Source organism: Dipodomys merriami, unplaced genomic scaffold, assembly GCF_024711535.1.
Source record: "Dipodomys merriami isolate MVZ:Mamm:240054 unplaced genomic scaffold, mDipMer1.0.p SCAF_508, whole genome shotgun sequence".
NCBI classification, from domain to species: Eukaryota; Metazoa; Chordata; class Mammalia; order Rodentia; family Heteromyidae; genus Dipodomys; species Dipodomys merriami.
In genome coordinates this window covers 174,835-245,175 of record NW_027206078.1, presented here as the reverse complement: position 1 = coordinate 245,175, position 70,341 = coordinate 174,835, and the positions used below count along the sequence as shown (strand labels likewise).

General features: G+C 50.5%; 2 protein-coding genes and 1 long non-coding RNA gene across 8 annotated transcripts; 1 reads left to right on the top strand and 2 right to left on the bottom strand.

Annotated features, from left to right (window-relative positions):
- Positions 1-15,021: 15,021 nt before the first annotated feature.
- Positions 15,022-51,237, bottom strand: LOC138810731 (synaptosomal-associated protein 47-like). Of its 6 annotated transcripts, none has more exons than XM_069997920.1 (6): positions 51,150-51,233; positions 42,758-42,884; positions 36,987-37,527; positions 35,462-35,955; positions 28,277-28,401; positions 15,022-15,740 (listed from the first exon to the last, which is right to left on the bottom strand). In XM_069997920.1, the coding sequence occupies exons 3-6, from the start codon at positions 37,484-37,486 to the stop codon at positions 15,594-15,596; spliced, it is 1,266 nt and encodes a 421-aa protein (XP_069854021.1). In that variant the 5' UTR covers positions 37,487-37,527; positions 42,758-42,884; positions 51,150-51,233; the 3' UTR covers positions 15,022-15,593. The 6 variants fall into 6 exon arrangements, with proteins under 6 accessions (XP_069854021.1, XP_069854020.1, XP_069854025.1 ...); XM_069997919.1 differs by lacking the exon at positions 51,150-51,233 and adding an exon at positions 50,803-51,011; XM_069997924.1 differs by lacking the exon at positions 42,758-42,884 and having other exon boundaries at positions 51,150-51,237.
- A 107-nt stretch (positions 51,238-51,344) lies between these two features.
- On the top strand, positions 51,345-56,168 carry LOC138810729 (2-oxoglutarate and iron-dependent oxygenase JMJD4-like). Its single transcript, XM_069997917.1, has 6 exons — positions 51,345-51,725; positions 52,488-52,653; positions 54,281-54,415; positions 54,579-54,846; positions 55,260-55,406; positions 55,656-56,168. The coding sequence occupies exons 1-6, from the start codon at positions 51,464-51,466 to the stop codon at positions 55,950-55,952; spliced, it is 1,275 nt and encodes a 424-aa protein (XP_069854018.1). The 5' UTR covers positions 51,345-51,463; the 3' UTR covers positions 55,953-56,168.
- Positions 56,169-59,134: 2,966 nt separating this feature from the next.
- Positions 59,135-63,236, bottom strand: LOC138810730 (uncharacterized). Its single transcript, XR_011367233.1, has 3 exons — positions 62,609-63,236; positions 62,382-62,430; positions 59,135-61,609 (listed from the first exon to the last, which is right to left on the bottom strand). It is a non-coding gene; the product is annotated as an uncharacterized lncRNA (long non-coding RNA).
- Between the last annotated feature and the right edge of the window lie 7,105 nt (positions 63,237-70,341).

Here is a 70,341-nt window from a genome sequence, read left to right as displayed (position 1 = left end):
TCACCCACGGGGCTGGGGCTGGGACCGTCGGCAGCTAAGCCTCAGTGGCCCTCCTGAAAGCCGGGGGGCTGCAGAAGTCACATGGATGGGAGCTCCGGCCCAGCAGACGCATCCCCGACACCTCAGCACCCAGCAGAGACCAGCTGGTTCTGATTACCGAGGCTCAGCGCCTCCGGGTGAAGTGAGCTGTCAGGCAGGGGGGGAAACCTGGCCCCAGGCTCTCATCCCACATGAGCCCCCAGTGGGACCAGCGGGGCCTGACTCCTGGCCCCAGGCTCTCATCCCACATGAGCCCCCAGTGGGACCAGCGGGGCCTGACTCCTGGCCCCTGGCTCTCATCCCACATGAGCCCCCAGTGGGACCAGCGGGGCCTGACTCCTGGCCCCTGGCTCTCATCCCACATGAGCCCCCAGTGGGACCAGCGGGGCCTGACTCCTGGCCCCTGGGGCCGGGCGCTGGGGGAGCCAGTGCTAATGCTTACCTTGCCCTCATCCCCTAGAAGCAGCATCAGCAGCAAGCAGCAGATCTCAAGGCTCAGAGGAGCAGCAGAGTGGCTGCTTGTCTAGCTCAGAGCTTGTCTAGCCAAAGGTGCCGCAGGCCTGGTCCTTTACAATGCCACCTTGTCCTGGGCCTCCACCAGGGCCTGTGGAGGCTCCCTGTGGAGGTTCCCTGTGGAGGCTCCCTGTGGAGGTTCCCTGTGGAGGCTCCCTGTGGAGGCTCCCTGTGGGGGCTCCCTGTGGAGGCTCCCTGTGGAGGCTCCCTGTGGAGGTTCCCTGTGGAGGCTCCCTGTGGAGGCTCCCTGTGGAGGCTTCCTGTGGAGGCTCCCTGTGGAGGCTCCCTGTGGGGGCTTCCCTGTGGAGGCTCCCTGTGGAGGCTCCCTGTGGAGGATCCCTGTGGAGGCTCCCTGTGGAGGTTCCCTGGCCTGGCTCTTCAGTGGAGAGTGGCTCGGGGGTGGGGTGGAGTCAGGGCAGCCAGTCCAGGGAACGGAGAGTCCGGAGTACGCTGTGGCACACTCGTGAGAATGCACCGTACCCACGGCGTCACGCGTGTTCATTTCCCCGTGGAAACTGATTTTCTGAAAGGTGTTGTCCCGTCAGTAGTAGCCACAAGTTCCTTGGTATTCAGAGACGGATCGATGTATTTGTGGGGCTCATGGGGCCTAGGAAAACAGTAGGGCAGCTGCTGTGAGACCAGCCAGGAGAGGACACCCTTTCCAGAAAGCCCCAGGTCCGGGTGCTCCACCCTCTAGGAAATGGGTCTGGAGTGGAGGCAGACCCGGGACCGGTGTCCTGGCCACGGTCCAGACAGAAAGCCGGTGTCCCTCTCTAACGACCCCACAACTGGAGGACGGCCTGCGGCCCAGCAATAGCTCCCAAGGTGCTGGCACCATGGCCACTGGCGGTGGCAAGGGGCACCAGGCCAAGGGCAGGGGGGCCGGAGCTCGCTGATGGGTGTGGGCAGGATGGCTGCATGCTGCAATCCCCAGACTCTGAGGGGATTGAAAGCCACCTCCTCTACCTCGGGAGACTCTCCCCCAGAAAATACTGAAACCCAAACAAGCCAACAAGACAGGCAAGAAAGCCTCATCCACCCCTTCCTTCTCCCAGGGAGTATTACAGACATCACACAGGTATCCGCTCCAGAGAGAGCCTGCACTGAGAATGTTTCTGAGACAACTAAAGATGTTTCTTTACCACCAATATTAGTAAGCTGGTGTTTGGAGGGCAGACCTGTCAGTACAAGAAAAACAAGAGGGGCTGGGAACGTAGCTCAGTGGTAGAGTGCATGCCTTGCAAGCATGAGGCCCTGGGTTCGATTCCTCAGCACCACATAAACAGAAAAAGCTGAAGTGGTGCTGTGGCTCCAGTGGTAGAGCGCTAGCCTTGAGCTGAAGAGCTGAGGGACAGTGCCCAGGCCCAGAGTTCAGGCCCCATGACGGGCAAAAAAAAAAAGAAAAAAAGAAAAACAAGAGCAGAAGAACAATCCCCAAGAAGAGGTTGGGGGTTTCAAACTTGATGTCAGCAGTGAAACACATGCAAGCTGTATGCATGCATGCATCATCGTCAAAGACAGTGAAGAGACAGTTTCCACCACACAAAAATGTGAAACCTGAGACTTAGGAGACTCAGCAACAATATAGCCTATTGGTTCGGCAGTACATTCAATGTTCTTTTTAAAGCTTGACTTGCAATATCAAAACACATTTCAGTTAAGCAGACCCAGAAGCTAACAGAAGGAAAGCCTTTGTGGCAAAGCTCAATCACAACGGCTTACATTTTTTTTTAACAAAATACAAAAGTCAGCAAGAAAGCAGACATGCTGGTGTGCTGGGGCAGGAGGATTGCTTGAGCCCTGAAGTTTGGGGCTAGCCGGAGCGACTTTGTGAAATCTGGCCCCAAAAGAAAAATCAGCGTGAAGCGCCCCAAACTTACAACTACTTAGAGCCCCCCCCCCCAAATATGAGAAGGGTCTCCTCAGGGTCCTGCTTCTGGAATACCACAGCTGCTGGACGGCGTTCCCGCTCACAAGGGGTTTCCATTTCAACACAGAGAAGGCTTGAGGACAGGCAGACCACTCCAGATCCCAGTCCGCCCCACGCAGGCCCAGCCCTTGGGGGTAGAGGCCAGAGGACAGCTTGCTGTCCACACCAGCAGTGACCAGGTTAAGGGTGCCCGGCCAGCATCCTTCATCGGATCCAAACGTTGGCCAGCCGGCGGTCAGGCGGGCTCTGGGGGCAGGCCGTGCGGCGGCGAGCAGCACACCAAGGGCCCCAGTCTGGCTGTGACACAGCTGCCCTGGCTGGCGGTGAGGAGTGGAGACAACGCTGTCTTCCAGTGGGAGGAATAGCAGGCCCTGTTGTGATGGAGATTCCCTGCTCCCAAAGAAGGAGGCATGAGAGGAGGACCATGAGCAGGGCCTAGGAGAGGCGACGGTGCCCCAGAGACACTCACCCGAGAGAAGATCCTACGAATGGGCCCAGATGGGCCCTGGGAACGGGAGCGAGGCTGCAGCTGCCCTGAGCACAGCTTGGTTGACGGCTTTCATTTAAAGGGTGTAAGGAACAAGGAACAAGGTAGCCGATCTGAGAAACCCTCCTGGGATGCTGAAGCACGTCTGGGAACTCGGGGGAGAATCAGGCCTGTGTGCTGTGGCTCTCTTTCTAGAAGTGGAAGCAAAGCAGGCCTCAGCATCCCACACCCACAGCCCCACACTTGATGCGAGAGACCAGACTACCCAGACCACTCTGCCCGGTTGAGCCCCTGCCTCACCAAACCACCAGTAGGTCTTGGGGCGGGGGAACTGGACTCGAGGAAGAGGGAATGGGAGGAGGCAGCCCAAGCAGCTGATGCAGACTACTGATTGCTGGTTCTAGCTGCTCGCTCTTCCGAGTCACCAACTCTCTTCTATTCTAATTTCCACTGTTCCAGACTTTATTTATTTTCTTTTCTCTTCTTTCTTTCTTTTTTTTTTTTTTGTCAGTTGTGGGGCCTGAACTCTGGGCCTGGACGCTGTCCCTGTGCTCTTCAGCTCAACGCGAGTGCTCTACCACTTGAACCACAGTGCCACTTCTGATTCCTGGTGGTTAATTGGAGATGATAGTCTCATGGAGCCAAGTGCCGGTGGCTCACGCCTGTAATCCTAGCTACTAAGAAGGCTGAGATCTGAGGATCGCCGTTCAAAGCCAGCACAGGCAGGAAAGTTCATGAGACTCTTATCTCTAATAAACCACCAGAAAACCGGATGTGGTGCTGTGGCTCAAGTAGTAAGGCACTCAACTTGAGCTGAAGAGCTCAGGGACAGTACCAAGGCCCAGAGTTCAAGCCCTATGACCAACTAAAAAAAAAAAAAAAGGCTCATGGACTTTCCTGGCCAGGCTGGCTTTGAACCTGGATCCTCAAATCTCAGCCTCCTGAGTAGCTAGGCTTACAGTCATGAACCACCAGTGCCCAGCTTCAGATTTTATTTCTGTGCTGTTCCAGAACCCACCCTTGTACATACCGCCCTCTCTAGCATATCATCTCAAACACACACTCCTTCCATGCACAAACTCACTCCTCCAAGTCCACACAACACCTGAGCGCGCCCATCCCTCGGGCACACGCAGCACAAAACCCAGCACATGCCTGAGAAGACACACAGGAAACACTCCTAAAGCAAACCACACTGACAGTCAGCGCAGGCAGCCAGCACAGCCCGCCCCCATGTCCCTCTCCAGCTCCCAGAAACCACCTGCCACACATCCCCGTCCCCTGGCACGTGCTTGTCCCTCAGACCCCTGCCTGGGGGTCCTGGACATTCCTGGGGAGCCAGCAGCCCTCGAGCCCCTGTCCTAGAGGCCCCTCACCCCTTCCACCGGACGATGCCCCACACGTCCTGCTGCTGGCCGCGGGTTGCGGTGTCACAGGGCTGCGACCTGCAGCCCCCTCTAGCATGCTCGAGCAAGGGCGCAGCGGCGGCCTGGTGGCTCTGAATCGCTTTCCTGCCCTCGAGCACATGGCGCTGCCTAAAAATGAACTGTTTTTTTTTTTTTTTCTTTTTAAATCTGTCTCCAAACATAAGGAAGACATTACACTCTGAAGGAGGTGTGGTTTCCAAACTCAAAGCCTCTTGTTTGGAAGCATCTCTCTCGAAAGGCCTGGAAGGGATGCTAACTGCTTTCATCTGAAATTGTGGTCATTCATTTATTTGTTCAGGTTGTCGGCTCCCTGGGCTGGCTGGCCTCTGGAGATGAACATCTGCTTCTGGTAAGAGCAGGAGAGCTGGTCTTACCCAGGGTGCTACCCTACAGAACGCAGGGTGTAGTCTGTCCACCCACCACGCCGCCCACTGAGCACGCTCACGCCAAGCAGTGAGCAGAACCTGGGCTCCTAGGCCCGGCCTGCCTGCTGGACAGCAGTCCCTCTTATTCCCAGTTTTGACTTCTGATTTCAGTCAGCCACTGGATGAAAATGCCAAAAATGGTTCTTGAGAACTATCACTCCCAGAGCAGCCAGCCTCTCAAGGGGGCCCGTCCCCTGTGGCATGGGTGCCACAGGGGAAGTGGACACCCGCCTGGCCAGCTAGATGAGCCCAACCAACTTGAGATCAGTGGCATGAAATGTTGCGGCCAGATTGCCCTCACATCTCTGAAAATAATTCTTCAATCTTAAGCTGAGTATCTGCTGAGCAGTGTCATGAGTGCCCTCCCCCATCCTGTCCACAGAGAACAGAAAGACTGCTTTCCACACCGCATGCGCTACTCAGCATGTTAGGTGCAGAGTAGCCATTTGTTTGTTAGATCAATGGTCACAATAGTCCAAAGAGCAGCGCAAAGTACTTCCTTTAAGTGGAAAGGTAAAGTTCTTAATTTAATAAGCAAAGAAAAAAATCAGATGTAGCCTGGTGCCGGTGGCTCACGCCTGTAATCCTACCTACTCAGAAGGCTGAGACCTGAGGATCACGGTTAAAAGCCAGCCCAGGCAAGAAAGTCTGTGAGACTCTTAAATAAGCTACCAGAAAACCAGAGGCGGTGCTGTGGCAGAAGCGACAGAGCGCTCGCCTTGAGCTGAAGAGCTGAGGGACGGTGCCCAGGCCCAGAGTTCAGGCCCCACGACTGACAAAAAAAATCAGATCTGAAGTTGTTAAAATCTGCTGAGTTGCCCATCTGTTTCTCTGCCCAAGTGAACTTCATTATAGGTAGACATGCCTAGGAAAAGCAGGAAGCTAAGGCTGGTTCTCTCTGAGGTTCCCGGAAGCCACAGGGGGCCTGGGGCCTGTGGCTGTGGATCAGGGCCGGTGGGTCCAGTAACTGAGTCAGAAGGAGCGTTGGGTGCGGACTGCCTAGATCTGCCTCCTTCTGTGCCCTGGCCTGCGGAGAGGCCCGAGATCCCTTCCCTTCCCCCGTAGCCTCTGAGTCCAGGAAGGTGGGGCGCAGGGTTTGTTGGACACTTTTGAGGCCAGACTCCAGGCATAACTTCTCTGAGACTGGAGCCCTTAGGAGACAGGACTGGGAAATGGGAGTTTGAACTACAACACTACAAGGCACACAGGAAGCTCGTATCTATTCTGTGTCTTGTCCCTGGAGGCTCGGTCTCTCGTGGTGCAGTGTTCAGACTGACTCCTCTTTCTGTAGGGGGCTGGCTGAGGGACCCCACGGTTGGGCAGGGTGAGCCTGCAGAGACCCGGCTCCTCCATGTCCCTATCCCCCCGACCCGTCCCTTCCCGTGGCACTGAAGTGCCCCTCGGGCACACCCCCGTGGCCAGCCAGCCAGGCCTGGTGTCCCTTCTTGCATCCGCCTGTGTGCCGGCCTGCACTCCTGGACCCCCGGTACCTTTCTCTCTCTCTGACTTCACTGCTGTAAACACTATCCGCCATATATAAACCGTTAAATTAAAAACATGTCTCACATGTGGAACGAATCCTCGTCTGTGGATGGAGCTGTGCATGTGCTGGCCTTTTCGCTGTAAGTCAGCCGGGCAGGCAGCCGCCGCTCCAGCACCAGGCCTCTGGGCTGCCTCCAGGCTGCAGTAGCTCTGCCCTCTCTCACGGCAGAGATGGCCCTGGCGGTGACAGGCGCTGGTCCTATTGTGAGCGAGGAGGATGACACCGAGGGGGCACCGTCTATCCATGGCGTCCGTGTGTCTGTTCCGTCTTGAGCAGACATGCCAGAATGGAGGCAGGGGGCTGGCTCTGAGAGGCAGCTTGGAGGGATCCTGGAATGGAGCTGCTGGTGAAGGGCGGGACAGAAAGTGTTGGTGTGTGCTGCACGGGCCGGGACAGGGCAGGAGGGATGGCAGAGAGGCGGCCCACACAGCTGCGTCTGGGGCAGGGGCCTTGCCTGGCTAGGATGCAGGGCTTCCAGAACTGTAGATGGGGCCCAGGGGCATTGTAGATACAGAAACAGGTGTTCAAAGGCAGAACAGATTTCCAGGGGCCCCACAGGCTGTGGAGCGGCCAGCACCTGAGGATGGAGGTGACCGACACAAAAGATTCACAAGGTGTTTGAGAAACAGTTCCAGCTTGCACTGAAAGGTGCAGAGACAGGACACAGTGAAAACAGCTACTAGTCTTCCACGTTTTCCCGGTTAGAGTGGAAGTATGGGCTAGACCCTGGCGACACAGATCAAGAAAAAGCTCTGCCTGGCGATGTCCTGTTACCGATCAGACACTAAGGGCTCTCGGTGGAAGGACTGCACGTCCAGGCAAGGCCTAGAACGCATGGGCCCTGCGTCATGGAGTTTCCCTTGGGGCCTGGCACAGTCACACCTGCCTTCGCAGGAATAAAGTGAGTTCCTGCTGCTCACAGAGGAGCCCAGGACCTCAGTGGAAGGAGCTATGCGGCCGCCAGGATAAAGAGGAAAGGGTGTTCCCTGGGAGCTCAGAGCACCACCCTCCCTTGGCAGCTAGAGGAAGTGGGGACCTTGGTCTATTGCCACGAGGAACTGAATTATTCCAATAGCCTGGCTGAGCTGGGAAGAGGTCCGTATGCACCAAGGTGAGAATAAAGTCTGCCAACACTTTGATTTCAAATTCCAGCCTTGGGAATTGTGAGATAATAAATCTCAGTTGTCTCAGGCTGTGCAGTGTGTGGCACTTTGTTAGAGCAGTCCTAGGAAATTAATACAGGAAGAGGGATTCTGCTGAAACAAAAATCTGAATATGTACAAGTGGCTTTGGAATTAGGAACGTCTAAGGCCTAACATAGAAAGTGTAGGTGACTCTGAGTAGTGTTGGTATGAACATGGATGTTAAAAACAGTGCCAAAGTCGGGCGCCGGTGGCTCACGCCTGTCATCCTAGCTACTCAGGAGGCTGAGATCGGACGTTCAAGGTTCAAAGCCAGCCCAGACAGGAAAGTCTGTGAGACTCTTATCTCCAATAAACCACCAGAAAACCAGATGTGATGCTGTGGCTCAAGTGGTAGAGCGCTCGCCTTAGCTGAAGAGCTGAGGGACAGCGCCTAGGCCCAGAGTTCAAGACCCATAGCAGATAAAACAAAACAACAACAAAACAGTGCCAATGAGGATGCAGAAGAAAATGGAGAATGTATAATGGAAAACCAGAGTGAACTTGCTATAAAGAGGCCAAGAACTTGGGTGACTTGTTCTCCTGTTGGGTGGAAAGCAGAAATCCTAAGACAGTCCTGAGAAGATTTCTATACAAAGCACTGAGGGTATGGCCTGGATTTTCCTAGCTGCTTACGATAAAATGCAGAAGGAAAGAAAGAAATCAAGGGTGGGACTATTTAAAAAACAAAAACAAAAGATACAGTACTTGGTTGTTTGGAAATTCTTGGCTTTTCCAAATAGCAAAGGATACTAAAACCAGGAGATTCTCCTTCTCTGGAGTGTTTGCTGAGAGATGAGTTGGTGTGTGTGACTCGTGGAGCCACTGCACTAGGCAGGAATAAAGATGGGCTAAGCAGGTTCCTCTTGCACCAGCTTAGTAACCTTCCTGACCTGCACAGATTGCAGATGACGTTTTTGCGCATTCATCAAAATTGTAGCCATTTGAGCAGAAAGCTACAGAGACAAGATACAATGAAAAAGGGACGTTGGATTTCCAAAATTCCTTAGGCAGGAAATAGGCTGGTAGAGATACTAGGCTGTGAACATGTTCTACTGTGACAGAAACAGGAAGAATGACTCCAAAAGGTAGAGATTGGGGCCCAGAGGGTAGACACTTGAGTCACAGAGCTTTATGAAAGTCCTCACTTGTTTGTGGGTCAAAAGAGTTAGTATTGTAAAAATGGCTGCATTACTAAAAGCAATTGACAAATTTAATGCATTCCTCTTAAAATGTTATTTTTCATAGAGAAAAAATTTCCAAAGTTTATTTAAAATCGCAAAATATCCTGAATAGCCAAAAAGCAATTCCAAGTAAAAAGAGCATCACTGGAGTTTCCACAAAACCTGACCTCAAGTTATACTACAGAATCATAATAGTAATGGCACAGACACAGACACATCGATTTAATGGAACAGAAGGTACAAAAATGAGCCCACATAACTACAGCCCTCTACTTTCTGACAAATATGCCAAAAACATACATTAGAGAAAAGACAAATCAACAAATGGTATTAAGAAAACATTGTGTACATGTATAAGACTAAAACTAGATCTCTATTCTGATCCTATAATTTAAAATTACATTTAAAATGAATCGAAGATCTTTTTTTCTCTAAGATCCTAACGTAGGACCTGAAGCTTTGAAACTGTTAGAGGAAAATGTAGAAAAAAATTCATGAGGGGGAAGTGGTGCTGTGGCTCCAAGTGGAAGAGCGCTAGCCTTGAGTAAAAAGAGCTCAGGGACAGCGCCCAGGCCCTGAGTTCAAGCCCCGTGACCAAAAAGAAAAAAAATCATGAAGATAGAAACAAAGTTTTTCTGAATAGGACTCATCACTCAAGAAATAAAAATGGACAAATGGGGTTGCATTAAGTTAAAAGACTGCTAAAGGCTGTGGTCTTGGCTCAAGTAGTTAAGCCCTGAGTTCAAACCCAGGAACTGAAAGAAAAAACAACACACACACACACACACACACACACACACACACGCACATGCACACGCACGCACGCACGCACACACACACACACGAGCGCGCACACACACACACGTGCGCACACACACACACACACACACTGAGGCCAAAGGAGAAGAGGAATAGGAATGTGGACAGAGCTCAATAGCTATGTACAGACGATCATATAAAACAACACTCCATGAAATCAACTACAGGAAAAGGAAACGAGACTTTTTTTAGTTGCTGTTTTGTCTCTGCTTTTTCTCTTCCTTTTGTCTTGCTTGTTAATGTGTATTGGGGAGGGTAAGAGGGGGCATCGAAAAGGTGGTCAAGGGTGAACAAATACAACAGTGATACTCAGTAGACACTGTGAACAATGAACTGGCTATCTTGTAGGTGGGGCAGGAGGGAAAAATCAGGAGAAAGAGACAGAAGGGGAGACATGGTTTAAAAAGAATTGCACTCATTACTCATTACCTGATTCATGTAACTGTAACCCATCCACAGGATGGGGGGGAGGGCGGAGAAAAAATCTACAGAATGGAAGAAATCTATGTCAGGTATTCATAGAAGATCAACTAATCCAATTAATGAATGGGAAAATAAATGGATCTTCTGTTCCCCAAAGAAATGATACATGGGGGCTGGGAAGGTGGCTCAGTGGTAGAGTGCTTGCCTAGCATGCATGAAGCCCTGGGTTTGGTTCCTCAGCACCACATACACAGAAAACACCGGACATAGCACTGTGGCTCACACGGTAGAGTGCTAGCCTTGAGCAAAAGAAGCTAAGGGAGAGTGCCCAGGCCCTGAGTTCAAGCCCCAGTACTGGTGAAGAAGGAGGAGGAGGAGGAGGAGGAGGAGGAGAACAGGAAGAGGAGGAGAACAGGAGGAGGTGGAGGGAGAAAAGGAGGAGGAGGAGAAAGAACAGGAGGAGGAGGAGGAGAAGAGGAGGAGGAGAAAGAAGAGGAGGAAGAGGAAGAAGAGGAGGTAGAACAGGAGGAAGAGCAGGAGGAGGAGGAGGAGGAGGAGCAGCAGCAGCAGCAGCAGCAGCATTGCGGCCGCACACTAACCCTCCCGGGTGCTGGCAGCAGATGACATGCTTCTACGCTTCTGCTCTACTTCACTTGAGGAGCCGCACAGTGGGTGCCTCCTGGACAAGTCAGAGCCTGGAGAGTCAGAGTCTGGATTAAAGAATCCAGATTCGTAATGTTCTTCTCCATCCATCTCGTGTATGGATGGACGTGTGGCCAGCAGCCCTCATGAAGACCAGCGCAGATGAACCAGATGGTAAAATCCTGTGGGCTTTCCAGCGGGTCGGGGCTCGGGCGACCTCCGTGTGCCGCCCGTGAGGGCCCAGGGAGCCCACCTGCATTAGGAGGCCTCTGTCAGCAAAGGACGGGACCCTCTCCCCCCCCGCCGTGTTTGCAGCAGTGGTGGACCCAGAAGCCCTTGTCTGGGTGTGTGTCTGGCAGGAAGGGGGTGAGGGTCAGGGGTCCTGGCAATAAGCGGCAGCTGTCAGGCTTTGGGTGGCCAGCAGGGATAACACTGCTCTTGTAGACTCGAGCCACACAAGCATCTGACAAGAGGGTCTCCTGGATGTCAACTCTGCCGCACTGGTCAGTGTCCCCGGAAGTTGCATGGCACCTCTAACCAACTCCTGCTCATGCCCAGGAGCCTGCCCATCCGTAAGCAGTGGCTCTGAAGTCAGCGTTCCCTGCACACCCTGGGATGGCTATGCAACTGGCTAGGGAGCAACCTGAGAGGAGGGGCAGGAGCACAGTGTGAAGGTTAGGGAGCATCCTGAGGGGCAGGAGCACAGTGTGAAGGTTAGGGAGCGTGCTGAGGGGCAGGGGCACAGTGTGAAGGTTAGGGAGCGTGCTGAGGGGCAGGGGCACAGTGTGAAGGTTAGGGAGCGTGCTGAGGGGCAGGAGCACAGTGTGAAGGTTAGGGAGCGTGCTGAGGGGCAGGGGCACAGTGTGAAGGTTAGGGAGCGTGCTGAGGGGCAGGAGCACAGTGTGAAGGTTAGGGAGCGTGCTGAGGGGCAGGAGCACAGTGTGAAGGTTAGGGAGCGTGCGGAGAGGAGGGGCAGGAGCACAGTGTGAAGGTTAGGGAGCGTGCTGAGGGGCAGGAGCACAGTGTGAAGGTTAGGGAGCGTGCTGAGGGGCAGGAGCACAGTGTGAAGGTTAGGGAGCGTGCTGAGAGGAGGGGCAGGAGCACAGTGTGAAGGTTAGGGAGCATCCTGAGGGGCAGGAGCACAGTGTGAAGGTTAGGGAGCATCCTGAGGGGCAGGGGCACAGTGTGAAGGTTAGGGAGCGTGCTGAGGGGCAGGGGCACAGTGTGAAGGTTAGGGAGCATCCTGAGAGGAGGGGCAGGGGCACAGTGTGAAGGTTAGGGAGCGTGCTGAGGGGCAGGGGCACAGTGTGAAGGTTAGGGAGCGTGCTGAGAGGAGGGGCAGGAGCACAGTGTGAAGGTTAGGGAGCGTGCGGAGAGGAGGGGCAGGAGCACAGTGTGAAGGTTAGGGAGCGTCCTGAGGGGCAGGAGCACAGTGTGAAGGTTAGGGAGCGTCCTGAGGGGCAGGAGCACAGTGTGAAGGTTAGGGAGCGTGCTGAGGGGCAGGGGCACAGTGTGAAGGTTAGGGAGCGTGCTGAGAGGCAGGAGCACAGTGTGAAGGTTAGGGAGCGTGCTGAGGGGCAGGAGCACAGTGTGAAGGTTAGGGAGCGTGCTGAGAGGCAGGAGCACAGTGTGAAGGTTAGGGAGCATCCTGAGGGGCAGGAGCACAGTGTGAAGGTTAGGGAGCGTCCTGAGGGGCAGGAGCACAGTGTGAAGGTTAGGGAGCGTGCTGAGGGGCAGGGGCACAGTGTGAAGGTTAGGGAGCGTGCTGAGGGGCAGGGGCACAGTGTGAAGGTTAGGGAGCATCCTGAGGGGCAGGGGCACAGTGTGAAGGTTAGGGAGCGTGCTGAGGGGCAGGAGCACAGTGTGAAGGTTAGGGAGCGTGCTGAGGGGCAGGAGCACAGTGTGAAGGTTAGGGAGCGTGCTGAGGGGCAGGGGCACAGTGTGAAGGTTAGGGAGCATCGGGAGGGGCAGGAGCACAGTGTGAAGGTTAGGGAGCGTGCTGAGAGGAGGGGCAGGGGCACAGTGTGAAGGTTAGGGAGCGTGCTGAGAGGAGGGGCACAGTGTGAAGGTTAGGGAGCGTGCTGAGGGGCAGGGGCACAGTGTGAAGGTTAGGGAGCGTGCTGAGAGGAGGGGCACAGTGTGAAGGTTAGGGAGCGTGCTGAGAGGAGGGGCACAGTGTGAAGGTTAGGGAGCATCGGGAGGGGCAGGAGCACAGTGTGAAGGTTAGGGAGCGTGCTGAGAGGAGGGGCACAGTGTGAAGGTTAGGGAGCGTGCTGAGGGGCAGGGGCACAGTGTGAAGGTTAGGGAGCGTGCTGAGAGGAGGGGCAGGGGCACAGTGTGAAGGTTAGGGAGCGTGCTGAGGGGCAGGGGCACAGTGTGAAGGTTAGGGAGCGTGCTGAGAGGCAGGAGCACAGTGTGAAGGTTAGGGAGCGTGCTGAGGGGCAGGGGCACAGTGTGAAGGTTAGGGAGCGTGCTGAGGGGCAGGGGCACAGTGTGAAGGTTAGGGAGCGTGCTGAGGGGCAGGGGCACAGTGTGAAGGTTAGGGACTGCCCTGTCCTGTCTGAGGACCAGCCGTGCCCTTCTCCATCCCTGGTGCTACAGGTGTCAGTGGCAGCGAAGGTGTCTCCCTGGTGCTCAGCTGCAGGCCGTGGCCATGATTCCAGAGACCACCAACAAAGGAGCAGCCCTGTCTCCTTTCCTGTTTAAAGGGGGCCTGGGAAATACCTCTCCAACACATGAACCACCGCACCGAACTTCCAGGGGGGACCAAAAGCTCAAAGACGTAGTGGATGTGCAATCTCCTGCCAGCATGGATGCTCTGAGCTGCACCCAAGCCCGTGACTCATCCTTTGGCCTAGAGTCCAGCGGCGGGGGCCTCGCCTTGGGGAGGGCCGGAGGCCAAGGCTGCACCCAGGGCCCCTGGCCTGGGTGGACACAGCAGACACGGCCCCTCCCAGAGGGGCCCGGCCTCATCCCGCTCTACACAGATCCCACCCTCGGAAGCTGACAGGTAGGGCTTTTCTCTCTCCTAAGACGTCTCCACGTAGGCCCACGCCAGGCCTTGGAGCTCTGCTCCCTACTCACCGTTCTTGTGAGTACTGCCTGTTACCGCTTTTATCACATGTCAACCCATGTCCACAACATGCTGTAAAAGCTGACCAGGGTGATTAGTACACTCATCTCCTCAAACGGTTACGACTTCTCTGTGTGACCACACTCCCAACTTCTTTCTTCTCCATGTTAAAATATGCAATTTGTTATATTCATCATAGTTGCTAGACTGCATGACAGAACACTATAAATCATCCCTCCTAATTTTGTTTCCATATTCCTGTGCCTGCCACTACCCGTCCCGTGGCGAGCATTGTCCTACCCTCCAGTTCTGAAGACGGGCCTTTCTACCTTCCGTGTATCAGTCTGATCATTCGGTCTATGAGTGGGTAAAGGCTTGGGGAGGGCAAGGTGATTCACAACTGCAGTCCAGTACGTGGGTGGCAGAAGCGTGGGGCCACAAGCTTGAGGCCAGCCCGAGCTATATACAGTGAGACTCTGTGTCAAAAAAGATAGGAGAGAGATGGGTGCCAGTGGCTCATGCCTTAATCCTAGCTACTCAGGAGGCTGAGATCTAAGGATCAGGGTTCGAAGCCAGCCTGGGTAGAAAAGTCCCCATGAGACTCTTATCTCCAATTAACCACTAAAGAACTGGAGATTGCGCTGTGGCTCAAAGTGGTAGAGTGTTAGCCTTAAGTAAAAGAGCTCAGGGACAGTGCCCAGGCCCTGAGTTCAAGCCCCATGACCAACCAAAACAATTTTTAATTTTTTGTATGTGAACAAGTTTAGTGGTAGGGCACTTACCCAGCATCAGGCCTTGAGTCTAGCACCTCAAAAAGGATGTAGAAATACATGTATATACAGTGGGACGACACTGAGCAATAAAAATAAAATCTTGTCATTTGCAGCAGCACACATAAACCTGGAGAGTGTCAGGCTAAGGGACAGGAGCCAGGGGCAGAGACAAGTTCCTCCTACGGGGGAGGCACAGAAAGGTGTTCAGCAGAGGCTGGGAAGGGAGTGGAGAGGGCAGAGGCCGGACCAAAGCACAGCGGGAACGAGGAAGAGCTCTGGTGCGCGGACACGGGGGGGGGGGGGGGGGGGGCGTGACAGTGTGCAGAGGACACTTTATAAAGCCCAGGAGAGAAGAGCTGCAAACACTGGTTCCCAGCCTGACCCTCGCAGACACAGACAGCACGTGTTTCTTAAACGCCCACGAGAGTCACAAGGCCTGTTGTGGGGGTGTGGAAGGCCCAGCCCTCCCTGTGTGGGCTCTCCTAGTGGTGCAGTGAGTGCGCTTGCTCCAAGCACACCAGCAAGCAAAGGGGAGCAGCAAGACACAGCTTCAGAACCGAAATCAGAGCTTTCCTTTTATTTCTGGATAGCAGCAAAATCAGAGATCAACCTTCTGCTGGTAGCATGGCGGAAGTGTTTCTGTAGAGCTTCGGGTAAATGTCCAAACATGCACAAAGAAGATGGCTGACCAGAGAAGACAGCAAGGTGCGGGTGCCGCTGTGGCTCTGAGCAGGAGGAGTTTGGGTGTTGCTGGTAGAGCATGCCTGTGGGGCTCAGACAGGTCAGGGCTAGGCTGAGTCTCCTACTTCCTTCAAGAGGACTTACAGGCTTCTCTAATGCTCGGCGAGAACGGTGAACAGACAAAAATGTGACCATATTCATGTTGGACAACTGGGCCCCGGCCAGGCCCAAGTGTGGAGACTGAGATCTCGGACCAAGGGTACAAGCGGGTCACCTGGTGCGCCGGGCCTAGGCCTCAGAGGGCCTGGCCACATGCTACAGCGTCCAGGGAGCCCTTCCCGAGTGCGGTGCTCTAGGCGGCCCATCCGGGATGTGTGCACAGCAGCTGCCCAGGTCCGTACGAAGGGCGTGGGAAGCTGGACACGGCGGCTCCACGGCCCATGTCCCATCCTGCTAAGTCAGCTTTCTCATGCGCCGGGTATGTTTGTCCACAGTCAAGGTTGCTCGGTCCACAGCTGCGGTGATGCCGTCCAAGGCTTCATCCTGCCGCTCCAGTTCTGTCTCCGTGTCCAGTGCCAGTCCTTTCAGCTTGCTCAGGATCTGGGCAGCAGCACACACGACAGCGTTAGTGGATGTTCTGTAAGCACCCAGAGACATGTCTATCCCCTGCATCCCCGCTATAGCACCCCTGAGCCTGGGGTGACAAGGTAGATCGTTTGAGTCACTGGGGACAGAGCCAGTGTCGGGGCTTGGCCTTCACAACCAAAGGACCCTGCAGTCCCTGGCAGCCCCCAACACAGAGCAAGTACCACGGAAGTGGTGAATGAGCCTGCGTGGATAGCGGCACACTGTGCTGTCTGTGCATTACCTGTCTGCGACCACACGGATGTGGGAAAAACAGGACTAACCAGGAAAAATAGGGCTCTTTCCTCCACTGTATGTGTATGAACATAAAAGGCAGGACCAAGCAGGCTGGCACAGGCGGAGCAGCAGGTCTCCGCTAGCAATGGGCTTCAGGCAAGTCCACAGATGACAACGGAGCTGAGCAACCTGCCCCTCGTGGCCGCACCAGGTCCACACCGTTCAGCCTCACGCATCTCTGGGGATGCTGTGCTGCCAACGGCAGACGGCAGAGCAACCATGTGTAGGAGGACACACGTGGTAGGGATCACGAGTGACTGTTATTGCTCGTGGATCCTCTGCGCCACGGGCTTATCGACGCAAGGGCTCCCTGCAGCACTCCTGACTGTCTCTCGGAGGCTTCGCCACCCCAGCGACGGTCCTACCTCGGTCACCCTGGGTGCAGCAACTGGGCATAAAGGCCTGTCAGAGATGCGGGAGGCCCGGCAGTGCTGACCGCAGGGGTCCAGGGCTGCGGAGCCTGCTGGCAGGGTAGGCCAGGCTGAGGCCCCTCCGCTCTCCACCCACCCTCCGTGACTCACACCACACCCAATGTCGTTATTCTGTGGAGACTCATCACACTGTGGAGTGCTAGTTTAACTACATGCTCATGAAGCCTGGGTGTAAAAATTTAATATACAAAAAGGAAAACACGGTAAAAGAAATGACATTGACAAGCGCTTGTGATCCATGTGAACACCCTCTTAGGGAGTCTTCCCAGACGTGAGGGAGTGAGGCCATGAACACAAGCCGAGGACCCCGAGTTCCGTGTGCACGGGGGCTTCCATTAGCTCAGCACCTCCCTCAGCCATCCGGTGGCCAGGACCCCTCAGGGGCCCTTCCCTGCAGTCACCCCTCAGGGGCCCTTCCCTGCAGTCACCCCTCAGGGGCCCTTCCCTGCAGTCACCCCTCAGGGGCCCTTCCCTGCAGTCACCCCTCAGGGGCCCTTCCCTGCAGTCACTCCTCAGGCCACGCAGCGGCCAGGCATTACCCCCAGACCCCTCAGTGTCGCACGTGTGAAACGCTACCCCCGGTAGGGGCCTGAGCTGCGCCAGCGCCTCGGGTGGAGTAGCTGGCTGTCACCAGGCAGGTACTCAGAAGATGTACTGCCGCTGAATGTCAGGTTCTCCATTCTGGAATCCATATTGATGTTTGCTCACAGGACAGGGAGAGCTCAGTCCTTCGCTCTGTGTCTTGATTCAACAAGAGCTGGGAGGAGCCCAGGACAGTATGGCCCAACTCCTTCCCCAGATGGGGAGGTACACACGATCTGGCACAGTAACAGCTGTGCAGACGGAGGAGGGTCTCCGCGATGGAGCCTGTCCCACCTGTGTGCAGACAGACGGGAGGCAGGGAGTGCACGCAGACTTCAGCAGTCTGCGCCGGGACCACCATCACAGGAGGCCAGCACCGCTGACTGTGGGCAGCTGTTCTACGCCAGCTTTCCTGCCCTCTCTGGGACACAGTGGAAACTCCATCATTGAGTCATTCCTGAGAAGCTGGCTGGAGCTCTGGAAAGTATACTGTGGGGTCAGCTGGCTCTGGGGGATGGGCAGATGACGTCATGCAATAGGTCTTTTCCATCTCTTCCTATGACCTCACACAGCAGATGCCCAGACAGTGCAGTAAAAAAGAAAAATGAATCCCACCCACTGCCAGTGGGTTGCTCCTCCCTGCCACGTGCTGTGGTTGGTAACAGCCCTCCCAGGCACCTGGTCTATTCGGAAGGTCACCCTGCCAGGAGCGAGTGCAGAGGAATCGCCCGTGCCCCCCCGGCACACCGTCTGAGGTCCTGTGAGGAGCACCCTGCCTCCTGTGGTCAGACCACACGCAGTCTGGAGGTGGTGCTCTGCAGGGTCTAGGGCCTGCCCATCACTGTGAAACTCTGCTGGAATTTATGGCTACGTGCCAGGTAACCGTGGAGTTAGTGACGGTGCCCTATGCAACCTTCCTTAGTTTGTGTTCATGTACCAGAAATGCCCCCTCAACGACACATTACTCGGGCTGTTCCCATCCCTAAGGACACATGTCTGAGTTTAAAACAGAAATGCTGTCATGGACTGTAAGGCTCTACACTATCTGCTGTGATCTCTGAGCACAAAAGCTGAGAGCAAGGGTCTCGGCCCTTCTGGAACTTGGACGCTTCAGCACCCAACGTGGTTATGTGTGTGTTCTGTTGTCCCACCTGCAACTTGTTCCCTCCGCTTGTGACTCATCATTTGCTTGTTTTTGTTCTAGCCAAGAATGGTGCGTGTGGGATGCAAGCGAAGTCAGGCAGGAAGAGGTGTCTTTCACACTAGTACTACAGGTTTGGCGTTCCTACTCTGAAAATCCAAAGTCTGGAATGATGTTACACCAAACATTCCACACCAGACCTCCTAGGTCGGTGGTAGTCAAGACGACTGTGTACTAAAATTCAGTAAGATCACCTGCGGTGTATGTATATACAGGTGTACATGAAACAAGTTAATTCCATGTTTAGACTTAAGTGCCATCCCTACGGCATCTCATTTTGTCTATGTACATACTCCAATTCCTAACCAACCCAAAATGCACAACACTTTGGTCCTCAGCATTTCCTTCAGGAGAAGCCCTATTTTTACCACTATATCAAAATATTCTTATAAAGCAAAGATGTGGATTCAAGCATATACAGTTCTCTTTTCTGTTTGTTGTTTTTTTCATTCTCTTGCTATTGTAAACAAAAGCTGAGAATTAAGGGACCCTGGCTATTTAACTGAACATGACTTTATGAACTTCATACATAATCTGCAAACATACTCTTGTGAACAAGGTCAAGGAAGACTGGGCACTGGCCCACAGTGGAGATCCGCTGGACCCAGGCCGGGCCAGCCTGCAACAGGGTACAACCTGCACAACATGAGACATTCTGGAACACTGACTCAGTAGCAGCACCAGGATTCTGAGAAGTCCTATGTTCCTGAAAACCAGAATGAGGACTTCATCAAGGACATGAGGAAGGCACATACACACCCAGAGACACAGGCCCAGGCGCTGTGTCCACACTGGAACCTCCACAAAGCCTATCCACTAAAAGGAAAGGTAAGACGCAACTGCAATTAGAAGGACCCACATGTCAAGAAGCAAACAATGGCTATCTACAAAATACCACATTTTACAAGGAAATCCATTAAAATGGTGATTGACTGGGTATAATATTCCTTTTCAAAAAGAAATCCTAATATTCTTATGTGAATGTCAAACCTGAAACATATGTCGACCAGGACAAATAGCTAAACACTAGCCACATGTGAAACAAGACCACAGAGCCACAGGCCCACCAAGGACCACCTCCATGACAGGCTCTGAGTGTCCTTAGCTTCCTGACAGGCTATGAGATAAACCGCCCTTTCTCTGTACACAGCAAGACACTGGCAAAAGTGAGAATATGCACCTTCCCTGGCCTTCACCTAATATGCACATGCAACCAACAGCCAAAAGCAGCTGATTACCTATGAACGCTTGGGCATTTTACTGTATAAATACTCAAAATAAAGGCTGGTTGCTATTCAACTTTTGACTTGGAAAAAGTCTCACCATTTTTTAAGTCTTAAAAATAGAACTCATTCCGAACAGCCAGTTAAGACCCTTGGCCTGCCTGCCAAAATGCACTTGAAATTAATTAATACTGTAAAAACTGAAAAGATCTTTATAGCTACTAAGTGTGCAGACAAAGAAAATGACTGAGTTAACCTTCCAAGTGCTAGCAGTTCCTCTAGAATCTTGGTAGCCTTTCTTCTTTAAAAGAGGGACTGAAGTAATTAAGCAGCGTCGTGCACATTCCATATAACTGAGGATGGAAAGAATGGAGCTCATGAAGTCTGGCCAAACCTTAAAAACAGTTGTTCCCCCTGTGGCCCAGGATGACAAGCTGTCTAGTCATCAGTGCACAATGCCGCCAGCCTCTGAAATATCCAGGGGCCTCTCTGATGAGCCCTTTCTGGCTGTGTGTCAAAGACTAAGCTCAAAACGGATGCTTCCCCAAGTCCCTGCTACATTCATGAGTAAACATGGTCACTAGGCAGTTTTACCCACGTAGAGGTTTACCTGTCTCATAAGTGCTCTGAGTTTTAGGAGAAAGCAGCACAGAGCCTACACAGCACAGGCAAGACACAGAAACGTGTGTGCACTTGGGAGGCATTTAGAAAGAAACCTCCACGACAGCCAGAGCTCTGTGGCTCGGGGCACTCCCAATGTCTGCACGAGGAGAGGCAGCAAGTGCTGCTGCTGAACAGGCTGGCCGGTCATCTCCGCCTATGAAGGAAGGAGAAGGGCTTGGGGGACTCAGGCAGAAACCAGCCAGGAAGCAGAGACTTGAACAAGCTCAGGGGAGAAGGCAGACAGAGGGGAAAGCAGTCATGGTCCTGAGGATAGACACTTTCCTAAGGCTTTCTTTGAGGAGCCAAGATCCTCGAGGCTTGGCCACCTTGCCAGCCCTTGGGTCCCAGAGATGCCCCGGAACAAAACGTGCATGGCTCAGTGATACGTGCCGGCAGCCCACATGTACAAAGCTGCCTGGATTTAGGACAAGCGTCACCAACACTGCCTGGGTTGACAGGAACACCATACGAGATGTACCACGAGAGGGAAAGCGGGGAGAGCCATCTCCATTTTGTCCAAAAGGAGAGGAAGTAGGTAGTGCAGCTACAGCTCACTGAGGCTGCACAGGTATACTCAACACAACACGAAGCTTGTGCTGGGGTGCAGCCTCAGCCTGCCAACCTACCACACAGCCCAGCTCTGGTGACTACTCTGTGCCCCCGCTAGCTGCCGTCACGCCGCCCCAGGGCTCAGGTGAGACCATGTGAGTCTCAAGTGCCTGCAGTGAGTTCCCTGTTCGCTAGCTTGGAAGCCTCAACTGTCACGCTGACTCACCCAGAAACTGTGAATTTTCTTGCAGTGAGAAATTAGCGACCATTTAAGAACAGAGCTGGGATAAATCAAGCTGTCTACAACTCCAAATAGCTCTACCAGTCAAGGCCGTTAATATGCTGTGGGGAAGGCAAGAGAGGGAAGTTGGCTTTCGCCACAGCAAAGCCCCAGGGGCTGCAGGAACATGCTCAGCTGCAATCTGTCACATGCGGCATTCTCAGACCACCCTGCCTGCTCCGAGGGGTGTGGGGCTGGGAGCAGGGTAGGCACGGGGCTCCCCACTCGGGAATCCCACATCTGTGGAGTGGTGGGGCTGGCTTGTGCTATTTCTGATGGACTTAGAGACCCCGGAGGTCTTCGGGGACCTGTGTGCCTTGAGCTACATCTGGCAGCTGGTTGCCCTGGTAGATGGCTATTCTTACTCCAGGTCCAAAGAGAGAAATGGTGCTGGACGCTGAGCGTTTGGGGCTGGGCTTGGTCACTCCCTTGATTTGCTACCAGGCCACAATGAGATGCCAGGGTTTGAGAGAAAAAGGAATCTTCATTTTTTAACAGAAGGGATTTGAATTTAAAATACCACTTTGAAAGGTCATATGAGTGTGTGTGTGTGTGTGTGTGTGTGTCTGTGTGTCTGTCAGCGGTACCCTTGACAGAGAGAAGATGTACTGAACGGTCTCTTCACAGTCTACTCGGCCTTCAGGAACACGTGGGTGCTGGGCACAGCTTCGTTAGTTCAGGTCAGTCCCCAGCAGGGGCTCTGCCACATGGAAAGGGGAGCGCAGCAAGTAGCCATCCGGCTAAGACGTAGCACGGTACATACCCATCTCAGGATATGCTTTCTCTCACTGTGCACAAGATGGACAGACAGACATGTGCTGTCCAGACCTAGCACCAATGGCCTCCTTGGGCTTCATCTTCTCTCGTTTGTATAATATGACCCAACAGCATCACAAATCCAAAACCTGCTTCCCAGTCTAAATCAAGAAGTGTGTAACACTTATCACTTATTTCTAAAAGTTAATAGCAGGGTGGGGGAAGATGGCTCACACCTGTAATCATAGCTATTCGGAGCCTGAGATCTGAAGATTGAAGTTTGAAGCCAGCCTGGCCAGGAAAGCCTGTGAGACATCTCTAATTAACCAGCAAAAAGCAGGAAATGGCTCAAGTGGTAGAGTGATAGTCTTGAGCAAAAGATCTCAGAGACAGCACCCAGGCCCCAAGTGCTTTTCAAGCACTTAGACCTGCCCGTCTTCCCTAGGCAGGTCCTCCAGGAACATGTCCTTTGGGATTTTTATGGAGGCTTCCTTAGGAAGGCATGGCTGATTAGAAGACACATTTCTGCAGAGAAATGGCAGGAAATAGGACTAAGACCAAATGTATATTTCATAACACAGAGGCAGACACACGAACTGCACATATCCAGTGCCAGGCAATGGAAGTATGAAATAGTAGGAAGTATTTTCTTTGACCACAGTGGAATCAAGATGTGGTTAGAAATATGGAAATCCATAACATTCACAAATACGTAGAAATTAAACACCATTCTCCTACAATCAATGGAAGGAAATCAGTAACTCCTTGAGATAAGAACCGCAGCGTGATAACCATGCTGTTTCCACTCAGGTCTGGCCCTCAAATGTGGGGGTCGACTTGGAGAACGGGAGAGATGCACATCACTCCCCCAGGAGGAAAGCCACAGGGCCACTCCACTGGCGCACAGAAGACATCACCAAAGCCCATATCCCCTCTTGATGAAACTCTCAGAAACCGGCAACACCAGGAACGTCATCACCATGGCCAAGGGTGTTCGTGAGAAACGATCACTAACACAGTTTTCCCCAAGATCGGGACAGAGGTGGGAGCAGATGCCAATGTCTACCACAGGGTACTGGCACCCTGGAAGCTATAGTTAACGGAGAGGGCAACCATGGTAGAAAGGACACAGTGAAACAGTCTCTGTGTGCAGAAGATGTTATCTGTTCAGAGCTGATTCATGAGCTTAGTATGGTTGCAGGCCTAACAGGACAATAACCAGTTGGTTCTATACCAGCAGTAAAGAATCAGAAAAGGATGTTAAGGAATTAAAACATACAATAGCATCCCAAACAATAACAAGGCAGAGTTTATGCAAGGAGGTGAAAAGCGTGCACACTGACAATGACTAAACACTGTTGAATGAAGTGACAGACCCACACAAGGACACCCTATGTGCCTGGGTTGGGAGACCTCATGGCAGCTCAGCTGTGGCTTCCTAGAGAGATCTCGAATCTGTGAAGTCACTATCAAAATTCCAACTGCAGTTTCTATAAATGAAATGGAAAGGCTGAGACTTAAATCCCTATGAAACAGAATAGTAAGATTGAAAGACTCACCCTTCCCAATCTCAACGCTTGCTATAGAGCTATAATAATAAAGTATCACCGATGTTGGGCAAACAGAAGAGAAAAAAGAGAAAAACCAGAAATAAAGTTATACTTCTACAGCTCTTGGGCGTCTGACATGGAACCAATGCTACCTAATTGGGGAAGGAATGGCTGGTTCACCAGGCAGGGCAGGGACAAGTGGATATCCACATGGCAAAAACATCTCAAGCAAGCTGGGCGCCGGTGGCTCACGCCTGTCATCTTAGCTACTCAGGAGGCTGGGATCTGAGGATCGCGGTTCATTGCCAGCCCAGGCAGGAAAGTCTGTGACTCTTATCTCCAATAAACCACTAGAAAACCGGAAGTGGTGCTGTGGCTCAAGCAGGAGAGTGCTGCCTTGAGCTGAAGAGCTGAGGGACAGCACCCAGGCCCAGAGTTCAAGCCCCATGGCCGACAAAAAAAAAAATAATAATTATTATTTTTATGGAAGTGGAGTTGTAGCTCAAGTAGTAAAGCACTAGCCTTAAACCAAAGAAGCTTAGAGACAGTACCCAGGCCCCAAGTTCAAACCTTAGAACTGGTGGGCATGCAAGCGTGCACGCGTACACGAGTACACACGCACGCACGCACACACGCACACGCACACACACACACACACACACACACACACACACACACACACACACACAGATATAAAGAATTTCTACACAATGAAGTCTTATCCAAAACAAGCACAAGAGCAAGGTTTTCAGAGTTTGGACTATTACCATGCACATAATGTGTTATCTCATGATGAAACCTAAATGAATATCAAAGTTTACTTCTGTTTTTTATACGCCTTACACATACATAGCCCAAAAGGATCTTATGCAGTATCCTCAGTACACCTGTGTTGTGACATCAAGTGTGTATCATGTCTTTGATCAAAAAGATTTAAATCTTGGGACATTTTATATTTTTGGATCAGACAATCTGTGAGTGAGATAGATGTTTCAACGCATCACTAACATCTACACTGGAATCAAAGTTACAAGGAAAAACAGCTCTATAAACCCCCTGCTCCCCAAAATCTGTCTTAGCTGCACTGTAATAAGGAAGTAGATGGCCAGTGGCCAGTGGCCAGCTCTGGCAGCAGGAGGCTGCCAAGCAGAGACAACAGAACCCTGAAACGTGCTGTGACACACACACACCGTAGCCCATGGCTCAGACCCCTGTGTCTGGCGGACACTCCCCAGGTGAGCAGTCTGGCTGTCAGGCCTGTTCACGGGGGTCATGTGCTCCTTCCACAGTGCTTGCCCATGCAGAGCTCTTGAGGTTTGCACCAACAGTCACATGGACAAACAAGCTTGTGGCTTCTCCAAGTGGATTGTGTATGTGCAATTGCGTGTATGTGTGTGTTTATGCACAGCCAGCATTCATCAGTCCTCATGCTCATCTCAGGCTCTTGGTTGGGGCCCTATTATGCAGATGAGGTGCTAGAGAAGAGACTAAGTGATGCTCTTCTAGCAGAGTGAGGACACAGACGGACTGAAGCAAGTTTAAACCTGTGTGCTGAGATAGGCCAGGGAGATGAAAGACGAAGGAAAGACAAGGATGTCTTAAAACAGTTCCATAGCCCTAAGTTCAGCTTCCTGTGAGGACGGGCATGTGTGGCGCTGGAGCTGGCACAGCGTGACACGGACTCCACAGATGCAAACAAGAAGACAGAAGCACCTGCATCTCTTGTGGCTCTCAACTACTCAGGGCCTGAGAGCCTTGGGCGGCCACCACTCCCCCACCCCACATTCCAACTCCCCACCACCGAAGCGTCCCACTGGAATAACTGTTTTGTTGAGCTGAGTTAATCAACTTGGTCCTTTTCATTTCTATGGGGGGGGGGAGGGTGTGGTGTGTGTGTGTGTGTGTGTGTGTGTGTGTGTGTGTGTGTGTGTGTGTGTGTGTGTGTGTGTGTGTGTGTGTGTGTGTGTGTGTGTGTGTGTGTGTGTGTGTGTGTGTGTGTGTGTGTGTGTGTGTGTGTGTGTGTGTGTGTGGCTTTTTTACTGGAGATAATTTTTAATTGGAGATAAGAGTCACACAGACTTTTCTGCCCAGTCAGATCTCATCCTCCTAAGCAGCTAGGTTTGCAGGCATAAGCCACCAGCACCCATGTTCTTACTGTTTGCGAGAGCCCCGAGCGCAGCAGGTGCGTCCCAAGAGGAGCCTCCACACACTCTTCTCGCCACCACACGAGGGTCTGGGCACAGCGGCCCCCTTTCTCCGCCACAGCCTGTCACTAGGACCAGCTGCCTCCTCTTGCTAACACCCAGCAGACCCAACTGCTTGGTATCCCCTGGCTGCTTCTCATTGCAAGGGGAAGTGGGGATGAAGAACCTCCAAACAGGACAGAACAAAGAAATGGAGAGGAAGAAACACAACGTGGGCCCCCCACACCCTGCTGCGCACAACCTATTGCCCTTTTTTGTGTTATAACCCTCAAACCCCCGTATGGACAACGTGGCACCCACAGATCTGATAGAGCACAGCCGCAGTTCTAGGGAGGAGAAGCCATGGTGGCCAGCAGAGGGGCGCTGCCAAATCCACCAGGGAATGGGCTCCCCGCGGCCCCTGGGATCTTCCTCCCTTGGCCACAGTGACGCGGCCGCGGCAGCCACAGACCACGCACCCACCCAGCCCACTCCCATCCCCATGCCGTCCTGGCCGCCTCCCCCAGCAGCCTCAACTGCAATTTAAATCATCAGGACACGTCTCAACGTAAGGGCCTCCACAGCATCTACAACCAAAACCACAGCTGGATGGAGGAGGAGCTCGTGCATTCTTGTTTTCTCCAGAAAATTTAACTCATTCCTACTTATGCTGAGCTTCAACTGCAGAGTGAAGAATTCTTTCCTAACTATGAAACATGTGTTTTTAATCTTGCGAGGAACATTCTGTGTAAAGCTGACCAGTAGACAGGGCTCAGCAGCCTTCTCCACGGGTCCCGCCAACTGCTCCTGGCCAGCCCCATCACAGACAACTGTCCACACCACTGGCCTGGGCGGCTCAACACACGGTACCCGCTGTGACGCTGGATCCTGCCACAGACAGTCCTATCCTCAGCTCTGTGTGAGTGCACCCTGACATCCCCATCTCAGGCCAGCCTATGGCACAGGCTGGCCACTGGATATCTGGAGACAGGAAAGGGCCCAGGAAACAGTATGTTCACCTAACAGATGACATTCCCACCTTTTCATCCAGAGTGTGGCACCTTCTTCAGTCTAAAGACAACTAGAGAACACAGCCACTAACACCATGGTACGGGGCACCCTCAAACCTCACCTACCCTAGGACCCGGGTGCTCTTGTAGCCTCTCGGACAAAGGCTCAGGAACAGCCCAAGATGGTACTCAGTGAGCCCGAAAGTCAATACACTGAGTACACTGTCTGTGGCCTGTAGAATGTGCCATCACACCTGGCAAGTAAAGTGTGTGTATCATGCTTGAAAATGACTTCTAGATCACAAGGAAAAAGGGGCGTGGATGCATTTTTAAATATGCCATTCAAAAGATAAAGGCCTTTCTTCACTCAAAGAAAGAGCTGAGCTCAAAGAAGTTTATGGCTATGTGAACACATAAAATGTAAATCAACATGTGGTGCCTTATACCTGTAGTCGTAACTACTTAGGAGGCTGAGACCTGAGGATCACAGTACAAAGCCAGTTTAGGTAGATAAATCAGACTCTTATCTCCAATAACCAGTAAAAAGCTGCAAGTTGAGGTGTGCCTCAAATGGTAGAGTGCCAGCCTTGAGAAAAAAACCAAGCAAGTACACGAGGCTCTGAGTTCAAGCCCCAGTACCCCCTACACACAAGAATTTGTTTTTAAAAAGCAGGCTTAACAGATTGCTCATAACCACTTTCCAGTGGCAGTGGGCAGTCTCTCACACACTTTGTCCGATAGGACACCAGGGTCCATCTGCTGTCTGGGATGGAGCTGCTACACATCCCCTAGTACTGAGCATGGACACAGGTCTTGGACAGGACAGGCCACTGTGTGTTCATTTCAATAGCAGAACTGGGCAAGTGTAAATGCTGACTCAAAACTGCATGATTTGGAGGAATTACTATTCTTTTTTCAAGGCAAGAATGGTATCGAGATGACTGTTTAACAGCTTTTATCTTTGATCTTGGTGTTTTTGAGAGAGGATCTCACTATATAATCCAAGCTGGCCTCTAAGCCATGGTTCTCCTACCCTAGCCTCCCAAGTGCTAGAATTACAGACTCAGAGATCACAGACGTACACTTCCATGCCCAGCTTATGAACAGCTCTTATCTGTTAAAGAAACATACTGAAATATCTGCAAGTGAAATGATACAATGATGAGGTGCTACTCAGAAACTAGAAAACACATTGCATTGTCCAGCAATACCACAGGAAGACAAACTAAAAATGTGTGTACCAAATATTTCAGTTTCCTAGGGAAATGTTGTGAACTTCTTTACAAACCAAAGCTCAGGATGAGAGGGAACTGCATGTGCCAGTGCATCCTGGCTGCACATGCACACGTGGCCCATGTGCGCACGTGCGTATGTAGGCACGCACACACACACACACACACGCCCCCCCTGCAGTGCACATACCAGTACATGAGCAGTAGACGCAGTACACACCACACACGTACAGTACACACACATGGACAGTATATGCAACAGGAGCACAGGTGTACAAACATACACTATGGGTGGAAGAGCTACCAAGGCAACTGTGTGTGCAGGAACAAACGAGCATGCTGTGCCGTACTTATGCCATGACAAACACGGACTTGGAATGAATGGGCAGTGCCCTTCCTGTCCTCTTCCAGCTACAGGGAGCTCAGCAAACCACTGGATGCAGGCAGCTCTCTCCAGAGAGGCCCCTACAAATGAGCAGAGCCTGTCTTCAGACAGGGGAGGGAAGAGAAGACAGAACACTGCCATCGCCCGTTGCAGCTCTGAGGATCCTTTACCTGTGTCAGCTCCTGGGCTTCCCTCTCAGAAAGGAAGGGCTGTCTCCTCTGCAGCTGCAGCGGTCCGCCCTCCTGGTCTCCTGTGGGTTGCTCGTGGTGCATGGAACAGCCCATCAGCCCGGATGCTGGAACGGAAAGTTGAGGTCAGCGGTGACATCTTTCGGAAGGTGCAAACCACACACCAATGTTGAGAACCTCACAAAGGGACATTTATCACCACAGCACTTTGGTCTGGTGGGGTGTGTCCTTGTGCTCATTATGGGTCTCTGTCCCTGGCTCCCACAAATCTGAATACCCCACCCTAGGGACTTCATCTAGCCTTGGCCCCACATCATTGAAGTTCGCAATACCATAAACACCTAGTGGCTAGTTCTGTAATTATCTCTCCAAAGTAAAGCTCTTTTAGTCAAGAGTGGTTGGGAGCTTTTTTTTTTTTTTTTTAAAGAAAAAAACCAAACATGGTGAATATAAAACACAAGAACCGTTGAACCCTGGTGAAATGTACGTAAGAAACATCACCAGGAAACTGTGGGGACAGCTGAGCTATTCCACAGAACACTGTGGTTCCAGAGAGCACAGGAAATGGCCGAAGAACGAAGCCAAGCAGAGTGGTGTGTACAGCTGCCCCGAGGTGGGGTGAGTCAGAGCCGCTCTGTGCTTAGACAGGGCTCGGGGCAGCGGGCAGCTCCATGGCTTGGGAATGTACACGAGCCACCAGGTTCCCTGAACACCTGCATGCTGTGTATGCACACATCTCACACCCAATGCCGAGCAGCTGACTGAACGGTGAAGGGGAGCCATTCAGCATGGCCCCTGTGGCTGCCACAGGGGACCACCTGTTCTTTAATTAGAGCCAGTCCAACTGCAACTCCAGCACTTCCTAGCTCAGATAAGGGCTGCAATTAAAGTCTGATCTTTGCTCTTCTCTGTAACACAGGCCACCTCAGATACAGAGCAACAGCCAAGGGCATATATTAGACTAGGAAGAAAGAGAAAGGGTACTGGGTTGATAACGCACATCTCCGGGCAGCCAGCAGGTATCCTATATGGTTGCCTCACAGCTGGATGATACAGCAGCTTAAAGGCCAATGCTAAACACGTAAGAACAGGAAAACGAAGCACACTTGTGTGTAGAGGTAGAGGGGGAGTAGGGAGGAAGGCTCAGAACCTGAAGACCAGGAACTAAATAGGTAGGCCCTCACGATATGACAGCCAGGTACTCCATTCCTCCTTAGGAAAAATCACACACACACACACACACACACACACACACACACACACACACACACACACACACACACACACACACACACACACACACACACACACACACACACACACACACACACACACACACACACTTACTTCTAGTCTGACCATCTTATATATATTGGTGCTGGGCCTGGGCTTGAACTTGGCCTGCGTGTTGTCCCCGAGTTAATTTTGCTCAAGGCTAGTGCTCTACCACTTGAGCCATAGCTCCACTTCTGGCTGTTTGGTGGTTAGCTGGGGATAAGAGTCTCACAGACTTTCCTGCTCAGGTTGGTTTGAACCATGACCCTCAGATCTTAGCCTCCTGAGTAGCTAGGATTAGAGGAGTGAGCCAATGGTGCTAGGTTCTCCCAGTAATCTTTACAAGGTAACTTCCCAAGTGGGAGGCTGAGCAGGGAAGTGACCTCACCCACCCAGGAGGAATAAAGGTGGGGCAGGGCGGGCGGGCGGGCGGGCGGGGTAGATGCGCCAAGGCTGGTGGGAGCCACTTGGGAAGCAGGCCCCATCAACTTGACCCCACCCCACACAGCCCAGCATCTGGACCCAATCACACACAACAGCATGAACTTAGGATGTACCCTTGGGATGGCTGCCTTCTTATTCCATTCCATTCTTTTCTTTTTTTGTAGGTCCATTATCAGGACTCAAACTCAAGTACCTGACTTTCACTCACTGGCTAGTGCTCTACCAACTGGCTACAACTCCAACTCCTTATTCCATTCTTAAAAACATATCTAGTTGCAGGAAGCCAAATTTACTTCACAACCTGTGTCTGCCCATGCTAATGGTGGAGACACAGCTGTACGCAAAGCTCCCACTCCTGCAGTCTTCAGAGCTCATCAGTCTGTCTGTCTGCTCATGAGACCGCCCACTCCTGGCTGTAATAGCACTTTGGTCAGCAGTGGACACAACCAGCAAAACAGGCAAGAGGATTCCAGCCTCAGGGGTCAAGAGGGCAAGGGGCGATCTCCTCAGACCACACCCAGAGGACCCACTACTATATTTAACCTGGCCCCTTTCTTTGTCCCTTGTAGACCTGCTTAGGGACAGGAGCAACCTCTTGACCTGGCCTGTGTAGTTAGCCACACGCTCTCCATGACCCACCTACCTGCACATACCTGCAGTGGTCCTGAAGCATTCTCAGCGCCTCCTGTGGGGATGCCTAGGTAGAGCATGGGATCTATGGAGTAGAGCTGGGTCTTCCTTTTCACACCTGAAGCTGTAGCAAAGACCCTGTCTGACTCAATTTTAACAACTGGGACTTTGCTTCAAAAAGCAGAAAGTTGAAGTAGGGCTTTTCTTCCCGGATGTTACTAATTACCCACAGACACATGGAGTCAGATGTCTGCCACAACCTGCAGGGTCAGCTGGGACACAGCTAAGCCGCAGGGCTCCTCCACCTCCAGGGCTGGTTGCTGACTCCGTCAGTCTATGTCTTAAAACATCTGAGAAGAATTACCATGGTTCTATGGAGGATTGTTTCTCTCTCTCCAGTCACTACCAAACTCAAAGCAACAAGAACAGCTCCTGCTGAGGGAATGAGACAGCACCTTCCAGAAATAAAGAGTCAGGGAGAGGACCCTGGGTCAGGTCCTGCTGGCAGAGGGGACACAAACTGGCTCTGGAAGAGGACCTCCACAGGACGCCCCTCGGCCCCTGAGTGGGAGGTCCTGCCCTGCAGAGGAGACACACAGTGCTGAGCGGGGGCCACACCTGCCGGGCAGACCTCTCACCTTAGGCATCTCACGTGTACTCGGAGCAAGGCTCCCTCTAGCTGGGGCACCCTGGCTCGGAGGATGCCCAGTAGTAAGAAAGACCAAGTGTATATGCCCACATGGGAAGGACAGAGCGAGGGGCTGGACAGAAGCGGACAGCAGCAGGTGTGGTTTTACAGACACAGAGCGTTCCCACAGAAAAGGCAGTACATGGCACAATCTGGCCCAGAGGCCTCTAGAGTGAGCTCCTGGCCACCCAGGACCTCCATCATACACCGCACACCGCACACCGCACGCCTCCCCACAGGGTCTCTCCTGGAGTTCTCGAAGCTGTCACATAACACACTGCTGGACCCTTGGTCACTCCCCCACCACCCACTCCTCCCCCAAGCTTAGTCATGCACACAGTAAGATCCCCCCTCCCAACTCAACTCAGTCTTGCATAGTGAAGTATGTACATCATCTTGAGACCCGTAAGGACTTCCCAACTCTTCAACCTCACTCTGGCGATTCAAAAGATGGCCTGGAACCAGCACGGAGACAACTCATCCACTGTGCCAGTGGCCCGGCCTGCCTGGTGCTGGGAAGCTCTGAGGGACTAGGCATGAGGTGCCTGGAGGGTCCTCCACCCGGCTCAAGCAGTCTCTCTGAGAGCAGGTGACGCAACCAGCAGTTCACAAAATCAGCAGACAAACCATCTGTAGAAAATGGTGTCTGTTGCAGGGCACCGGTGGCTCACACCTGTAATCCTAGCTACTTAGGAGGCTGAGATCTGAGTATCGGTTCAAAGCCAGCTTGGGCAGGAAAGTCTGTGAGACTCTTATCTCCTTGTTAACCACTAGAAAACCGGAAGTGGCGCTGTGGCTCAAGTGGTAGAGCGCTAGCCTTAGGCTGAAGAGCTGAGGGACAGCGCCCAGGCCCAGAGTTCAAGCCCCATGACTGGCCAAAAAAAGAAAAGAAAAGCAAAGAAAGAAAAGAAAATGAAGTCTGTGCTCAGCCATGGATATGAGAGGGCACCTCACCACATGGTCCTCGCATGAGTCCCCCAGCCCTCCTACAGGTTGTCTAGGGCCCTGTGGGGAATGTGTGAAGCATTGTCAGTCAGGGAGCCAGGGCTGGAGGATCACAGGCCCCCAGGGTCTGGGCCAGGAGATCAGGTGGAGACAGGGTGTGAGACAGGCTCTGTCGGTAACACATACGGCTGCTCCCTAGCCAGGACAACACAGAATCCTAACCTCAGGTGTCAGCCAAAGGGCAGATGTGAGGGGGGGGTGGGAGGGAAGGGAAAAATACAGGACTCTGTACAGGTTAAGACTGAACATCCCCAACCTGATAATCCAGAATCTAAAATGCTCCACACCCTGAAACACTCTGAGCACAAACATGATGCCACAAGCGGAAGATTCCAGGCTGTGCAGCTGTGTCATATGCAATTTTTAAAACATTGTATAAAATTACCCTCAGGCTATGTGCATAGGTGGACATGAAAGGTGAGTTTCATGTTTAGACTTGGATCCTATCCTCACTGGCTATGTGCAAATATTCCACAATCTGACAGGGGATAAAAGGCCTGCATTGTCTTCAGATGTTTCCTGCAAATCTGAAACTGTCCTAAACTCCAGATAGTAAGGATGCAGTACAGAGAAACATCTGCAATTGTGTTTCTGAGGGGTTACCGCCCACGTGTCCCACTCGCCCGGTTCCAGGGGAAGCCTTCAGAGGGCCTCGGTAGAGCAGCCGGTGCCTGGAACGCTGCTTGGCTGCCACCCTGTGGCCATTCGTACACAGTACATCTCCAGGAGGGAATGCATCCTGGGACAGCGAGTTTCCAACTCCCAGCAATAAAACCAGCTGGCAACACACCACAGCACGGGAAAGTGGGAACAAGGTGCTAGCTCTGGTCACTGAACACGTCTTAGTTTCCAGAAACAGAGCCTGCCTTTCTCACCAAGGCTCAGTATTCGCCAGCCTCCTGCAGATAGTCAGGGAACTCTATCTTGGGACCCCAAGTCCACAAGCTGTGGGCTACACTCACCAGCTTGAGAGAGAATGGTATTTCCTGCTGAGCACAAACACACAACAGGGAGTCCTCACAGGAGATCAAGAATAACAGATGAAAACCCATGCCATTCTGCAGGAATTCTACACATCTCACACAGGGTCCTTGTGATGATGGCTTTTCTGTGCTCCTTCACCAGAGAGAGATCCCAGTAATCTGGTCAAATCCCGACTACAGAAACACCCCCAAGGCTAACTAGGGACCTGAAATGAAGGAGCCTGCGTCAACGGAGAGGCAGGTCTGAACAGAATTGGGGTCTTGAAACACCTCAAGCCTCCCTGAAGAAAATGAAATCAACTGTAAGCCACAGTTAGCCTGAGCCTAAACAGCAGTGGAATTCTGACCACACAGGCCCTGAGATGTCTTCTATCCAACAAACCTGTTCCTACACAACTTCGGAATTTTACCTGTGGGATAAAGTCTAGAAATTCCTGGAATTCCCTCCCCCAGGCATAACATGCCTCTTCCTTAAAGTCACATAAACCTGCACCATGTCCTCAGTCCTCCTCTGCACTGGGACAACCACCAAATGTCCAGACGTCCTGTCCTCCTTCAAAAGAGTCCCATACTTCCTGCCTCTCCTCAATCTTGGATGAGACAGTGGTTTCTTGCTTTCTCATACTTACACGCAGCCACAGCATCTCATTTGTTACATGTCTCAAGCCCCTTTCCTCATCTGGATCCTGGCGCAGCTCAGAAGTACACAGATGTCCCCATGCTGGAACCTGGGGTTGGTCTGGTCACTGTTATGTTCCACGTGGCCCCAATGTGGAACACCTGAATCCTGAAAACTCACCACTGTCTGCTGAATTCTCAAAGATGCAGACACCCAAACAGACATAAGCACTGTGCTCTGGAAAGACCTCAATTCAATGTTAAAGGAATTGGAAAAGCTAGTAAGGGAGAGGGACGAGAGACACACCAAAGAGAGGGTCATGTCAAGTGAGATCTGAAGACAGACACCCTGACAGTGGACTTGGAGCTCCCTTCTGTTCTGAAAAACTTACTGAAGTCGTGCTATTGTTCACATCTGGTTTGCGACCCTCTAGGGCTTATACTGTCAGTTTGGTCCCCAGTGCAATAAAGTCAGGAGGCTCTGAGATCTTTAAGAGGAGCCTAGTGAGAGGTACTTATTAAGTCGCTGGGGCACTGCTCTCTGAAGGGATTTAAGCCATTTCTATAGGATTCTAGTTAATTCTCAAGAGATCAAACAGATATACAATACCAAAGTGGCGGAAGTGGTGGTCGGGCGCCGGTGGCTCACACCTATAATCCTAGCTACTCAGGAGGCTGAGAGCTGAGGATCGTGGTTCAAAGCCAGTCTGGGCAGGAATGACCGAGAGACTCCTATCTCCAATAAATCACCAGAAAACCAGAAGTGGTGCTGTAGCTCAAGTGGTAGAGCGCTCAACTTGAGCTGAAGAGGTGAGTGGCAGCGCCCAGGCCCAGAGTTCAAGCCCCACGACTGACCCAAGCGGCCAGTGACTCTCTCTGGCTTGGTGGTCATCAGGGCATCTCTCCCTCTTCCTCCTGCCAGGAGGCTTTCACCAGAGGCCAAACAGAGGGAACTAAATAACCTCGGATTCTACACCTCCAAAACAGTAAGCTAAGAGTCAACTTCTACCATGATAGGAGCACAGGGAGGAGCAAAACTGATCACCATTTTTTTTTTTTTTGAGATAAAGTCTCACAATGTAGTCCAGGCTGACCTCTAATGTGAAATTCTCCTGCTTTCACTTCCTGACCTCTGAGATTATGAACATTGCCACCATGTCTAACTCACAGTGCACCTTATCACTAGCCAGGAAGGGAGGGCGCGGCGGGAGCCCGGCCCCCCAATCTCCTTCACATGCCTGCCTCCGGCGACCTACGGACCTTGCTCGGCCCTCCTGCTGAAGGCTTCTCACCTCCCAAGCCTTGAACACATGGCCTTTGGAGGGCACTGAACATCCAAACTGAAGCACTGACCTATTCTGAAATGAACTTATTCATCAACTCGGCAGTCTGAGACTCATGCATGTCGAGATGGAGGATGGCTGTCACGTGTGAGCACACAGGCTGCGTGGGAGCACCACAGGAACACTGAAAGTGGCTCTAGTCTGAGAAGTTGGTCTAGACACTGCCCAGCTGGCTGCTCACCTGCACGCCAGACAGAGCAACTCCTCTCTGCAGCAGTGGCGGCGGCTCCTGTGCTTCTAAGCGCGAAGGCGTCTTCCAGAAGCTCAACCTTCTTGCTGAACTGTACTTCTAAAATGGGAATGACCTCTGGCATCTTGGCAGATATCACTCGATAAGTCACATCTGGCTTCCCAATAAACCGCTGGCGTATGCTGACTTCATAAGGTGAGTGGACCTTAATGTCATCTACATCTTCCCTCTCGAACCTGTGTAGAAGCAGAGAGCTGGAATCATGGATTTCCAAGCCAGAAACCAAGAGCGTAAGCCTTCCTGGTTTCATGTGAGATTCTGTTCTTTGGGAAATAACGGCAGGGATTCTGATCACAACCCCTTCCTTTCCAAAAGGCTCACAACCAGCTATGGAGGTGCCCTCCTTGGGCTTTGCTTCTGCTGGTGTCTTCCAAAGCTTGGAGCTGAAGGGCCACCAGGAAGGGGACTCCAGTTCTGTCAATAACCTAAAAACGCAAAGAAAACACAACTAGCTTTAAAGACAATTGAATCAATTGGTTTTAGAAGACCTCTGTTAAGCATATCATGATTTTACAACCAAGCTTTATCAGCAATGACTAATGAGGCAGGAAAGGCAGGCCGTTGCCTCTCTGATGAGGGAAACCTAGGGCTCAGAGTGAGAACACCTGCCCAGACGCACCGGTTAACCAGCAGAACTCAAAACATTTGCAGAACAAAAAGGAATTCTTGAGAATTAAAATATAACCAAAGGAAGGAAGAAAAACTCAAGAAATATAGACTATAAGAAAAACAAAGACCCATAGCAAAATGAAGAAAAAATATGTAAAGTTTGACAAAAAAAAAAGTTCTACAAAGACCATATATATATATATATTTTTTTTTTTTAATCAGGGAAAGAAATAATACAAGAAAAATTTCCAGTCTGAGAGACAAACTCTGTAAGCTCAAATCACAGCTGAAATGCATTAAAACAACAACAACAACAAAAAAAAACAAAGCAGAGCTGGGAAGGTGGCTCAGTGGTAGAGCGCTTGCCTTGCATGCATGAGGCCCTGGGTTCGATTCCTCAGCACCACATAGGCAGAAAAAGTCAGAAGTGGCGCTGTGGCTCAAGTGGTAGAGTGCTAGCCTTGAGCTGAAGAGCTGAGGGACAGCGCCTAGGCCCAGAGTTCAGGCCTCATGACCATGACCACCACCACCACCACCACCAACAACAACAACAAAAAACACATCAAAACATAGATCATTACAAGAGAGGGCAAGACTTCGCTTCTGTGATCTAAGACTTGAGGATGCAACCTAATGACTAAACAGAAGCCAGATGTCAGTGGAGTCCCAGCATTCTGTGAACTTATGGGACTCAGTGTTGATGACAAGGATGGCTCTCTGAGATGTTGCCCACGTGGCATCCACAGGAGATGCGCAGCCCTGCCCGGATGTGTGCTAATTACAGCACTGCACTTCACCAGGTCTGCCAGCTGGGGATGAGACAGAGAAGGCCTCCAGGGTCACTCACCGATCAGCCACATCTAGGTCTGACTCCATCTTCTCTAGGCCTCTCATGACACTGTCCAGCTGCTCACCCTGGTGGTTCAGTACCTTTGCCGTGTCTTCTAGACGCCTCTGGGAGCCTGCCATCAGAGCCGTCAGCTCCTGCCCCCTGGTCTTGGGGGAGGTGTTTGCATCAGCACCAGCACCAGGCTGGGACAGCAGCAGCTCCCTCCAGAAGTGCTCAATGACATTGAAGACAACATTGCGACTGGGTCGCAGGGAGCTGAACCAGTGCTTCCGGTGGCCCTCCTCGAGGATAGTGACAGCACTGAAAACAAAGTGTGATGCTTCCTTTCTGATCTCTGTGATGCTGGAGAGGGGTAAGCCAAGGAGGGCTTCTCCAGTTCCGTCTGTGCTGAACTTCAATGAGCGTGGTGTCAGGGACAGTTTCCCAGGGACCCATCGCTTCTCAAAGTCCAAGTAGTAGGAGCAGGGCCAGGAGTGGACACAGATATCGCTGCTCATCTGTCCCTAAGTGGGCTGGGCTGAGACCACAGTGTTTACTTCTGTGGAAGACAGACAGTTAGCAGATAGGACAAAACTAAAATGTCTAGAGATACAGTAGGAAAGCAAACTGGAGGAAGGTTAGTCTTGAAGCTGCTCTTGGCACTTCTTGGTAGCCTCAGGATGAAACCAAGCCCCCAGTCAGAAAGTGAAGGGTGCAAGGATAGGGTAGAGAGTTGAGATCAGAACCAAGACAACGCCCCCACTCAAGTCCTAGACCTGTGCCTAGATCCTCGGTCCCAATATGAAGCTCTCCACCCCTGCTGTGCTCCCTAGACATGCCTGGAGGAGAGCAACCACTGGATGCCACGCCCCAAATCCTAGGCCTGCTTTCTTTGGCAAGACTGATAGCTTAGCCACAGACCCCACAAACGCGACCTTATGGCTGTGATGCCCCTATTCCCACTCACCCATACCAAGTTATACTCTGTCTCTGTCACATGAACACAATTTTATGAAGAAGTGAATTTACCATATGTGTGCATGTGTGTCAGTATTGAACTCAGAGCCTAGGCACCGTCCTTCAGTTTTTTTCACTTAACACTGGTGCTCTACCACTTGAGCCACAGCTCTACACTCAACTCATGGACTTTCCTACTTGGGCTGGCTTGGAACTGTTATCTTCAGCTCTTAGCCTTTTAAGGAGTTGGGATTACAGGTGTGAGCCACTGACACCTCGCTGTTAATTCATTTTTAACACTGGGAGAACAAATTTCTAATAGGGTCCCTCAAACATTAAGAAGTGTGAGCATTTCACAAAATAGTTCAGGGAATGTTCAGGAATGTTCCTGGGTCAGCTAACAGGTCTGCAAGCCCCTGATGCACAAATGGTATGCTGGGCAGCAAGTACACAAGAGGCAATGCTGAGCCGGTCGACGGTCGCTCATGCCTGTCATCCTAGCTTAAAAAGAGGCAATGCTGGTACAGGCACTGACTCATGAGGAATATGATGAAAGAGAAGCCCATAAAGTCTCTCATTGAGCCACTCTGTGAAGAAAGAGTTTTCAAGATAATCATAGAAATGGAACCTGGGTACAAAGGACTGTGTACATAGAAATGGAACCTAGATCAAAAAGAGGCATATCCACAGACTGCAGTCCCCAGTCAGAGGAGCCCTGAGTGGCTGGGCTGCTAACAGACATAGACGCACACACGCATGTGCGCACACAAGTTAGAAATAATACACAAATTCAGCAACGGTTTTGAAATACAAAATTAGCATACAAATAAACAGATTGCTGGAAAAGACATCAAGCATAAGTGACAAAATAGTAAGACAGTATTTTTATAATGACAACGGGACATTGATTAAAGAAATTATAAAAGCCAGGTGTTGGTGGCTCACGCCTGTAATCCTAGCAACTCAGGAGGCTGGGATCTGAGGATCATGGTTCAAAGCCAGCCCGGGCAGAAAAGTCCGTAAGACCCCTATCTCCAATGAACCACCAAAAAACTGGAAGTGGAGCTGTGGTTCAAGTGGTAGTAGAGCACTTGCCTTGAGCTGAAGAGCTGCGGGACAGCGCCCAGGCCCAAAGTTCAAGCCCCATGACTGACAAAAAAAATAAAAATAAAATAAATAATATTTACACACACACACACACACACACACGCACACACACACACACATACATATATAGAGGAGGGGAAAACAATATGTTGTGTTCATAGATTAGAAGAATATTGATAAAATACTTGAAGGATCCACAGTGATTTGTGAATTCAACACAAACTCCATCAAAACGACAATGATAGTCTTCACATAAATAGAAAAACGTAAAACTCCTATGAAATCACAAAAGATCAATAGAATAGCCAAAGTGGCCCACAACAAAACAAAACAGATGGAGGAATTGCTGTAATTGACTTCAAAGCATAATACATAGTAATCAAAACAGCATATTGCTGGCATAAAAACCAACTCAGAACAATGGAACCTAAATATGCTTCCATATACAAACTAATTCTCAACAAAGGTACAAAAAACATACAGTAGAGAACAGACAACCTCTTTAAAAGCAACAAAAACAGAGCCAAAATTTCAAGGACCTAAATGTAAGGCTTGAAGCTAAGAAATTACTGTAAGGAAAAAAAAAAAGCCAATACTTCAAGACAAGGAAACTAACTTTCAGATATGCATTAATAAAGGTATTTTCTTCGCTATGACAAGTACCTGCAGTGTCTTGGTTCAGGGCTTCAGAGGGCTCAGATTACATCAGTGTGAGTCTGTGGTCAGACAGAACATCATGGCCGAGAGGAAGTAGCGAAGCTAAGCAAGAAGCCAACTGAGAGTGGCAAGAAGAGAACAGGGACAAGATACCTTTGAAAGGTGTCCTCCCCATGACCCAGCTCCTCCAACCAGGCCACATTCCTAATGATGACTTTGGTATGCATAGTGGATGCATCATAAGAGATAAATTCAGTGACTAAGTCAGAGCCTATGGGATCCGTCACTTCCCTAATACTCACCATCTAGCAAACAAGTCTAAAGCAGGTGAGTAAACCTTCAGAGGACATGTCAGAATTTCCCCACAGCAAAGAAAATAACCAACAACAGTGACAGCCTACAGAATGGGAGAATATACTTGGAAACTGTTCAACAAGATAGGGTTCCCATCCAGATGCTCTGATTCTTGGCTGCCATGAGGACAGCTTTTCTCTGCCACATCTCCCGTCTGCCTCACCACTGCAAAGAAACATGGTGGCAGTGACTGTGGAATGAAGCCTTGGAAACCATATTTGTCACAGTGATAAAAACTAACTGACAGGGAGGGAGCTCACCGGAAAAAGGTACTTTCAAAATGGAGCAGATATCTATCCCAACATGTGCAAATGCAACCAAGAAACAAAAGATGTACTGCTGAAAATTTAAAAAAAACAACAAGTAACTTGACTATTCTAAAACTTCGAAACTCTTCAACAACAAAATCACAAAATAGATGAAATGCTGGACAAAAACACTCAAAAGGAATTTAAAAAATAACCAGTCACTTCAAAGGGGATAAACAGCTGAGTGAAATAAAGAAAACAATATAAGGTGTACATGAGAAGTTTTAACAGAGAGAGATAGATTCTGGAAAAAAAAACAATCTTGGAAATGAAAGTCTCAATAAAACACAAATGATAAAACTGAATAAAATTTCAGGGGAAGGCATCGCTAAAACACTGAATCTACCAGAGAAAAACATATCACGGCTTAAAGACAAATTCAATAAGTTATTATACTTAGGCAATAAGAAAAACAGAAATTATGACCTCAATATTTATGATTTCTAGGACAAGATCACGAAACCAAATTTATATATTTTTGGTAAGGCAAAGACAATTTTTTCAGTAAAATAACAGCAGAAAATGTCCCAAGTCTAGGGAAAGCTTACGGACATCAAGATAAGAGGCCCTGTGAATCTCAAACAGACCAGAAAAGAGCCTCTCTGCATCATAGTAGAAATACCAAGAGAACAGGACAAAAACAATACAGAGAGCCACAAGAGGGGCCGGGAATGTGGCTGGGTGGTAGGGTGCTTGCTTGCTAGCATGCATCAAACCATTCCTCAGCACCATACGCACAGAAAAAAGCCGGAAGTGGTGCTGTGGCTCAAGTGGTAGAGCGCTAGGGCTAGGCTTCACGATGTCTGTGAAACCACCAGCCACAGCATCTGGCCAGGTACAGGGATGGCTGTGACTCAGTTTCCCCACTACATTCCCTACTGCTAGCCTTGACCAAAAGCAGCTCAGGGACAGTGCCCAGGCCCTGAGTTCAAGCCCCAAGACTGGCCAAAAAAAAAAAAAAAAGAAAGAAAAAAGAAAAAATACCCAGTCCTCCCAAGAGTAGAGAGCTAAGAGTAAGAACTGTTAGGCACTGTTAAAGCTCTATCATTCCCAGTGATAGGCCCTCTTTAGGCACTTCTTTTCATGTTTATTTTTCCTTTAAATAAGTTAAGATGTAGGGGCACAATGATTTGTGCCTAACAGATTTTAGACCCTGATGTTACCTTGAGTAGTAAACTGCCAGCCAAATAACCCTGCTTTATCAGCCAGCCAGTCATCATGACAACCCTGCTACTTTAAACTTTCAACCAACACCCTGAACAAGCTATACAAGTGCTTGCTGCCAAAACACAACTCTGATTCCAGAAGTACAACTGTTTCAAACTGCTTACAATGGACTTTGCCATCAGAAGCGTCAGTGAACTCTAGCACTCATTTTCACCCAGGCCAGAGGGAAAAACACTTCCCCCCATGGTCCAGTAGAAGGTCTGCAGTTGGAGCAAACAATCCTTCATTTGCATGAAGGACTGTGCTAAGATTGGTGTAAACATCTTTACCTCAACCACTCACTTTCTTCTAGATATACAAACACTTGGGAGACACGCTCCTGTGTGCTCTCTGGTGTTATACCACTGGGTCCTTAACAGGCCTTTCTTGCCTACTTTTGATGTTTATCGTTAGTAGAGAGGGCTAAAGTGGTAACCAGAGGAGACAGCTGAAGCAGCAGCAAAGGCAACAGTGGTGGTGGTGAAAGGGCAGTGAAGAGTTACAGAAAGTGAACGGGGTGAGGAACAAAAGTAGAGAAACAACAAAACACTGGCTGAAGACAACAAACTATAGTGGTGGTCACTTGAAGAGTTCTAGGGAGCTGCCAAGCCTAGTTTCAAGGGTCCAGTCAGATACTGGTGGTTCATGACTGTATTCCTAGCTACTCAGGAGAATTGAGAATTATGATTCAAAGCCAGAAGTGGAGCGACGACTCAAGAAGTATGGTACTAGCATTGAGCAAAAATGCTCAGGGACAGCTCCAAGCCTTAAGTTTAAGCCCCAGGTCTGGCAAACACACACACAAAAAGAGTCAAGGGTCCAACATCCTAGGGCCAAGTGACCCTACCTTGGGCCCAATAACTGTAACATAGTGCTGTAGGAGCAAGGATGCCACACCTGAGGGCTGAGCTGGTGCTGTCTGCTACTGCTGCTAGTCAAGGATTACAATAACTTCAAGTGCTGGTGCCACCCAAAGCCAGAGCAGCAAGCCTCCAACCTGAGTGCCGTAAGTCTCTGGCTACTAAGTCTTGGAGGAACAGGCCCCAACCTCTTGGAGCATTTGGATCTGCCAGTCTAGCATTGAGCACTCAAGGGCTATGGACAGAAGAGCTTCTTTTCTCTTACTTGTGATTTCTAACTGGGGAGAACAAAAGGACCCCAGAGAGCCAACTGTTAGAAAGAACATGGTTTGATACATACCTATTCAAGGTCCTGGCTCCTGGATTTCTTCACACTTGTCATGGTTCACAATATTTGCTCATTTGAGATGCTGGAGTATATAGCTGAGATCCATCCTATAAACTGTTCACTGCTGCCGCCTGGAGTCCTATTGACAACAACCTTTATCAAGACTATATGAAACAAGCTGAAGAGACCAGAGTGATATGATGGCCTGTCCATTAGGGATATTAGGAGCCTACTACTCTAACTTGAATCTGTCTATCTTATGAGTGCTGCCACGTGGCCTTAGCTTTTACCATCATCCAAACATATAACCTCAGAACAGCATGTTGGCGCAGAAACAAAGAGGATGAAGGACAGAGGAAGAAGAGAAAGTTTACTAAGCAGGATGCTAAATTTACACAAACCTGAAGTGCTAAGTTAAAGCATAATGTGCTAGGAAAATGGAAAATGGAAAAGGAACAGACTGGACTCGATTGTCAACAGGTGAGGATTTTTTTTTTTTTGACAGAGAGGGGCACAGACCTTCCCATGGGTTTGGAGGGTGTGTGAAGGACTGGATTTTGGGGTGGGTTATATATATATATATTTTTTTTTTGACCAGTCCTGGGGCATGAACTCAGGCCTGGGCACTGTCCCTGAGCTTCTTTTGCTCAAGGCTAGTGCTCTACCACATGAGCCATAGCATCACTTCTGGTTTTTTCCATTTATGTGGTACTGAGGAATCAAACCCAGGGCTTCATGCATGCTTAGGCAAGCACTCTACCACTGAGCCACATTCTCAGCCCATATAAGGTCTGAACAAGGAAGCAGAGGATAAAAAATGAGCTACGGTCTCTTGGAGGCCAAGGGTGGTGTCCTTGGTCAGGCCCAGAGTGGAATGCTCTACCTGGGGTAAGGGGCTTTCAGCTAAGTCAAGGTCAGAATGACCTTCCTGCAGTGGGACACAGGAGCGCCCATCTGGTGCTGTGCTTGACCTGGGGGAAGAAGGCAGGAGTCAATCTTGCATATTCCATCTTCAGATACATGAAAAGATGGGCTGAGAGGGGAGCAACCTGGGAGTTAAGAGAACAAAGTAGATTCCCACCAAAATGACCACTCCCTTGTGAAATCAATTCAGCTTTGCGGGTTTCAGTGTTTCAAGAACTTTCTCTTTGCCGCAATAGCAAGGGCAGGTCCAAATCCATGAAATAAGCATCTATACCAATCCAATTAGTTACTCTTGCCAATCACCAGACCACTGCTCTAATAGTTACTAAATCTGAAATCAGGACATAGCCTGAAGAAATCTGCCATGATCAGTATGAGAGTCCTGCCATCACAAAATGAAGTCAGACAGGAGACTTAAAATGAACAAGAATGTCAAGGTTAGAGGGATCTCAGGGATAACCTGAAGGTGCAGAGGGGAACCCGGGCCAATGGTAGCCCCACTGGGCCTCCTAAGAACTTGTCCTTGGCCAAACCAAGGAGAACCTCCATGTTAAAGACAAACAAAACACCTCACACTTTCACCTCAGGAAAGCTCTGTGAGAGACAGCCAGGAAGTTTATGGGCTGATGTCACTGGAAAATGGAGAGAAATTTTCTCAGCTGTGGAAGACATCTCCTGAACAGAAGGCTGACCTTGTCTCCCTGAAGGAGGGCTTGCTGGGGGCGCCTGGAGCACAAGCTGCTCCCTAGCACACATCAGGGCCACAGCGGCAGTCCCCAACGAGAGAAGCCCTTCCAATGTAATGGTGTCTCTCACTGCATGGATAAACCCCAATGAACCCTACTGGAAACCCCCATGTGAGCCACGCTGTGGCATCCTGTAGGACGGGGCAGCAGCCTGGCCTTCCAGGCACAGGCTAGTCAGTTTAGTGGACACGGGCACAGCACCCTAAGTCACATACAGGACATGGGCAGTCACTGGTATCTACTTCTCACAATTAGGAGAGACACTTCAGCTCAGCCATGGTCTTCAAAGTCTATACACTGAAGACAAGGAGCCCCATGCAGGGACAATAGTGAACCTCTGAAGATAGCCATGCCCCATTCTCGGGGCCAAGACAGGCCTCCCACTCCTGAGCCACAGCAGACCTGCCAGAGAAGAGCATGCTCATTCAGCTCATTCAATGACTGGGTACCTGTAGGAAAAAAACCAAACACACTCGCTTTTTCCAACACTACTCCTAAAACATAAACTGAAGTAAGGTGGCCGGGCCTAAATGATTTCCTGTGGACTTCCTGGGGCCCAGGCAGGAGATGGGGGCTGTCTACCCAGCCCCAACGCCCAGAGGCAAGGTGAGCTGTCCTCTCAAGGGCAGATGCCTGGCTTACAGAAGTGCAGATGTCACAGTCTTAGGAGAGCTGAGTGCTCTGATTCTGCATGGATTAGCTCGAATGGCTTGAACCACCCGGCTCTGAGTAGCCTCTAAGCATACTCATATGGAAGGTCGAGGCCTATCTTCCCTGGATGGAAAGGTCTGCTGGTACCTGAGTATGTCCATGTAAGGTCTTCACGGTGCAGTGCAGGAAAGTGATCCCTGGAGACAGGGGCGGGCATTCGGCTGATAGGTTACTGAACCTGCCAGTCTAGCACCTGGGACTGGGAGTGTCCTGTGTCCCTGCCCCCCCCCTCCCCAGGATGCCATGCTGTGAGTCTCCGTGCCTCCTGGCTTGTCCCTGGTCATATGGCGTTCCAGTTCAGCTCTCCACTGGAGCTGCACTGGTTTGTTGGTATTGTTTTGTTCTTTCTTCCCTCTCTGTCTGTTTCCTAACTGTGTTAGGTGTATTTAGGGGCTGCAGGCCTTTGTAACAACTGGCTGCATGCAGCCTGCTAACTGTGTAATAGACTCCAATATTCCATCTACCTAAATGTGGCTTCTGGGATAATTCACCTTACAACAAAACCACTTCTGACCACAGATACCAGAGTTCCCCGTCCCCCCACTAGTCAGCAATACGTTCTAAAGTAGACATCAACCAGGTGTTCTCCAGTCCAAGTCCATTCCAACAGTACTTCCCTGAAGACAACAGCAGATCCCACCAATTCAGGACCCAGTCCCCAAAATGTCCTCCAATTCTAATGTCAATGTCACGCCCAGGCTATCTTTCTGTGCTTCTGACAGACCAAATATAAGTCTGGGTTCCCAAGACACTTCCCAGCCCTCCTTTGTGGTTTTTATGGAGGCTTCATTACACTGGTATGGCTGATAAAGCCACTGGCTACTCACTGATAATCAGCTCAACCTCAGGCTTGGTCCCTTACCTGGAGGTCAGAGGTAGGACTAAAAGTCTCAATCCTTGGATCCTGCTTAGACTTCTCAGTGATCACTCCCACCTCAAAGCTACCTAGGGGTGGCCAGCCAACAGTGAGCTCACTAGATACAAAAGACATCACTGGGGGCTGGGAAGGTAGCTCAGTGGTAGAGCGCTTGCCTTGCATGCCTGAGGCTCTGGGTTCGATTCCCCAGCACCACATAAGCAAAAAGAAAAAAGCCGGAAGTGGCACTATGGCTCAAGTGGTAGAGCACTAGCCTTGAGCTGAAGAGCTGAGGGACAGCGCCCAGGCCCAGAGTTCAGGCCCCATGAACGGACCCCCCCCTCCCAAAAAAAAAGACATCACTGCAGAGATTCAAAGCATCTTTGGTGTTATACACTACGAAAAGAACAGATCCCAAAAACATACCTGGCATCCTAGCTCCCCAGGGTTGAAATCTCAGGAAGATCTGAGGCTGGCCTGGGTAAAAAAAATTTACAAGATCTTATTTGAACTAATAAACAGGGCCAGTGGGTGCACGTCTATCTTCCCAGTTACACAGGGGGATCTTAGTTTCAGGCCAGCCCCAGCAAGGAAGTTTGCAAGACCTCATCTCCACAGAAAAAAGCTATTAGTAGCAGTGTACCACTAACCAGGTTAGGAAGTGTAAATAGGAGGATTGTGTCCAGGAGGGCATGGGCAACCATCAAGGCCCTATCTCAAAATTAACCAGACCAAAAGGGGTGGAGTATGGCTCATGCAGTAGAACACATGATTAGCAAACAAGAAGCCCTGAGTTGGGGCCCTAGTACTGCCAAAAGAAAAGACAAATCACTTCCAAGATTATCAGGATCTTAGGAGTTACATTCCAGAAAACAGTACATACATTTCACAGTCTCACACACAGCACAGAGAGTGAGTTTAGCGGTTACATGTCCCCAAGGGACTGCTCCTGAACATACGCAACTGGGAGGAATTCCATGGTCACCAAGTGAAGTTGTGCACACACTCCCCTGAGCATCAGTGCCCAGCATCCCAGACCCAGAGGAAGCACGCTGTGGTTCCAGCTGCAAGACCTACAGCTCTGCCACAGACTTTTGAGACCTGGGAAAAGTTACCTCACACATGCACCTCGCTTACTCTCACCTCAAAACAACATCAGCTAAATTCAAGAGAAAAGAACAGAAAGCAGAAAAATGAAGAGGGGACCAATCAAAACCTAGTCCTTAGGACATTACAAACAACAAATATGAGAAAGCTATGCAAGTTTGACAAATACTGAGAAAGAAGCAAAGGAGAAACATGGCCACAACTTTTGCTACCAAAGATTTCCAGGGCACCTTTCCCAGGAAGCCAAAGTAAATGGGCGTTAAGTGGAAGGACAGAAGTGAGAAAAATATTCCCACCATGCCTCAGAAGCTGCCGGGCTTCTGATCCCACCGGTCCTTCTTACCGGTTTTGTGCACCTGGCTGACTCTCCCGGACAGTCCCTGGGAAGGGGATGTGACCCTTGATCCCCTGGAAGGTCGGGCCTTCCCCAGAGGCTCTGCATCAGGGAAGTGGGATGTGGCCACAGGCGGAAGCATGGCAACCTCTTTCATTTATCAGTCCACAAGCCTGCTCTAGGATCTCCAACTTAAACACACAGGCCCCTATTCCTCAAATGCCTTGTCTCTCAGCTATTTCCTCCACAGAGACAATAATCGTCCTTTGCTCATTCTTTCACTTGTGATTAACTAGCCATGGATTTGGCTTAGTACAAAATCTTCCTTCCCCACAAGGCAAAATAACATGATGACCTTCAATGTCACCACAAGGCCGATTCCACCCAAACTTATCTAACAAGCCCAGGAACTCTTGAGGCTCCAACTAGACATCCAGTGGTCTTTGGGTTCCACCATGCCACATCTACCAGGCAAATCCAACTTGATCAGCATCACCACCAACTGCTCATCTCGTTGCCTGCTGGGTACCTCACACTTGACTAGCCTCTCTTCTCAACAAAGACTCAAGAGTTTTCCTACATCCCTCCAAGGGAGGAGGAAGGGACCTCAGCCTGACCGGTAAACTACCCATCAACAAGTCCTGGCAGCTCTCAACTGACCTCTACCTCCATACCCACTACTCTAAGGCAGAGGTAACAAACACCTATACAACTCCTCCACATACCTCCTCTCTTTATCCCCCAACTAATTAGTAGTTATAAAACAGAATTATAAACTATTACTCTCTGCCAAGACCATCTGTCAACATAAAATAGAAAAGTGTATCTCAGTGGCACAGTATGTGCCTAGCACACAGGAGGTCCTAGGTTATGAAAAAAAACACATCAACAAAAAGACAACCCCAGAACATTGCAAAGAAGCAAAACCAAAAGTCAATTACAAAAAAAAAGTCACCCTTCCCAATTAACTTTGAATGAAATTACTGTGGGTGTGGCCCGTGCTTCTGCCTGGCCTCAGAGGATACTGCTCACTGTTTTTCCAGAATCCGAATGGCACTTCCAACTTCAGACCTCTGCTTCAATGGTATTTTCATCCTTCCAAATGCAACATCACACTTGAGTTTGTCCAATTGTTTACAAAGCTGTTAACTCAGTCTGCACAGCAGAAGCATATGTGCTGAGTTGGCCTGTCACATGTGGAAATATAGATTGTGTCCATATCTGCATTGTGTCACATTCTGCCTGGTTCTCCAATGATGCTCCATTCTTGGAACTCTTATTTGGTGCGTGCCTGCTATAATCGGGGACCTGTCTGGAACCAAAGATGCTATGAATCTAGAGACCTACACTGACCTTGTACATATGGAGCAGAATGACTGTAGGAGACCATGGCAGGAAGCCCTGGGTGCCTGAGCCTGATGCGCACAAGTGACGCTCTTGGAGAATTAAGTCGATGGTCACATGGCCATGAATCCTAATTCACTGAGATTGACATAATGGGTCTCTTTCAGCATTTCTACCACACATGTGCCCCTGAGTGAGTCTCAATAGCAAGTAAACACCCTATTTTTAGTTAATTTCCAAAGTAACAGAACAAGCAACATTTTGCACACCTTCCACCACCTCGGATTACAAGGCTGGGCGGGAGAACAGTGGGGTAGTGTGTGCACCGCGGGGGCGGCCTGGCGCTGTTTCCATTACCTGCCCTCCTACTCCGCAGCAGACCCTCTTTCCACTCCCTCACAAGTTCCCTTCCCCACCCTGGGAGGCTCAGTCATGTTGTCTGGGGTGTTCATCCTAACACCCTATTCACAGGGATGCTGTTTCCGCCCCATTTCCTCTAATGTACTAACTTCACTCCCCTTCCTGTTGTTTTTTTTTTTTTTTTTTTTTGAGGTGGTCCTGCCCAGGAGGCTCAGACTCTGTAAGTGTGGGTGGGGCCCAGGATGTGGATCACTAGCCAGTTCTAAGCTACTGTGGGGGCTGTCTAGGGATGTACACCTGTGCTGCAGACCTCTCTCCAGGACCCATGGGCACAAAGTAACACCAGAGGGCCACCGTGTGGACAAGAGGAAACATAACACCAAACATCTCACCAGAGAACTCACTGTCCCAGCTATGGAGTCAAGGCTCAGTTGTTTCCAAAGATCTTGGGAACCAAGGGAATCTGCTGATCTTGACCTCTTTTTCTCCTGGAACTAGGTCTCTGTCACAGAGGTGCAGAAATTCCTCCTGAGAAATGCCTACCTGAACTTCATACTGTGCTAAAAAAAGTTTTACATCTGTTCTCACACAATCAACATAGGAGACTTCTGTAAACCCAAAAAATGAGATTTCCCCCCCCCATCAGCAAGCAAGAAATGCTGCACCAAGTGAATACTAGCTATATGTCTTCTAGTTCAATTTAGTTATGGAACTGCCTGGAGAAAGGGTCAGACCCTTTAGGTTAAGGGCTCAGTCCCTAAGATGGCTCTCATTTCAGATTACAATCAACTCTAGGATGTCATATATATGTATGTATGTGTGTACGTATATGTATATATATATATATGTATGTATACAGTATCCTATATAAATGTATCCATGTCCCTTCCTTGGATTGGATTTTTCTCAAGTTGCTTATAAAACTGAAAGAAAGGACTGGGAAGGTGACTGGGAAGGTAGAGTGCTTACCTAGCATGTATGAAGCCCTGAGAACCACATAAGCAGAAAAAGCTGAAAGTAGCGCTGTGGCTCAAGTAGTAGAGCGCTAGCCTTGAGCTGAAGAGCTGAGGGACAGCTGAAGAGCTGAGGGACAGCGCCCAGGCCCAGAGTTCAAGCCCCACGACCGACAAAAGAAAAAGAAAGAAAAAAGCTAGAAGTGGCGCTGTGGCTCAAGTGGTAGAGCGCTAGCCTTGAGCTGAAGAGCTGAGGGACAGCGCCCAGGCCCAGAGTTGAGGCCCCACGACTGGAGGGGGGGTGGGGGGGAGGGAGGGAGGGAGGGAAGGAAAACTGAGAGAAACAGTTTAACTTATGTTTACTTGTAGGCACTGCCCTCAAGGAACTTCCACCTGTCGGGCTTCCTGGACGTTCTCTGGACTCCGCAGACGTCCTTTCACAGAAGCTTCACTACACAGGTACTGCTGATTACACCAACAGGACGGAGGCTATATATGTATACACATACACGTGCATATAAACACGCACACACAAGGTGCCTGTGTAGGAGGGCACGAACCCTTGCAGAGAGAAGGAGATGGAAAATACGCTCTGTGCAGACGATTTAAAGGCCCCCACGGATGAGACTGTTTTGTGGCTCGTATTTCTGAGACAAGGTCTTGCCTCCGTCTTCCCCGTCACGAGACTGCGTTTTAGCTTCTCTGGGCATTTCTTTTCTTACCATGACCACATCCACCATGAAGAATACCGCAGCTCGCCGGGCGCCGCTGGCTGGCGCCGGTCACCCCGGCCGCTCCGGAGGCCGAGGTCTGAGGCCCGCGCGGGCGGACCGCCCGCACCCTACTCGGGAGGCCGGGAGCGCGCTCGGGGGCGGCGGCCCGGGGCTGCGGCCCCGCCAGCCCTCCCTTCCCAGCCGCGCCGCCCCCCCCCCGTGCTCCCCGGGCCCCGCCACGGCCCAGGCCCCGCGGTCCGTCCACTCGCGCCGGGCCCGCACCGCGCCCTCCCGCCAGCGCCCGGGTCGGCCGGGGTCCGCGCGCGGGGCGGCGGCACGCCGGCGCCGCCGCTCACCTGAGGCGGGAGGGCGCGGGGGGAGCGCGCACCCCGGAGCCCGGCGGACCGCGGGACGCCAGCCACCGCCGCTGCCGCCCGCCGGGAGACGCGCGCTCCGCGCCTGCGCCGGAGGCGGAAGTGGGCGGGCGCGGGCGTCCGGCCGGCGCGCGCTGCTGGAGTTCCGGCCGGAACGCGGCGCCGCTGCGAGTCTGGTTCCGACCGCGCGGCTTTCCCCGCCGGAACCGCGGCGGGTACTTCTCGACCTCCGCTCCCCGCGGGGCTGGGGGGGCGCGGCCTGGCCGCGGGGTCCGGGCCGCGCCCCGACGCCGGCCATGGACCGCGAGACGCGCACCTTCGCCGAGCGGCACTTCCGGAGCCTCGAGGGCCGCGTCCTCGGCGGCGGCGCGGCGCCGGCCCGCGCGGCCTTCATCGCGGCGCCCGCCGCCTTCTCCTACGCCGACTTCGTGAGGGGCTTCCTGCTGCCCAACCTGCCCTGCGTCTTCTCCAGCGCCTTCACCGAGGGCTGGGGCAGCCGGCGGCGGTGGGTGACGCCGGCGGGGAGGCCCGACTTCCAGTACCTGCTGGACAAGTTCGGTGAGGAGGGGCGCGACGCGGGGGGCGGCGGGGGGCGGCGGGGGCCGGGGGCGGCGGGGGGCGGCGCGGGCCGGGGGCGGCGGGGTCGGCGGGGGCCGGGGGCGGCGGGGGCCGGGGGCGGCGGGGGGCGGCGGGGGGCCGGGGACGGCGGGGGGCCGGGGACGGCGGGGGGCGGCGCGGGCCGGGGGCGGCGGGGGGCGGCGGGGGCCGGGGGCGGCGGGGGGCGGCGGGGGCCGGGGGCGGCGGGGGCCGAGGGCGGCAGGGGGCCGGGGGCGGCGGGGGCCGAGGGCGGCAGGGGGCCGGGGACGGCGGGGGCCGGGGGCGGCGGGGGGGCGGCGGGAGGCGGCGGGGGGGGGGGGGGCCCGGGGGCAGCGGCGGGGGGCAGCGCGGGGGACCGGGCCGGCCGGGGGAACCGAGGGCCCAGAGCGGCGGGGCAGGCATGGAGAATGGAGAGCCCCGGGGCAGCTCTGAGCACCTGTCTCCAAGCATGGGATGTATCCACGGCCTCCAGAACTGGCGTGGGAGAAGTTAGGAAGGTGGAGGGGACCTGAACCCTCAACCCTGGTCCGAGCAATGGCGGAAGGGGCCGGGATGGTTTTCCAGGATGCACTGCAGACTCCGGGCCGGCCAGGACCAGCACGTGGAAGGTGTCACCCAGGCCAGTCTAACCTGGAGCGTGCCAGGCGCTGGCTTGGAGGGTGGTAGAGTACAGGACGCAAAGTACACGACTGTTCTCACCCACGTATGTGCTGTCTTCTTCAGGAGATGTGATTGTACCTGTTGCCAACTGTGGAGTCCAGGAATACAACTCAAACCCCAAGGAGCACATGTCCTTCCGAGACTACATCAGCTACTGGAAGGAGTACATCCAGGGGGGCTACAGTTCCCCTCGGGGCTGCCTCTACCTCAAGGATTGGCACCTGTGCAGGTAGTGGGTGGCCCTGTCTACAGCCCCTGATGTGCTTTGGTTTCAGTGGTGGCCATGTTGGCATTCCATTGGAAGTCAGCATATCAGCCTGGCAGCCCAGTGGTGGCCACAATGAGTAACTTGGTTCTTACACATTTGGACTGTGATTTTTATTTTTTTGTCGTGGGGCTTGAACTCTGGGCCTGGGCACCATCCCTGTGCTCTTCAGCTCAAGGCAAACCCTCTACCACTTGAACTACAGTACCACTTCTGGTTTTCTAGTGGTTTATTGGAGATGTGTCTCACAGACTTTCCTGTCCAGGCTGGCTTTGAACTGTGATCCTCAGATCTCAGCCTCCTAAGTAGCTAGGATAACACGCCCAAGCCACCAGCACCTGGTTTAGGATTACAGGCATGAACTACCAGAACCCAGCTCTGCCTTAGGATTTTTTTTACTTTGTGATGGTCCAAAATGCACAATGCATTCAGTAAATCTGTCCCTCAGATTTCAAGATTCCCCTTTTCCTGAGCTAGCAATGTAGTCTGTGTTTCCTCTGACTGGCCTAAAAAAAAAAAAAAAAAAAAAAGGCAGAGGGAGGCAGGAAAAGCAATGCCCAAATGGGTTTTTTTTATGATGAATAGGGGTTTGCGAAGTGCACCAAGACATATGTGTCTGTCAGAGAAACCCATATGGTGTTTTGGCATCTACAAGTGGTTTGTTGCTACTAGGTGTCAGCTCTGTCTTGTCTGGCTAGGACTCGTGTGAGCATGAATCTAGGCAGCTTCTCCAGTGCAGTATTGTTTGAGCTGTGTCTTCCCTGGGACTGGTATAAAATGTTTCTGTGGTTGGGGTCTCATTGCTGAGAATGAAAGGGCTCACAGGCAACTTTCATGCTTGGCCTGCAGCCTGGAATCTGATAGCAAAAGTTGAGTAGTTCATTGGCGATAATGAAGAAATGGAAGAGCCAGGGCCATTGGCTCATGTCTATAATCCTAGCTACTCAGGAGGCTGAGATTTGAGGATCACAGTTCAAAGCCAGCCCGGGCAGGAAAGTTCAGGAGACTTTTTTTTTTTTTTTAGGGGGGGTCCAGTCATGAGGCCTGAACTCTGAGCCTGGACACTGTCCCTCAGCTCTTCAAGGCTAGCGCTCTACCACTTGAGCAACAGCACCACTTCCGGGTTTTTTCTTTTTGCTTATGTGGTTCTGAGGAATCGAACCCAGGCATGCATGACCAGCCTTCCCAGCCCATGGAGACTCTTATCTCCAATTAACCACCAGAAAACCAGAAGTGGTGCTGTGGCTCAAGTGGTAGAACACTTGCCTTGAGCTGAATGAAGTTCAGGGAGAGCGCCCAGGCCCAGAGTTCAAGCCCCACAACCAACAAAAAGAAAAAAGAAATGGAGGAACACCAAGTGCTCAGAGTTCCCAATGTAGCCAGAAGCCAAAATCCTGGGATTGGGGGAGAATGGCCACTGTGTGTGCTAATGCCAGGGCACAGTCCACCCCAAAGCCACTGCCATACTTACTATCCTGGGCTGAGCATGTGAAGGGTTTCACCTGCCAGGTTGGTCTTAACCCCATATGGTATGGGTGGGGTGCAGTGTGGGCTCCTGTGGTAGCCTCCTCTGTACCTGTGCTCTCCACAGGGAGTCTACAGTGGAGGACTTGGAAGATGTGTTCACTCTTCCCGTGTACTTCTCATCTGACTGGCTGAATGAGTTCTGGGATGCTCTGGATGTAGATGACTACCGATTTGTCTACGCAGGGCCCAAGGGCAGCTGGTAATGTCAGACAGTGTCCACAGGTACCTGGTAAGGGGAGGGGTGGGGGCTGTGACTGCCCTTTGTGCATAGAGACCTCTGGGGAGCCGGCTCGAGGGCCCCTCAGGAGAACCAGGGCCCACTCTGAACCCCACAAGGCATAAACCAGGAGGCCTTGCTGCAGGTCGCCCTTCCACGCGGACATATTCCGCTCCTACAGCTGGTCAGTCAACATCTGTGGGAGGAAGAAGTGGTTGTTATTCCCACCTGGGCAGGAAGAGGCCCTGCGTGACTGTCATGGCAACCTGCCCTATGATGTGACCGCCCCTGTGCTCCTGGATGCCCGCCTGTATCCCCGGTTCCAGCACAGCAGCCCGCCCCTGGAAGTCCTGCAGGAGGCTGGAGAGATGGTGTTTGTACCCAGTGGGTGGCACCACCAAGTGTACAACCTGGTAAGGTGGGCACACAAGGTCCTGCCCTCAGTGGACCCTTCCCTTCACACAGCTCCTATTTCCTCTAAGGGGTTAGCTCCTGACCCTCCTGACCCTCCTGACCCTCCTGAAAGTCAGGGTTGGATGAGCAGCAGACCAGATGAAGCTGTGGAGTTCCCAGTCCCTCGCTTTACTCCCTGCCTTATTCCTGCCCTGTGCCTATTCAATCTGAGCCCTTTTCCCACCCTCCAGCCCGGGTCCCTTTTGGGTTGGCACTGTGGGTCCAGCCTCCGTGGGCTGAGCACCTGGCACGTTCCAGGGTTGCTCAGCTAGCACCTAGGCCTGACACTCAAGGTCAAGGGATAGGGAGATAGGCTTGTGCGCCCATGGTGCCTGCTGTGGACTTGGTAGCTAGCCTGTGCCCTGCCCTCCAGGATGACACCATCTCCATCAACCACAACTGGGTCAATGGATACAACCTGGCCAACATGTGGCACTTCCTACAGCAGGAGCTCCAGGCTGTACAGAGGGAGATAAGCGAGTGGAAGGACTCCATGCCCGACTGGCACCACCACTGTCAGGTAGGTGGGTGGCCAAGACAGGCAGAGCAGAGGGCAGCAATCATGTATGCAGTCTGAGCCTAGCGCCAGGGCAGACATCCAGGGCTTGCAGCGCACTGCAGAGCACTGGCGACCAGGCTGTCCTCAGAACCTGTCTCATGGGTTCCTGCCCTGGTCTGTAAGGACAGCTGGTATTGGGATCCATTGTAAGCTGGGGCCACATCCATGGCTCTAGCCCACAGGGCTCACTGGCCTTTCTGCTCTGCCCAGGTCATTATGAAATCCTGCTCCGGGATCAACTTTGGAGAGTTTTACCACTTTCTGAAGATCATTGCTGAAAAGAGGCTCCTTGTCCTAGGGCAGGGGCCAGAGGTTTTCAAGGACAGCCCGGGACCAGGACTAGGCCAGCAGCAGGCTGCATTTGATGTTAGCCGCCTTGTGGAAGTGCTGACCTCTCTGATCACACACCCTGACTTCCAGAGAGTAGACACCAGCACATTCTCACTGCAGCCAGAAGAGCTGCTTGCACAGCTGAAAGACGCCATGTCCAGTACTGCAGCCCTGTAGTGCCTGTGGGAAGTTACAGCACTGGGAGTGCCAGTGCGCAGCAGACTTCTGCCTCTGACTCCTTCATGAATTACAGGCTGTAGCAAGGCGCCAGCGGCTCATGCCTGTCATCCTAGCTACTCAGGAGGCTGAGATCTGAGAATCAGGATCAAAGCCAGCCTGGGCAGGAAAGTCCATGAGACTCTGATCTCTAATAAACCACCAGAAAACCCGAAATGGCATTGTGGCTCAAGAGTTAGAGCACTGGCTTTGAGCTGAATAGTTGAGGGACAGTGCCCAGGTGTTGGGTCTTCGTCCGTCCCACAAAAGACGGACGGGGTCCGAGGAAAGGTAAGTGCGGCGCTCGCCCCGTTCCCTAGCCTCCCTCAGCCCAGGAGACAATCAGACACAGCGGGGAGCCAAATCCAGCAGGTAGAAAAACTCTTTTATTAACAGAGAGCAGCCCCTTTTTAAAAGACAAAGAGGGTGGGTGGTATGGTAAGGGAGGAAGAGGAACCAATCACTGTCAAGGTCACACCCTATCATTCACCTGAGCCTTCACAGGCTGGTTAGGTACTGATCGGCAGGTCAATTGGGGTCTGCCCACTCTACTCTCTCCCAGCGCCATCTTTGCTGCCCATGTGCTCCACACCCAGGCCCAGAGTTCAAGCCCCATGACCAACCCCCCAAAAATACAGGTTATAGCTGGGTACTGGTGGCTCATGCCTGTAGTCCAGCTACTCAGGAGGCTGAGATCTGAGGATCTCGGTTCAAAGCCAGCCAGGCAAGGAAATCCATAAGACTCATCTCCAACAAACCACTAGAAAACCAGAAGTGGCTTAAATGGTGCAGTGCTCCCCTCAAGCTGAAGAGTTAGCACCACTACCCAAACCAAAAGAAAAGAGACCACTCCCTGCCCTCTTGTGGCTGGAGAGGCCTCTGCTGAGCAGGCAGCACCACTCTCCTGGGCTGCTGATCCTGGCCCTCGATCTCTGGAGGTTTGGCTGGCTCGCCACCTGAGCCCACTGAGATTAGGTAAGTGTTCATCTTGCCTACCAAAAGCCTGCCAAGGACTTCACAGTGTGTGCCTCAGGGGCTCCAGCTCTGCCTGGGCCACAAGTAACTGGGCAATGCGTGACAGAAGCTGGCTTGTTAAGCTGTGTGTTGTCCACCCACATCTAGAGGCACCAGGACTAAGTGGCCAAGACACTCAGCCAGGTGCCCGGGATGGAGCATCAGTACATAAGGAACCTTCCCCACAGCACCATGAGCAGCCTGGGCTCCTGTGCCCTGCCTAGCACACTAGCTATCTTGTAGGAGCAGAACCAAACACAACAAAGGCAGAGGGAACACCAGCATTGTGACAATCTCTCCCCACCCATGCTGTCCAGCCCTCGGGAGGGAGCGCCTGCTGTACTGGCTAGTCTATTTGTCAGGTACTTGGAATCTGAATTGACAGGCTGTCCCCTAGCCAGACTACAAGCTCCTATGACACCCTATACCTCAGACACCAGCGTGAGAAGTAGCTTAAAACTCCTGATTTTGAGCCGGGCGCTGGTGGCTCACGCCTGTAATCCTAGCTACTCAGGAGGCTGAGATCTGAGGATCACGGTTCAAAGCCAGCCCGGGCAGGAGAGACCGTGAGACTCCTATCTCCAATAAACCACCAGAAAACCGGAAGTGGCGCTGTGGCTCAAGTGGTAGAGTGCTCGCCTTGAGCTGAAGAGCTGAGGGACAGCACCCAAGCCCAGAGTTCAAGCCCCATGACCGACCAAAAAAAAAAAAAAAAAACTCTTGATTTTGGGCCACTGGGTTGATGTATAGGTGGGCACGTAGGGCTGGGTGTGGGTGGTATGGGTTCTTCTACAGCTGCTGATTTTCACCTTTAACCTCATCCACAATCCTGCCAGACCTTATCCCCCCCCCCCTCCCCATAAGGGTTTTAGATGGGACTGGGGTCTGTCCCACCTCTCCCTCAAGCTAGAGTTCACTCACCTTTTCAGGTAGGTGGTCTCATCAGAACAGAGGAAGGTGATGTCGGCCTAGCAGCCACATCTTATATCCTGGATGCAGCCTCCTATGAAGTCCAGTGGAACTGGCTGACCCCCAGCTAGAATGGAAGCCCAGGAAGAAGGCAGCGATTTGATGTGTCTGATAAACTATGCTAGGTGCTGTCAGATGAACCACAACAGTGCCATCCAGGCTTAGAGCTCCAAGGACCGGCCTCCCGCTGGAACTGCAGACCTTTTAGGAACTAGGAAAGTATTGCTCTGACCTGCAGTTCTACGGGGCGAGGACTTCTTGGGGAAAAGGAACTGGAAATGGTCACAGCTCCTCCAGAGGCCCCACTACAAGGCCTGATGTTGGGAAATTCTTTTCTTGCCTGGGTGGGGTCTTGCACTGAAGAAATCCAGTTGTTTCCTACAAGATGGTGCTCAACCTGCACTGCAGGCTCCACCTTACTGTCTTTGGCATTAACTAGAACCCCACTGGAGGCCTGTGCATCTGGCCACAGATGGGCCCTATTTAATCAGGTGAGTGCTCTTCATAGTGGAAATAGTTCAGGGTGAGGGAAAATAAAAATAGCAATGGCTTCATATTATTTGCTTGAGCCTGTACCAAAAGAAATGTCTCAATGAGTGCTCAAGGGCTACTGAGGCTAGAATGCTGTCCTGCCTCTGAGGACCTGACCTGGGGAGGGATGTCTAGGGCCCTGGTTCCACCCACTTAGGGACAGTTCACACACATGGTCCAGATAAAGATTAATACACACATGATAGAGCATGGAGCCACTGGCCAAACACCTTGTTGCAGTTGATACCAATGAGAAGAGGTGAGTAAATGGAGAGTGAATGAAGATAAAACGAGGAAGGCTAGAGAGGACAGAAGGGAGGTTGGATGGGAGACAATGCACATGTGCATATATGGTAGTGTCTTGATGGAGGATTACATTATTTTGGGACACATTCAATTTACCAGTCAGGACTACGAGATGAGTACCTACACACGGAAAAGATGGGAACAAGAGGTAAAATCCATAGCGTGCAGACCAAAGCTAGAGCCATCAAAAAGTGGGTTCTACTGATGTGACTTATAGTGAATTGTATAGCCAGTTAGTCAAGTGTAAGTAATTGAATTTAAGCAGATGGCTTTTCGTTGAGACGCACACAACTTTCAAACAATATTAACTATGTTTGGTCCATTTTATTTTAGCAGTGTTTCCAATAGCCTTTCATTTACACCATTGATTAGCAAGGAATTACGGCTAGACACTAGAAAAGACTAACAGTAATTTCTCTTATGTAGTCATATTCAAATGGAGAAGTGTACTACACAAGCTATTAAGGCCTACAGAGGAAGGGGACCAGTAGCAGGGAAAATGCATGGTAGGTATAAAGAACCTGAGAGGCTTGTTGTTTCTCATGGATATGTAATTGGTTTTGAATATTTGAGCAGGGAGAAAATTGAAACGCTTTACTTCAGAACAAGAGTTTAATGCTATACTAAAATGTTTTAAAATACTATTACAACACTGAATCCAACAATATAAAGAGATGAACATTACATGATTTAACCCAGAAAAGCAATGCCGTGGGGGAGGGGTTGGTGGGAGAGCAAAGGAGGGGGAAATGATGCATGACAGGAAATGTACTCATTGCCTTGTTCATGTAACTGTAACTCCTCTGTACAATACATGACATTCCCAGTTTGTGTTATCATATATTTTTATAGATAAAAAAATGAAGGCATATCCACTTCCTGTACAACCATAGTATTTACCTTATAATGGAAAGTGAAAAAGTTAAGCACTTACCATATCCCTTATATTCTTAAGGCTCTTATCCAAACTACATACTTCCATTTTGTTTTTTTTTTTTGGGGGGGGGTCAGTCCTGGGGCTTGAACTCTGGGCCTGGGCGCTGTCCCTCAGCTCTTTAACTCAAGGCTCGCTCTCTACCACTTGAGCCACAGCTCCACTTCCGGTTTTCTGGTGGTTTATTGGAGATAGTCTCAGGCTTTCCTGGTGGGCTGGCTTTGAACTGCAATCCTTAGATCTCAGCCTCCTGCATAGCTAGGAATACAGGTGTGAGCCACCATGCCCAGCAGTACTTCCATTCTTTAAGGGGAAATATATAGAAAGCATTGGCATATTTTAAATTTTATCTGGATTTTCTGTAATGAGTCCTTTTGTGTTTGACAGAAAATGGAAAAACTGAACTTTCCCATATTCCTTGTTTACAGGACTTTCTTCCAGTATGGGTTTTTCATGTAATCGAAGTGGAATATGTGAAGTCTTTAATAAAATTTCCTATATGTGTAAGGTTATCATGCAATGTGAATTTTAAAGCCAGGAAACTTGTCTAGTCACATTCATTATTCACAGCTTCTCTCCCATGAGCACTTTCATCTTCATGAGAACTGAAACTTCATCCAGACAGCTTGCTTTTCACTGTCAGTGCTGTATTCGAGGTCAAGTGTAAGACAGTTATGCAGAAACTTTTTATGCAATAAAGGGATTTTCTCCAACACAATTTCTTTCGTGTTTACAAAGGAAGCCCATTGTTTGCATTAACTGGGCTTTTCTTCAGTATGAATAGTCCCAAAGATTTGGGAGGTTCATGGGAGCAGTGATAGCTCAACACTGTTTACAGTCATGTGGTTTCTCTCCAGTATCATACTTTCCCATCGATTACCTTCATTGGGAAAATGAAGATTTTCATTTACAGTCCATTTCCAATGTTTTGTCACATGTATTTGAAAACTTGTGAGAGAACGAGGATTTGCACATTATTTAGATTCAGAGGTTCTCTCCAGCTTTTGAATGGAGTTAGAACAGAAGGTTCTCACACATTATTTATATTTATAGGGATTTCCACAGGATGAGTTTGTTCATGTTTTCGAAAGGACTTTAACGACAGAAAGCTTTGCAATTGTTTAAGCTGTAAGGTTTCTCACCAGGATGCATTTGTGCATGACTTCAATTGCAAGTAATTTGACTAAAGGCTTTACCAGTGTTTACTCATAGGACCTGCCTCTCTCCAGTATGGTATCTTTGATGTATTTTCAATATACTAGAAAAAGCAAAGGCTTTCCCACATATCTTGCATTTAAAAGGTCCGTTGCCAGTGTGCCTTAGCCTGTGTATACGAACACTTGAAGGAGAACATAAAGCTTTACCACACTGCTCACATTGATAGGACTTCTCTCTACTATGAATTCGTTTATGTGTTTGAAATGAACTGGGATAACTGAAGGCTTTCCCACACTGCTTGCATTCATAGGGCTTCTCTCCAGTATGAAGTCCTTCGTGGTATTTAACCGACTTGGAATAGCGAAAGGTTTTCCCGCAGTGCTTACATGCATAAGACTTCTCTTCAGTATGAGTTCTTTCATGGTTTTGAAGGTTATTGGCACGACTGAAGGGTTTCCCACAATGTTTACATTTATAGGGCTTCTCTTTAGTATGAGTTCTTGTATGTATTCTAAGTGTACTAGGGTAAGAAAAGGCTTTCCCACACATAACACATTTATGAGGTCCATTTCCAGGGTCCATTACCCTGTGTCTTTGATCACTAGTGAGAGAAGTGAAGGATTTGCTATATGATTTACATTCATTGGACTTCCCTGCATATTCTTCACTCTCATGTGAGTTGTACATAGAATGACTTCCAGTGTACCTATTAAGAAATGAGTGACATATTAAGACATCACATTAACTACATTTACATGGTTTTTCAATACTAGGAATGATTTTTCAGATTAAGAGTTGGAATCTCACTGATAGTTTGCCCACACTGAGTTTTATGAAGTCACTCTACTCTGAGTTCCGTGCAAAGATAGAAGTACATTATTACTGATTGGTTTACTAGTTCTATTGGTTTACTAGTTCTATTTACTAACTTGGACTTACATTACAAACAATTTAAAAGGCAAAGTACAGACTTCCTACATTTCTCAATTATTTGGAAATAGATCAATTCCATTGTAACGTGGTCTTTCAGCAGTTACCATCTAAGAACTGATAACCACATAGAAAGTTTTTAAGCTATATTTAGAACGTAAATATTTTGAAGACTGAACATCCATGTTGCATTCAAGTAAATGTTTCTGGGGAAAAACTGCCAAAAATAAAAGTGCTTTTTGTTTGGTTTATTAAAAAAAAAAACACATGTAGGAGCTGGGAAGGTGGCTCAGTGGTAGAGTGCTTGCCTTGCATGCATGAAGCCCTGGGTCGATTCCTCAGCACCACATCAGCAAAAAGATAAAAGCCGGAAGTGGCGCTGTGGCTCAAGTGGTAGAGTGCTAGCCTTGAGCTGAAGAGCTGAGGGACAGCACCCAGGCCCAGAGTTCAGGCCCCATGACCGGACCTCCCCCCAAAAAAACAAAAGCACATGTGCAACAGCTTCTAGAACATTGCTTCATCTTATGAGTACAAATAACTAGATTTACCCAGGCTTTTTGTTTTGATCATCAATGGCTTGGTCTTCCCATTCATTTCCTAAAATGTAGACCCAGAAAAAATTATGAATCATTATGAATTTCAAAGAAATAATAGATTTGAGCTGCACTGTATACTATAATCAAATGTGAAATTCACAAAACATTCCTTTTCCATGTTCCAAAATGATGGCTAAAAGTATCCCCACCTGTCCTCTATTTGATTAAGTAAAGCTTACCTACAAAAACCAAGTTCCTGAAGACTTCCTTCATCACATCTCTGTAGAGATTCTTCTGGGAATCATTTAGGAAATCCCACTCCTCTTTGGTGAAGTTCACGGCTACTTCCTTCAAAGCCACTGAGTTCTAAAACATTCCACATATGAGCAGGGGAAGTGAGATTGACAGCACTGGGAATCTATACTCCTTAGGTATGATATTCACAGGGTCTGGTGATCCCGATATTCCATGATTTGGTTATCTAAAATGTTACTTTCCCTCTGTATTCACTTCCTTGCACACAGTTGGTGACAATGGAACAGAGCTACTCAGAAAAGCAACAGCAGAGTAGAAACCCTTCCAAACTACTGCATTTAGGTAGCAAGGTCTGTTACTGGGATGCCTCTAATTTCTTTTCATACTGTATATATCTCTAATTCCTGTTATAACTAAGTCCTACACTCTCTGCAAAAAATTATTAACATTTGGGAGTACTCATTCTTAAGTGATGTGTGTCAGAATTTAGGAGAAATCCTATATAAGCCTAAGTGTTAAGTGATTCACATGCCAGGCCCTAATGGCTCAGGCCTGTAAATAAATACTAGCTACTCAGGAAGCGGAGATCTGATGATGACAGTTCAAAGCCTGCCTAAGAAGGAAAGTCTGTGAGACTCTTAGCTCCAATAAACCACCAAAAAGCCGTAAGTAGAGCTATGGCTCAAGTGGTAGTAGAGCAGTAGCCTTGAGCCAAAAAACTCAGGAACAGCTGAGTTCAAGACCCAGGATTAGCCGGGTGCTGGTGGCTCACATCTGTAGTCCAGGCTACTCAGGAGGCTGAGACCAGAGGATCGAGGTTCAAAGCCAGCCCAGGCAGGAAAGTCTGTGAAACTCTTATCTCCAATAAACCACTAGAAAACCGGAAGTGGCGTTGTAGCTCAAGTGGTAGAGCGCTCGCCTTGAGCTGAAGAGCTGAGGAACACAGCCCAGGCCCAGAGTTCAAGCCCCGCGACCGACAAAAAAAAAAAAAAAGACCCCATTATCAGCAAAGAGAAATTAAGAAAAAAATTAGCAACACAGTTCCTAAACTGTTTAGGCAAAAATATGGCATTTACTGAACAACTTTTCTTAAGTTACTATTATTTCCTTTTTTACAGTTTTTCCTAGAAGAACAGCACAAAGGCTCTAACAGCCTTTCCTGGTAGACCAAAATTTCATGCTGGCTATTACAATTTGTTAATTGGCGGAAGTGATCCTATTCTGTGTGCCTATATCAACAGAACACTTTGGAAGTTTGTAAGTGGCTTACTCCCTACCAAATTTATCAATGTAATAAACAAGATTGTGATCAATAAAGAGAACACTGACATTTCCTGCTGGTTAATATCAAAGCATAATGGGAAAAGGGGAAGATATTATGTACTCATAACCATAGCTAACATAATATTTCATGCAAATAAAGGCTTTGCTTCCATCAGTTTCTAGAAAACAAGACAATGATATCTGTTCTCTACATTCTTGGTAAACATGAGAAATGTGCTACTGGAGATAATGGGAAGAAAACCCAAACATTCCAGATTTGAAAGGACATGCACATACAGCTTTGGAGACAGAGATAAAAACCAAATGATTGGCACTACAGATAAAGCTAGGTACATGCAAAGCCACACAATCTCTCATTCACCCTCAGAAGAAACAGCCCACGTGAACTTAAAGATGCTACGAGGCACCCAGTCCTGACCTTTGCACACTACCACCTTTCTACCCTTCCCTCACCAATGGCCACCATTGGTATTTCTTTTTTTTTTTTTTTTGGGTCCAGTTGTGGGGCCTGAACTCTGGGCCTGGGCGCTGTCCCTCAGCTCTTCAGCTCAAGGCTAGTGCTCTACCACTTGAGCCACAGCACCACTTCCGGCTTTTTTTTCTTTTTGCTTATGTGGTGCTGGGGAATCGAACCCAGGGCCTCATGCATGCAAGGCAAGCACTCTCAACTTCCCAGCCCTTCTTGTATTTCTTGTTTCCTAGAATGTCAGCTTCAAGTGGACAGGGATATTTGTGCAGACTTATTCACTGTAGTATCTACTTTAAGACTTGTTTCACCGGAGATTAATACTTGAGAAGTCACTACTGAAAAGGAAAATGCATGTGCAAGTTTTAAACTTCATTACAGTCCCGTGTATTCCCAGAGTAAATTGTTTTCAACTTCATTTCCTATGATGGACAGTGTCATCATGACCCTAGCCAATTCCTAGAAATGGAGTGAGTCAAATGAGTTCGAAATATAGGTTCACACAAAAATCTGCAGTTTAGCTGGGCACCGGTGGCTCATGCCTGTAATCCTAGCAACTCAAGAGGCTGAGATCTATGGATCGTGGTTCAAAGCCAGTCCGGGCAGGAAAGTCTGTGATAATTTTATCTCCAATTAAGCACAGAAAAAGCAAGAAGTGGCACTGTGGCTCAAGTGTTAGATCACTCACCTTGAGCTGAAGAGCTCAGGGACAGTGTCCAGCCCCAAGTTTGAGCCCTAGAACTGGCCAAAAAAATAAAAGAGCAAACCAAGCTTGGTTTGTTGGTGAATATGAAAATGCCAGAAGTAGCCGGGCGCTGGTGGCTCACGCCTGTAATCCTAGCTACTCAGGAGGCTGAGATCTGAGGATCACGGTTCAAAGCCAGCCCGGGCAGGAGAGACCGTGAGACTCCTATCTCCAATAAACCACCAGAAAACCGGAAGTGGCGCTGTAGCTCAAGTGGTAGAGTGCTCGCCTTGAGCTGAAGAGCTGAGGGACAGTGCCCAAGCCCAGAGTTCAAGCCCCACGACCGACAAAAAAAAAAAAAAAGAAAAAAGAAAATGCCAGAAGTGGCGCTGTGGCTCAAGTGGTAGAGGGCTAGCCTTGAGCTGAAGAGGTGAGGGACAGCGCCCAGGCCCAGAGTTCAGTCCAACTGACCAAAAACAAAAAGAAATAGATGCCTAAGAATAGCCAATAGGGCTAATGGTCAACGTATTTTCCAGAACACCAAGAAGTGTTACACACTGGATCCTTTGGAAACACTAAATTCAGGCATGTTTGTGTATCCTGACAATAGGAACTGGGCTTAGGGGAGATAATGTCCAAGGGAGGAGTTACTGCGAGGATCCCTGGGTCAGGTCTTCCTGCACAGGGCCTCCAGCTACTCTCCTGAGAGGCCGCACCCTAGATCTCAAGCTCTATTCGGGAAAGAAGTGACCAGGAATCTCAGACACTGCACAGACCACGACAAGGCAGCGCTGGGCTCGTTATGTCCACCTCCAGCAGTTTTGAAACACTGGGCTAGGGAGAAGGGACAAATTTCCCTGTAAAGTTTCCCAAGAAGATGCTCAATCCAAAGATTCTGGTAAGGTATCTGTGCCAAGAAAAGAAATGGGGAGAAATGGCTGAAATTTCTACAGGAGAGCATTAGGTATTTTATTTTAATATTTTTTGGGGGGTCTGGTCGTGGGGTCTGAACTCTGGGCCTGGGCGCTGTCCCTCAGCTCTTCAGCTCAAGGCTAGCGCTCTACCACTTGAGCCACAGCGCCACTTCCGGTTTTTTTCTTTTTGCTTATGTGGTGCTGAGGAATCGAACCCAGGGCCTCATGCATGCAAGGCAAGGGCTCTACCACTGAGCCAACTTCCCAGCCCAGCATTAGGTATTTTATTCATTGATTACCTTGATGTGAAATATTAATAGATATCCCTTACTGTGTAACGAAAATGACAACTTAATTACCATTTCTACAATAAATAATACAGGACTCTGTATTCACACACAGTGAGACCTATTAAAGAGGATACTCTTAGGAGAGGAGCACAAAGGAGCAATGTTTAGATGCATCTGATCATACAAAATAATATTTATTCAAATGAACTCCAAGAAATGGGAAAAGAGGTCTTTTTCCTCTGTTGCTGTTTTCCTCTTTGGCTTGTTTAATTATGTCTTTGGGAGGGTGAAGATGGGGCACAGAATTGGAGGAACAAAGAGTGAACAAATGCAGTAGTGGTACTCACTACACATTGTTAAGAATAAGCCATACAAGCCGGGCGCTGGTGGCTCACGCCTGTAATCCTAGCTACTCAGGAGGCTGAGATCTGAGGATCGAGGTTCAAAGCCAGCCCTGGCAGGAGAGACCGTGAGACTCCTATCTCCAATAAAACCACCAGAAAACCGGAAGTGGCGCTGTAGCTCAAGTGGTAGAGCGCTCGCCTTGAGCTGAAGAGCTGAGGGACAGCTCCCAGGCCCAGAGTTCAAGCGCCATGACTGACAAAAAAAAAAGAGTAAGCCATACACTTTGATATACATTATACTTACCTGTATATTTGTGGGAGAGTGGGGAAGGACACAGATTCCGAAAAAAAGGGTGAAAAAGTGCAGCTGTGGAGCCTGGTAGGCACTGATGAAAGTAACTATACAACTTACCGGAGGAGACAGGATGGAAGAAATGGAGAGAATAAGGGAACAGATGACATTGTAGAAAAGGAACGGTAATGTAACCCCTCTGTATATCACCTCTATAATAACAAACCTCTATAATAAACTACAAAATTTGTGGATAGGAATGGGAGGGAAAAAACTGGAGAGAGCAAGAGAAGGGGTAACATTATGCAAAAAGAAATGTACTTTTAGCTAGTCTGAAGTGGCTCATGCCTGTAATCCTAGCAACTCAGGAGGCTAAAATCTGAGGACTGTGGTTCAAAGCCAGCCTGGGCAGCAAAGTCATGAGACTTTTTTGTTGTTCTTTGATTCTTTATTTTTTAAATACATAATTTACTGCAAAGATACTGTACTGAGGGCTTACAATTACATGAATGAGTTTCCATGAGACTCTTATCTCCAAGTACCCACCAGAAAATTGGAAGCAGTGCTCTGTCAAGTGGTAGAGCACTTGCCTTGAGCTGAAGAGCTCAGGGACAGTGCCCAGGGCATCTTGGTGGGTGATGAAGACTTTCTCATGAGACTGTGAACTGAGTGCTCTGCCAACCTGCCCCTGCCCATGATCCTACCTAGGACCCTCCACCATGCCCACCAGTGCAACATGCGTCCTGTCTCCTCAGGTGGAATCCCTGTGTAATATTAATATGTATTTTCTATTAGGCAAGAGGAAGTCTGTTGATAGTGTTGTTATATGCTAATTCAGTCCCAAGATACAGAGAAGCCACATTTTGAGAGGTACAATAGGGGGTCTTCATTTGAAGGCCAGCAACTGTGGGCAGACCCATATCCCCCAGAAACTTGCAGCTTCAAGTATACTTAATACTGTTAGGAAAGGGAGCCATGGAGGTAGTAAAGAAAGAATGGAAAAACCACTTCTACAGACCAGATCAACCCTAGTGGGGAGTTAAATTAGGGTGCCGCGTTGACCTGCACAGAGTCAGAAGCAAGGCCAGGTGAGAAATGGCAGCCAAGGTGTGCCACTGAACAGGGCCCTGGTCAGGGCCGGTGTCTCTGCAGAACATGGGGAGGACCAGGTAGGTCAGCCAACCCCCAGCCCCACCCAGCCTCTAAGAACCCATTGCCCCATCACCGGTGACAATACTACTCCAGGAGCTGGTGGACATTCCCTGCTGTTCACAGGGCTGCCAAGGTGCCCAGGTGAATCCAACTGCTTACCACCCACCATGCTGCCAAGATGGCCAGCTAACACAACTTGTTACCACCCATGATGCTGCCAAGATGACCATCTAACTCAACTCCTTACCACCCACCATGCTGCCGAGATGGCCAGTTAACCCAACTCCTTACCACCCACCATGCTGCCAAGATGACTAAACCCAACTCCTTACCATCCACCATGCTGCCAAGATGACCAGCCAATCCCAACTCCTTACCACCCACCATGCTGCCAAGATGACCAGCCAATCCCAACTCCTTACCACCCACCATGCTGCCAAGATATACAGCTAAACCCAACTCCTTACCACCCACCATGTTGCCAAGATGGCCAGCTAAACCCAATTCCTTACCACCCACAATGTTGCCAAGATGGCGCCACTACTCAACTCCTTATCCTCCACCATGCTGCCATGATGACCAGCTAAACCCAACTCCTTACCACCCACCATGCTGCCAAGATGACCAGCTAAACCCAACTCATTACCATCCACCATGCTGCCAAGATGGACAGCCAAACCCAACTCCTTACCACCTACCATGCTGCCAAGATGGACCACTATACCCAACTCCTTACCATCCAGCATGCTACCAAGATGACCAGCTAAACCCAACTCCTTACCACCCACAATGCTGCCAAGATGACCAGCTAAACCCAACTTGTTACCATCCACCATGCTCCCAAGATGGCGCCACTAACCCAACTCCTTACCACCCACCATGCTGCCAAGATGGCCATCTAACCCAACTCCTTACCACCCACCATGCTGCCAAGATGGCCAGCTAACCCAACTCGTTACCACCCACCATGCTGCCAAGATGGCGCCACTAACCCAACTCCTTACCACCCACCATGCTGCCAAGATGGACAGCTAAACCCAACTCCTTACCACCCACCACGCTGCCAAGATGGCGCCACTAACCTAACTCCTTACCCTCCACCATGCTGCCAAGATGGCCATCTAACCCAACTCCTTACCACCCACCATGCTGCCAAGATGGGGCCACTAACCCAACTCCTTACGACCCACCATGCTGCCAAGATGACTAAACCCAACTCTTCACCACCCACCATGCACCACTAACCCAACTCCTTATCCTCCACCAAGCTGCCATGATGACCAGCTAAACCCAACTCCTTACCACCCACCATACTGCCAAGATGACCAGCTAAACCCAACTCCTTACCACCCATCATGCTACCAAGATGACTAAACCCAACTCGTTACCATCCACCATGCTGCCAAGATGGACAGTCAAACCCAACTCCTTACCACCTACCATGCTACCGAGATGGACCACTATACCCAACTCCTTACCATCCAGCATGCTACCAAGATGACCAGCTAAACCCAACTCCTTACCACCCACAATGCTGCCAAGATGACCAGCTAAACCCAACTTGTTACCATCCACCATGCTGCCAAGATGGCGCAACTAACCCAACTCCTTACCCCCCACCATGCTGCCAAGATGGCCACCTAAACCTAACTCCTTACCACCCACCATGATGCCAAGATGGCCACCTAAACCCAACTCCTTACCCTCCACCATGCTGCCAAGATGGCGCCACTAACCTAACTCCTTACCACCCACCATGCTGCCAAAATGACCAGCTAAACCCAACTCCTTACCACCCACCATGCTGCCAAAATGACCAGTTAAACCCAACTCCTTACCATCCACCATGCTGCCAAGATGACCAGCCAAACCCAACTCCTTACCACCCACCATGCTGCCAAGATGACCAGCCAAACCCAAATCCTTACCACCTATCATGCTGCCAAGATGGACAGCCAAACCCAACTCCTTACCACCTACCATGCTGCCAAGATGGACAGCCAAACCCAACTCCTTACCACTTACCATGCTGCCAAGATGGACAGCCAAACCCAACTCCCTACCACCTACCATGCTGCCAAGATGGACCGCTAAAGCCAAAACCTTACCATCCAGCATTCTGCCAAGAGGGCCATCTAACCCAACTCCTTACCACCCACAATGCTGCCAAGATGACCAGCTAAACCCAACTTGTTACCATCCACCATGCTGCCAAGATGGTGCAACTAACCCAACTCCTTACCATCCACCATGCTGCCAAGATGGTGCCAGTAACCCAACTCCTTCCCCC

What these genes read in the sequence shown, in the direction of transcription:
- LOC138810731 (XM_069997924.1), bottom strand. Translation starts at nt 37,486, where the DNA reads ATGAGCAGCGATATCTGTGTCCACTCCTGGCCCTGCTCCTACTACTTG. An exon ending in TTGCTCTGTCTGGCGTGCAG is followed by an intron (nt 28,402 to 35,461) that starts GTGAGCAGCCAG and finishes TTTCCGTTCCAG; the next exon opens with CATCCGGGCTGATGGGCTGT. An exon ending in AAGCCCAGGAGCTGACACAG is followed by an intron (nt 15,741 to 28,276) that starts GTAAAGGATCCT and finishes GCTGCTGCCCAG; the next exon opens with ATCCTGAGCAAGCTGAAAGG.
- LOC138810729 (XM_069997917.1), top strand. Translation starts at nt 51,464, where the DNA reads ATGGACCGCGAGACGCGCACCTTCGCCGAGCGGCACTTCCGGAGCCTC. An exon ending in GTACCTGCTGGACAAGTTCG is followed by an intron (nt 51,726 to 52,487) that starts GTGAGGAGGGGC and finishes TGTCTTCTTCAG; the next exon opens with GAGATGTGATTGTACCTGTT. An exon ending in AAGGATTGGCACCTGTGCAG is followed by an intron (nt 52,654 to 54,280) that starts GTAGTGGGTGGC and finishes TGCTCTCCACAG; the next exon opens with GGAGTCTACAGTGGAGGACT.